At 35.8% G+C, this 72,089-nt stretch overlaps 2 protein-coding genes and 2 long non-coding RNA genes across 9 annotated transcripts; 2 read left to right on the top strand and 2 right to left on the bottom strand.

Annotated features, from left to right (window-relative positions):
- Window positions 1–15,092: 15,092 nt before the first annotated feature.
- Window positions 15,093–20,663, bottom strand: LOC126829933 (uncharacterized). The gene is made up of 5 exons (XR_007683597.2): window positions 20,440–20,663; window positions 20,171–20,212; window positions 18,891–19,067; window positions 18,662–18,743; window positions 15,093–17,239 (listed from the first exon to the last, which is right to left on the bottom strand). It is a non-coding gene; the product is annotated as an uncharacterized LOC126829933 (long non-coding RNA).
- Window positions 20,664–28,211: 7,548 nt separating this feature from the next.
- On the top strand, window positions 28,212–39,756 carry LOC126829931 (uncharacterized). Of its 3 annotated transcripts, XR_007683592.2 has the most exons (8): window positions 28,212–28,814; window positions 29,110–29,146; window positions 29,579–29,767; window positions 29,892–30,167; window positions 35,694–35,826; window positions 36,762–36,894; window positions 37,583–37,671; window positions 38,113–39,756. It is a non-coding gene; the product is annotated as an uncharacterized LOC126829931 (long non-coding RNA). The 3 variants fall into 3 exon arrangements; XR_007683593.2 differs by having other exon boundaries at window positions 28,212–29,425; XR_008789072.1 differs by having other exon boundaries at window positions 28,213–29,146.
- A 61-nt stretch (window positions 39,757–39,817) lies between these two features.
- Window positions 39,818–41,915, bottom strand: LOC126829923 (alpha-(1,3)-fucosyltransferase C). The gene has a single exon (XM_050560098.2). The coding sequence runs from the start codon at window positions 41,765–41,767 to the stop codon at window positions 40,754–40,756; it is 1,014 nt and encodes a 337-aa protein (XP_050416055.1). The 5' UTR covers window positions 41,768–41,915; the 3' UTR covers window positions 39,818–40,753.
- Window positions 41,916–61,623: 19,708 nt separating this feature from the next.
- On the top strand, window positions 61,624–69,863 carry LOC126829914 (uncharacterized). 4 transcript variants are annotated; one of them, XR_007683585.1, is made up of 3 exons: window positions 61,624–61,831; window positions 62,272–69,204; window positions 69,643–69,863. XR_007683585.1 is itself a non-coding variant. In XM_050560084.1 (2 exons), the coding sequence occupies exon 2, from the start codon at window positions 62,502–62,504 to the stop codon at window positions 64,773–64,775; it is 2,274 nt and encodes a 757-aa protein (XP_050416041.1). In that variant the 5' UTR covers window positions 61,624–61,831; window positions 62,272–62,501; the 3' UTR covers window positions 64,776–69,863. The 4 variants fall into 2 exon arrangements, 3 of the variants coding, with proteins under 3 accessions (XP_050416041.1, XP_050416043.1, XP_050416044.1); XM_050560084.1 differs by having other exon boundaries at window positions 62,272–69,863.
- Window positions 69,864–72,089: the final 2,226 nt, after the last annotated feature.

The raw sequence follows: 72,089 nt of genomic DNA, 5'->3' as shown, positions 1-72,089 counted from the left end.
GTCGTCATCTTACTATTTGAGAACCAATAGCAATGAGCAGAGTCCCTCAATAGGCAATTACAAGACGAACAATGGGTAAAATTTGAGGGACGTTAGATGAGTATTAGGAAAGCCATCTTCACATTGTCGATCTAGTTAGTAATAAAGATTGAATGTTATTGGTGATACAAAACAACTTTGTATTTTCTATCATTTGGACAATGTCAGTTTTATTCGTTTTCTCGCTTTAATTTTGCTCCATCAAGTTAAATCTATCGTTGTCTGTTTGTTGTGCTGCACTGTCTTGTGGACTGGTTGCTGTTCTTGATGTTGAACCAGATGATATTTGTGAGGTTGATGTTTGGGATGAAGTGCTGAGATCAGTTGTAGTGCTGGAATCTGTTTTGTTTACTGTAGTGTGATGACCAGTTGAGATGAACGGCTTTTTGAAACAGTTTGGGAAGTATTTTGGTTCTGTTATGCAAGATCTTTTTCGAAATTCCGAAGTAAATGTACGGTGCTAAGACCACCTAAAGATAAGTTCTAAATGTTTCTACTAATAATTAGAACAGGTTTCGCTTTAGTTTCTATATTTTACGCTGACATTTTATTGCTTTAAATCTTCCTAGTGCAAAACGGAAACTTTGACATTTCGACCTCCGGGGTCACTAAGAACAAAGGCGAATTTAGCAAATTTCCATTTTTATTGAAAGAGTGATTACTTTCGATCATTTTCGGCATGTTTTCATGACACAAGAATGGCTGCGCATTCACTTTCAGTGTAAATGACCTCATTTGACCTTTGACCCCAAATATCTCAAAAACGCCCCAATGGCGAACTGATTACCACTCGGCATCGTATTCTACACAAAATTTTACTCTGGCTTTGAGTCTGGGGTTTTTTTTGCCCATTTGATGGACCCCACCCCGCACTGAGCCTCCGGTATATAAATACTGATCGTAATAACCGGGGTCTGATCACTGCAAAATCTTCCCTTTGGCTATCCAGCGAGCGTTTAAGTCTGGTGTTTACCGAAAACGTTATGATTTTAGACCAAAATACCCAATTTGACAGGCATGTTCAAATAACGAAACATATAGTAGTAATGGTGATGATCAGTGATCATTTGAAAATAATCGTTGTTCATTGGTAAAAAATCGCTGCTTTGGTTAGATTGTGCTGATATAAAAGCGTGTCATCCCAGGGTATGCATTTATACATTTCCCTGTTACTAACTATAAATACAAATGCGAATAATCTTGGTCTGATTCTGAAAAATTTTCCTACGATGATGTTTAACCAAAATAACAGATTTCACATGAGAAACACTCTAATAACTAAATATAGTGCTAATGTTGATAATCGATGGTCATTTGAACATATGAAGATAGTCGTCGGACATCAGTAAAAGAAGAATAGCATGGAAAATACTGAATTTTGCACATCTTCAGAATATTGTAGCACACTAGTGAGTTTAGTGCCGGTCAGTTTGTTTCTTCTGACATATACCTGGACGGATGCTCTTCATAGCCACACCCAGCAGTTCTTGGTCAAACACGCCATGAAGCAGCTACATACGTTTTAGGATGAAATAATTTTCAACATACGTAAAATGACCACTTTCAGATAACTCGCATCAAATTCCATACCATCCATTTATTCCCCAACGACTTCAGGATTTTAAATCAACCACTTGGTCTATCATAGCTGACCAATATCAAAATTTTAGGGTCACAACACTTCGAGTAGGACCTTTTGAAATATGGTAAATTGACCCAAAACAACAATTTCCAGTTGCTTCTGTCACTTATTGCTGACCCCTCAGGGTTATCGTTTTTTGTTTTTTTTTGCATAGTCCTCTCGCGTTCTTAATGTCCTATTTTTGTGAACCAATAATACAATTACAAACCGGGACACTGTTCTAGTTGATTACATTCAACTGTCTCTGTGAAATTACCAGTACAATACATTCCACCAGTAGATAATGTAGGATTATCACAATACCTTGTTCTGGTTTTGCTACCTCCACCACATGCAACAGAGCAGATACCATACTCTACTACTTTAATATAGTCATAGTAACATCCCCAATATAACCCACTAATATTAGTGTAATAAGAGAATAATAGTAATTATATTTGACATGTAGGTATAAATTGTGACCTCTAGAAGTACTGCAATTACGGACCGATATGCGCGAATATTGACAGGGGCCGAGATCGTCACACTATAAAGATACCTTTACGTTTCATCAAAATCAGATAAAAACTGTGACCTCTTGACAACCCACAAGCTAAAAACGTGATTTTTCGTACATCTATCGTGATGATGTTTGTTTGTACACACACTATCCCAAGACCGTTGAAAACATTAATGGGTGCTTAAGTTGTTTATTGAGGATTACTTAAAGGGAGGACAGAGAATCGGTAAAGATGACGTACTATAGTATATTTGATGATTGTATGAAGTCCAAGGCCTGCAGAAATCTACATTGGATTACTCAAGGTTGATTGAGCAATATCTCCCTGGTTTTACACATGCTGCTAGTTATAACGATGGCAGGATAGTTTATAAGCTTTGTAGGATCTGCACAACGTTTAGTGATAGGATATATGTAGCATTTATCATCATGGGACTGACTGTAAATTAAGTCGCCCTTTCTCCTGTTGATTTGTTAGGATCGTATCGAATAGGTCAGCGGGGCGGGGGGGGGGGTGATATTGGACGATAAATTGAAAGAAAATGTATTGCCCAGAGAATTAGCAAATGTCAGGAAATATTGTTAGATGGTTAACTGATTATACACTACTTTTATTTTTAATCCACCAATCTTCATTTAGCCCAGATGGAACAGAACAGTGGGACGTTAAACCCCATTTCGTTTCATTTCCTATCTCATGGATGTGGTATGAGAATTGATCCTTGGAGCGCTACCTTGCCAGAAAGATCTCTTTGCTGGGGGTATTGTTCTACGGGCCTTCGCCCGGGCCATTTGGTATGTTGCAGTATTTTCATGGGAGAGTGATTCTCATATTGACGAACTGAAGAGAATAAGGCCAGGGGTCATCTGCGTCTTCTAACTCCTTTGTGTCAGAAGAGAAGAGACACGCAGATTAAACAAGAAGCTAATCAGCCGGATGCAACTTCATCCTCTAAAGTCTTTCGACCGGAGAGGAATAATTCTTATCTATAGGAAATGACCACTACCACAATGATCTTTATTGACCCTCCATGTAAAATCCTGAAACATGACTGGAGAACAAACGGCGAGATCGAGGAAAGAAAAAGAAGCTGTGGCGGTATGTAGGTGAATCGTCATTTATCAAATTATTAATTTTAATGAAGTCTACTATTAGTTTACCGCTGTTAATATCATCCAGACTATCCCAAAGATGACCATTTACACCCCTCGGCAATAAGATATCTGGGGTTATGATGCAACATTGGTAGAAGATTTTCGGAGCAGAGTGTGATGTTGATGGGTTGCAAACTGTCTGAGTGATGAGACATCTGAATTCTTTAAACAAGTTTACTGTAAACAAAAAGCTATATGGTTAGTTTTTTTAATTAAGATTAAAAATGTTGTTTAGACCACGACAATTACATTAAATAATGAAATTAGCCTTTTCTTGGAGATTTAACGGGACGTCTATGATGTTGTTGGGGTCATGTACTTCAACAACATCAATTAGATTTAATAATACATTTTGGTATTGCGATTAAAATTTGGTGTATGATCACGACAATTCCATTGAATAAACATTTTAGTTCCTCATTGCTCAACTACACCGTGATGAATTAAATGATATACAGAGTGTTATAGATGTAAAGTCACTTTTATTGACAGTAAAGGCGAAGTGGAGGTAACTTGACGAGTGTGGGCTATATTGATGTAAAATATTGGCAATAACCATCATTGTGTCAAAATATTGACGGATCAAAACCATTTTGATTTTTATTGATGGTTCATCAATATATTGACGGACGGTCAATTTATTGAATGACAATATTGATCGTGTGTGGAGAATCGGTCAATAATTGCGTCAATATTTTCATTCTTCGTCTACTGACATGAGTAGCGCAACAGTGACCGCTGCATCCATTTTGAAAAATGACCAAAAAATGATGAAATTATTGATGGAAATATTGAATCGTGTGTGGGCAATTCCCGTCAATATTATTGAGTCAATATATCGAGTCAATATATTGGGTCAATAATATTGATGGTTTTATTGAACGTGTATGGACCGCTTAACACTAAGTTGCGGGGTTTTGATGAGACTTTTAAACAGAAGTGATTGGAAAAAAATAGAGTTTCAATATTTTCAAAGACTTAATACTGAAATAAACATCCACGTACCAGTTGTCAAAGCAACTCAGATTCTACTATTTTTAGAGATAATCGATGCAATGCTCGAACAATTTTCAGTGAGTTTTCGGCAAGTTAAAAAGTATTGACCGAATGGAATTATATACAAGCTTTTGAAATGCAATCTGTCTTAGAATGAACATTAATTTATTGAAAATATTTTATTTTACCAATTTATAATTTTTCGTTTCGTTTTATTTTGGTGAAAAAAATTTGTAGATCAGTTGCCACAACAGTTGAGGCTGGATTCGCCACGATTGAAAAATAATATTTGATGTATGATGTTCAATACATTTTGAATAATCAGAAGTTTCAATGAATGACTTTTGTTTTTGATTATTTCTATTGTTTCAATGTGGACCTAGTAAGTTTTATTTAGTCTTAAATCGCATTTTATGACAGCTTTTTCAATCTGTTAGTGAAGAAAATCCGGCAACGTTGTATGGTTGTTGTACTTGATTTGAACGTACTTATGAATCGGCACTGACATTGTTTACGTTGGTCATTCTGTGAGTTGTTTTTCACCGCTGGTTTATTGTTATCAACTACAGTGACTCAGTTTGTGTGTTTACGTTGGTCATTCTGTGAGTTGTTTTTCACCGCTGGTTTATTGTTATCAACTACAGTGACTCAGTACAAACAAAAGCAAGTGGTTATTCGTATATTTACCGTACAAGACAAGCCGAAATTTCATATCAGCTATGGAAGTACCCAACACCATTCGAGAGGCTAAAATGCTTCGCGGAAACGCTAAAAGGAAACTTACCAATCTTATGAAAGATGGAAATTCGCTCCTTCTCGCCGGCGAAGGTATTCCTCACGAAGAATATAAATTATTAGCCGATCTTATTAGAGAAAATTTAGATGTTCTACAGTGGACAAATGATCAAGTGATTGGACTCAAGTGTGCTGAATTGAAGCCCGACGATTTCAGTAATGAACATGATATGGATAAGGCCGAACAGGAAATTGCAAATGCCGAAGAAAATCATTTTTCAGATGTAAGCAACAGCGCTATTCCGCTTGTTCACAAGTTGATTCGCGAAACTAAACGTTTAATATTAATCGAGGATGAGAAACATACCCAGCAAGAAGTAAGGCCTACATCAACCCCGCAACCTGTACATGCTAGGATGCCTAAATTGAAATTTCCAACGTTTTCTGGTGACATACGAGATTACAGAAGATTTAAGGAACAATTTCGACATTATTCGCAGAGTCTCAATGATATAGAATGTTTTTATCAACTGACAGAATCTATGGAACGTTCACGAGAGAGAAATAAGATTAAAGCTTGTAGTGGTATTAAACGAGCTTGGGAGATATTAGATGAAGCGTATGGTGATGAAGATCAAGTTATAGAAGCTCTTATGACAGATTTAGAGAATATCAACTCTTATGAGGTCAAAGGTAGAACCAATGTTAGTGGAATGGAAAAATTTGTAGAATTTCTTCAGAACTTTGAAACTCAAATGGACTCTTTAGGCAAAAGCGCAGATCTTAGTGGAAGAGTTTTGGTTACCCAAATACGACGCAAATTACCAGAAGAACATCGTATTTTATTCCTTCAGAAGGTTCGTGATGACAACATAGACGATTCTCTGAATAGCCTCATAAAGTGGTTACACTCGCAATTAATTCTTCTTAAGAAAGCTAAAGGTCCATTTATCGAATCACGTGATAGTAGATCACCTAATAATTATCAGAAATTTCAGAGGTCTAATAAATCTGTGAATTTCTCAACGATGTCCCCTGGTTATAACCGTAATACTAGTAGTCAACAGCCAAGTATAAGCCGAGATAAGAGTGGTAACAGGGATAGAGACACCGCGAAAACAGACAACTCTAAACCTCTGAAATGCCCACTTCACCCAGAATTCTCAAATCATTATCTGAAAGGGTGTCATAAATTTAAGACACTTTCACAGCTTGAGAAATTTGAAATCATGAATAAGAATGGTATATGTCATCGATGTGGACATGATAACTGTATATCTGGTAAACCACCTTATGAATATGAACAGTGCCAGTTTATTCAACCATGTCAGATTCCTGCTTGTAAACTTGACACTCACTTCTCGTCAATCTGTCCTCGTGTTTATGGGCTTGAAGGATATCAACATTACGACGGACAGGGGCAAACGACTTCTAATTTAAATGAACAAACTACAGAATTTACACCTACAAAGAAACGAGTTAATTCGATGTTAATTTCCAAAATAAACTCTAACTTTATTTCTTGTGTATTACCAACCGTCATGGGTAGATTACGTCATGGTTCTAGAAGCTTTATCGTTAGAATTTTACTCGATTCTGGAAGTCAGATTTCGCTCATACGTTTTGGAATCATCAAAAGACGCGATGGAGCACTTATGCAAGACTTTAACATTACTACAGTAGGAGGTGATTCTATAACCTGTCGTTTACGAGTTTTAGAATGTGTTATTGAAAGTTTAGATGGTAAATTTTCACGACAAGTTCGCCTTACAGAGATGGAAAATCCCTGCGGTGACACGCCCATCGTTACGAACGAACAACTTCAACAGTATCCACATTTATCAGGCGTTGAAATTGATGAAGCGACCACTGAGACAATAGACATTCTTCTTGGAGTTGAAAATAGTGATTTGTTGACAGCTCTAGAATACGTCAAAGGTCCCACAGAAGATGATCCAATTGCTGCAAGATGTCCCTTAGGATGGTATATTCAAGGCGGTCGTAACACTAAAACCGAATCTAATGCTTTAATAAACTTTACTCAAGTAACAGCAATTAGTGAAATAGAAGATTTTTTAGGAATTGAACGGATGGGAATTGAACCTAAACATTGTAAATGTTCTATTGAAGCTGAAGAGAAAATCGCGACAGACGAAATGCAACAAAGCGTAACACAATTGTGTGATGGAGTTTATCAAATTAACCTTCCTTGGAAGAAATCACCGAATGATTTACCGAATAACTACGACTACGCTGTTAAACGTCTTCAGAATTTAGAGAAACAATTTAAGAATCGCCCGAAAGAATGGGAAATTTACTGCAAACAAATGGATGATCAAGTTACTCGAGGAGTCGCAAGATTTGTATCAACGATGGAATTTGATGCAGACATATCCAACAACAAGAAGATGTGGTTTCTACCTCATTTTGGAGTAATCAAAGATTCGGAGACTACGCCTGTTAGAGTAGTTTACGACGGAAAGGCTCGATTTCAAGGACATTCTCTCAATGATTATCTTGCCAAAGGTCATAACATGAACACTGATTTATTTGATATCGCTTTACGTTTTCGAGAGTATGAAATCGGAGTAATCGCAGACATTAGTAAAATGTTTCAAGCTGTTAGAATGAATCCAAATGACTCTAGATTTCATCGTTATGTTTTTCGTAAGAAACCCGAAGATCCTATAGAAGTTTATGAATTGACAACAGTTACGTTTGGAGATAAGCCTTCTCCAGCAGCAGCTATTATTGCTCTACGGCATGTCGCGGCTGAACATGCTCCTAATGATATTGAAATTCAACGAATTGCCAACAACCAATTGAATGTTGATGATTTAACCGATTCACAAAGATCGTTAAATGATGCCAAACAACTAAAGTCTAAACTTATATCGACCTTAGAGAAAGGAAATTTTAAAATTCGAAAATGGTTATCGAATGAGAGAAAACTTTGTGATCCCGAGTATTATCCTAATGACAGTACGACAACGGTACTTGGAACGAAATGGAATCTTAACAAAGATACTCTGAGTGTGAAGGAAGTTTCGTTAAAGGATTTCATTCCTACAAAACGTAATATTTTGAGGATGACAGCTAGTTATTACGATGTTTACGGAATTTTATCTGGTATCTTGGTACGCCCGAAAATTCTATTACAACAGCTCTGGCAGTATGAAATGGGCTGGGATGATCCGATTAGTCCATATAGTGATTTACATAAAACTTTAGAGACAATTAAACATGATTTGCAGAATGTTAGTGCGATAGAAATTCACCGATGTCTTATACCTGAGAGGTTACGTGGAAAGCCCAATTTACCAAGTTCTTCACTACATGGTTTAAGCGACGCGTCAGAGGATGCCATGGGAATAGGAGTTTGGTTAAGATGGCCAGACAACGTAGATAAAGCTGATTTGACATATGTTTGTGCAAAAGCTCGACTTACGCCGTTGAAACAATCAAGTATACCACGGAAAGAACTACAAGCAGTACTTCTTCTTTCGAGATTGATGATCACAATTAGAAACGCTTTACGACTTGAGATAAGTTACATGAAGATCTGGACAGATAGTATTACAGCAATTAGTTGGTTGCGCGGACAGTCTAAATCTTTTCGTTCATATGTGTCGTATCGTGTTGGGGAGATTACGTCTGAATTTAATCCTGTGAAAGACATTGCGTATGTTCCAAGTGATCAGAATACGATTGACTTAGTGTCCCGAGGAGTCAAAGCTAATGAACTAGGTACAGTTATCAACGGGCCTGGATTTTTACGTAAATCTTCGAATGAGTGGCCAATAACTCCTAATGTTTCTATTGATAGAGAAGATACAGAACTTAAGAAATACCACGTCAGAAATGCCAAAATTCTAGCTGCTCGACTTGATCAAGACAATACATTATTGGATCCTCGTCGGTTCTCAAGTTGGACTCGTCTGGTAATGGTAACAGCAAGAATCTTATCGCTTAAGGATATCCCTAGGAATAAATGGTTAAAGGATTTAACGACGACTATATTTCGTTGGCCTTCTCGCAAAAGAATCAATGAAGCAAAATTATACTGGATTAGATATGCCCAAAAAGATTTGGATTTCGATAACCGTCATATAATGAAACTGGAACCAATCTACGACGATACAGATCAAGTATATAGAGTTGGAGGAAGAATTCACAATGCACCAATTTCGTATGATATTCGTCATCCGTATTTGCTTCCGAAGAAAAGTTATATTAGCTATCTTATAGCTTTAGAGAGACATAAGTATTCATTACATGGAGGGCATCTAAGAACAGCAGCTGAAATACGCAAGACTTACTGGATTATTGGAGATATTAATTTATCACGCCAAATAGTTCGCCAATGTGTAATTTGTATTCGTTATCGTGGGAAGACAGTAGAGCAACGAATGGCTGATTTGCCAGACTTTCGTATAAAGCCATGTACCCCGCCTTTTCAGACTACAATGGTGGATTATTTAGGGCCAGTAAATGTTAAACTTAATCGTAATACAGTAACAAAAGGTTATTGTGCAGTTTTCACGTGTGCAGTGACAAGAGCAGTACATTTAGAATGTGTTCAGGATTTATCTACTGCAGCTTTTTTACAAGCGCTAGAACGTTTTATAAGTATCCGTGGAGCACCAGGACTTTTAATCAGTGATAACGCTACATGCTTCAGAGGAGCAGACAATGAAATACGCGAACTACAGTTACGTTTGAATCAAGATGAAATACGCTCTAACTGTCAACGTTTTGATATAACATGGAAGTTCGGACATTTAGTTAAAGCAGACAAACTTTCTTTTGTTGAATGGGAAACAATTTTTGCTCAAATTAGTGGTTTATTGAATAGTCGCCCACTTACCCTAAGTTCATCGTCACCTTTGGATGATCCGCCGATAACACCGAATCATTTTCTTATAGGGAGAGGAGATTTAAAAAACCCAGTTGTTCCATGTGAAGAATACACCGGAAATCTTCGTAAGAGAAGAGAACTTTGTAATACAATGATAGACGGATTTTGGCGTAGATGGATGAATAATATTCAGAAACTTTCACCTCGCGACAAATGGCCAAACACCCGAGAAAACCTTAATAAAGGAGACATAGTTTTGGTCGTTGATGAAAATGTTAAACGTGGAAAATGGAAGTTAGCAGAGATTATAAACACTTATTCCGGAGATGATAATTTAGTACGAATTGTGGATGTAAAATATTCAGATGGGAATGTATTGAAACGTCCAGTAACTAAACTAGTTTTATTGATGAAAAAGGAAGAAAGACTTGATTTGTGAAATTTTAAGTTTAAACGTGACTGAAAGATTTTCTAAAATGATGATTTCAAAGTTAAATTTTCATTATTATTTCGAACTTTATCGATATTCCTATCGAGTGATGTCCCCTGGGATGTCTTAGAATGAACATTAATTTATTGAAAATATTTTATTTTACCAATTTATAATTTTTCGTTTCGTTTTATTTTGGTGAAAAAAATTTGTAGATCAGTTGCCACAACAGTTGAGGCTGGATTCGCCACGATTGAAAAATAATATTTGATGTATGATGTTCAATACATTTTGAATAATCAGAAGTTTCAATGAATGACTTTTGTTTTTGATTATTTCTATTGTTTCAATGTGGACCTAGTAAGTTTTATTTAGTCTTAAATCGCATTTTATGACACAATCAGTTGAGCTCAGTTTTGAAACAAAAGTTTGTGACTAGAAAATGAGGTGCTCAGTTTCATGATTGACCTTCCTGAAACTTTCAACTCTCTGCAAAAAGTAGCAGTGGTGATTATTTCGATTTTCATCTCGTTAGTCGTGCGAATCGTTGTTTTTAGTAATAAACATCATAAAATCAAACATGAGAAACAATATGAATTACGACTTGAGTACAGCATGTGTAGGGTTGAAGGATACAAAATATTCTCCAGATATAAAACTTGTATCATCTGTCATATATTTACATTTAATATGTTCTTATAGTAAAATTACACTGAATGTAGTTCTATTGACAGTGTAGTAATAAATATTCTTTTTGATCAAATTAGTCATGAAACATCCAATGTACACACAAGGTAAATATCAAACTCAATTAAAGTGCTAAAAATAAAAGAATGTTTTTGTTTTTCAAATTGAAAATATTGGTACATCATTTGAATAAGGTAAGTCACCCCTACACCGTCCACCAGACCATCCCCTACACTAACACCGTCCATCAGACCGTCCCCTACACTGTAACACTTTCCATCAGACCATCCCCTACACTGTAACACCGTCCATTAGACCATCCCCTAACACCGTTCATCAGACCATCCACTACACTAACACCGTCCATCAGACCATCCCCCACACTGTACCGCCGTCCATCAGATCATCCCCTTCACTGTAACACCGTTCATCAGACCATCCCCTACACTAACACCGTCCATCAGACCGTCCCCTACACTGTAACACTTTCCATCAGACCATCCCCTACACTGTAACACCGTTCATCAGACCATCCGATACACTATAACGCCGTCCATCAGAACATCTCCTTCACTGTAACACCTTCCATCGGACCATCCCCTACACTGTAACACCTTCCACCAGACCATCCCCAACACTGTAACACCTTCCACCAGACCATCCCCTACACTGTAACACCGTCCATCAGACCATCTCCTGCACTGTAACACCGTCCATTAGACCATCTCCTACACTGTAACACCCTCCATCAGACCATCCCCCACACTGTAATACCGTTCATCAGCCCATCTCCTACGCTGTTACACCGTCCATCAGACCATCCCGATATTCATTATAGATTGAGGCAGTAGTTAAAATAATGCTTTGAGTCGAGCGTTCACACATCTGGGGCTAGAGACCCCTTTATATTAATCTGATTGTATTATTGCTTCTCTTCCTCAAGCTAAGTTAGATTTGTTTGAACAGAAATGGAATTTGTAGAAACTCCACAGCATTCGAAAAAATTCCCGTGTAGTGCAGTAGGAAATACTGCAGTAAGTTCTATTTACTTTTCTCCTTTTGCCAAATAGGACCTGCTTACTCTTGCAATTAACACAAACGATATCCACCTAGCAGGAAGCGTGCGCGTGGTCCTTGAAGACCACAATGAGCTCACGCGACCTTTTCTTTCCAGAGGATTTTACGGTGCCCAAACTTCTAACATTTGTAGCAGCGAAGAGGATTTGAAATATACAAATCCATATGAGACTCCTTGAGATGAAAGGTATTCTACCATTTCATCCTCGCTGCTGCCTTCAAGATCGTAACATCGAGTAACACCTTTACTTGAATTTAATGATCAGTGTGGAGACATCTTAATAGTAATGTCTGCAAAGGACGTTGATTGGAGGAGCATGGTAGCATGATGCCCCTTGGCACATTCTATCAATTACTTATTGATGTAATCCAGAGCGAATTTGTGTGTAATATCTGATTATTTCAAATCATTTGACTGTTCGATAAAATTGGTTTAAACTTTAACTATGTATATATTCAATATAATATGGTATAAATGTCCCGTGGTCTCAAATTGGTGTTTCATGGTGAAATAAAAGCTTAATTATTCCAGGTAAAGTCGATACATTCTGGTAGACATTTAATATTATTCGCGGGGGTAATATGATTTTTTTTAATAAGGTAAATCGTAGAAAGGTTTCAGCATTATAAAATGACCCGTGTAGACGATATTTGATAATATTAGTAAAATTGAATTGAGAAGATATCGTGTTATACTCACAGCCCATAATAAATAATAAATTAAAATTCAAAATTATACTCGGTATATTCGCCCAACACTGATCAGCAGTTCATATTGGCTTTGTCGCTACAATTACCGAGCGGGATGATATCAGCGAGGATTATTTAGTTCGTCGCAATACTAACTTGTTTCCTTATGTAAATTAATTTCTTGAACATTGTTTGGAAGTATTAACAAAATAATAAAGGTGTTTAAAGTATATCTGATGAAAGGTTGTTTCCTAGTTAGTATAAATAGGTAAATATATACAATAGAACGCGAATGGGTAATATGTACTAGATATACACCGCTATATTGTTTGGGAGGATTAACAACGTATTTCCTATTTAGTATAATGTTAAAAAGGACGTGATGACGTCATAGCGTTGATTTATCATCATTTCTGACTTGCAGGGGTCATGTTTCTATCTGTAATACGTTAACAACGGGGAAACTCAATTTTAAAGGAGTTATGCCACCCCAAAGGTACATTTGTGTTCATTTTGTATTGATGAAAATTAGGCCCTTTCCCCGGCCCGAAATTTAGAGAACTTTGGATTGTAGAGTATTATCCCACAAACCCAACGTTACCAAGAAACCATCTTCTGTTGCATTAATTTCTTGTACTAAATAAGCGTATGAAATGGCTCTTTGGGGGTCTGTTAACACTTTGCGGGTAGTAAATTGGTGTGAAGTTTTGTAAGTGTGGGGGGACATTATTAGGTACCAAAATCACGTGCTGCAACATTGGTCTTGATGATGATCACCTTATAGATTAGTAAAACATGAATTTCTACCAATGTGAATCGTTAACATAGTATATAGGATACCAACTTTGATCTAGATATTACTTATCTAGTAACAACAAGATCCCATAATAAAATCTTACTTTATACGATGATCTTGCATGTTCATTTGATCTCAAAGCACGTTACGAAATTCGATAATGAAAATGAATCCCATGATAAGAAAGGATCCTTTCAAAGAAATAAAATTAAGCATACTTAAGACGTATATTGAAAAATAGAGCAGATTGATTTCAAACACCACGTTTATTGTTCCCCAGATTACATTTTGGCGCTATTGTGTGTCGCACATGCAGCTCAGTGGTTCTGTTGGGGCAATAAGTTCTTCATCTGTGAACATACTTTCAAAGCATGTCAAGTGTCCATGACTATTTATCATATCACAACCTGCATAAGTATTTGCATTTAAATATCTCCTATTTTTTTTTTCGAAGAGTATATAAGGCAACAATGAAATCACCTTTGTTTACGAACTTGAAAGAACCTGGCAGTAAGATTTCTATTTAACAAACTCTAATCAGTATCAAATGATAAATACTAGTGAGCACCTCCATTTCTGTCACTCTTATTGCTTCCGTTCGTATACCAACACAATCCCTCGACCCCGAAAACATACAATTAGACATCAAACTTGACTATAGTTGAAAAAAATATATATTTTCCAGACCCAAAAAAGGCGCCATCTTGCAGTTTTCGACCATATTGTTGACAAACTAGGGTCCGGTTGGATTTTGATTACGATATTTCGATTTAGTGACAATTAAACCATAGGAATAGCCAACTCAAAAGTCTATATTAAATGATCTTATATTATGCACGCCATCTTTGGCGGCCATTTTTGAATTTGGCCTTCTAACAGTTTAAAGAGAGTCACCCAAGCCCAATCGCTTCATGGGATTATTTTTCATATAGAAACCACCTTCAAAACAACTTCCACGCACATTGTTAATTGTATTAAAAAAGAGAAATATGTTGAAATTGCTTAATTCTGGAGTTATCGTCGATTACAGAACAATGTAGTCACGATTGCCATTACTACCGTTGGTACGATGATAAACAACGTCTTGATTATCGATTAAAATAAGTGAAATTTTTAATCAATTAGAATCAAAGTTGCCGAGCTATAAAGTCTAGACCAATCAAATTGCTTATCAATGTATTTAATGATGTACTGAAAATATACACCACGTTTCACCACTCTGATTTAATTTGAAGCAATGTTACCTTGTACAAAAGCATAGACCACTCAACTAAACAGAAAATTTTTATCATTGAACTCATTCAAAACATTCACCTAATAAAGGACAGACAGACTGACAGACCGACAGAATAATATTAATAGCCGTCTGTGTTCTTCGAAAGTGGCGTCAAAGTCAGATTGTTTCATCCTCATAGCTATTTAACGGGGTTTCTCCGCTTAAAAAGAAAAACAACACTTTGTGAGATTTATAAATAAGTTCTGATTTATTAAGAGAATCTCAACATATTACAACATAAAGTTTACACATTTAAATAATATTTGATACAGAATAATTGTACAAATGTATAAACATTTGAAATGATATTTAGTAATTTTAACAACATCAAAAGATTTAAGGGCAAGGTAAAGTGACAAACATTGTCACAACACCTGAAATGGGGGGTCCTCAGAAAATCATTCAGAACACCTTTAGTGCCTTTATTTTGGTGTCTAAATGTGCTTGAGATGATACTGAACAATAAACAATTGATGTAAATAAAAAATAATGACTTTGGAATTTGTAACTTTGGAAAATATGAAGCAAATATACCATTCAGCACTGCACAGCTACAGGGTAAACAACTCAACATGGGAAATCACAAAGTCTCACAGAGATACCTGAATATATACACTACAACCATCAAGACTTCAAATGTTGAAAACTATCTTTGTTTTAGCACACCACGTCCATATAATTCAACTTTTTTTTCAAATATCCTCCATTTTTTTTCAACGGACTATACTTTCAGACTTTTGGTATGGAGTACCATCATAAACATCATTTGGATTAAATGTTTCGGGTCTGTATGGAAAATTGTAAATACTGTATCACAATTAAACATTGAACATTTTTACTGAATTTTAATGTAAAATAATTTGTTATAAATTTTATTCAATATTTATTCACACTCAACACATTGTTTAATCTTAGACTGTATACTAATAGTCCACTATTGAATGTGGAAAGGTCCAGCTGAGTGATTGATTGGAAAATATGATGTGTTTCAAATGGTACTCCATAGAAAGGAATTTGCCCCACAGAAATTATATCTACGTAAAAAATTCTATGTCAAACCCTCAAAATGATTATTATTCTAACATAAATGAATAATAATCTATTCAGAATTTAAAAACAAGTCTTTTTGCTAACATTTACCAACACTTGACAACGGCAGCCATGATAGCTTAGATTTTGACAGTTCAGTTTTCATGAATCTACAGAACGGTCGATATGAATAATGTTGATATTAAAAGATGTGACATGTCTTGCAAATGAAGCGCAATAGTCTATACTATTACGATTTACCACCTGATGTAAGGATAATTGTGATAGTATAAGTTAAAAAGTATTTACTGCATTTTTATTTACCTTTCTGTGTCGAATTACCGCTCAAAGGAAGTGTTGCTCGCATCAATGAGTTCATGCATGACTTATTTTTTTTTAATATTATCAAATCCCGTAAATGACACCTCATTTGTATTTAGGTATGAATTAATCGTATTCCGCAGTTGTTTAAATTAAAAAATTAAAAATTTGTATTTAAAATTAACACTTTGCTCATTGATTTTAGCATAAGGTCAAGGACATACCAGATATTTGGACACGCAAGCTACCTACGAAACATTGTTTACATTTATACAAAGGCAAAATGTGTTATTACTAAAGGGAATACGATATAAATGAAACCTTTGCATATCGATTCAATGTTCCGCTAAGCGTTGTCAGTTGAACGATTATTCGCATCACTCGTCTAAAGATATGATGGGTCATTTTCAAGATTGAAAAAGAAAATGGCGGATCCCAGCCCGTGGTAGCAAGGACGTGGAAATCGCACACTACAAGGAAATAGGAAAGCAACTCGAAAATTTAAGACTCGACTACTGTACTACATAGATCAGAGTATAAATATCGTTTTGTCTGTAGGTTTAACCGCGATTGGGCAAGAAAGTGATCAAACTGAAATTTTCGTACACCCGGATGTCTAAATGTCTAATTAATAATTTATATAACATTAGGTCTAAAGAAAGATCTGCAATAGACAGATTTAGCTCTTGAATAATGCCTGTTTAACATAATGAATATACACTTAAAATATTTATTCTGTACAGAAAAGTAGGACTTGAAACCCCATTTCATTTGTTAAATTACTTGAATGTATTTTGCTGAATCGTCAGCTACTGTGTCGTTGTCACATTTCCGTACCGTGTTGTTGCCTTGCCCTTGGTCTTTTGTGTTTACATGCACGTTAGCGATAGTGTCATACCAGTCATCTGTTATGATGTCATTCACATTTTCTCTTATATTGTCATTATGGCTTGTTGTGTTTTCATTATGGACAGTTGGTTGAGATTTCTTGATATTTCGTCTCATAAACCTGATAATTAAAATATTATTATTATTATTATTTTTTTTCATTGGTAATATCCTATTCACAGCAGTGTCTCTTTTGGAAGGCGGGGGGGGGGGGTCACACAATTTCCCTTAAATATAGTAATAGTACATCAAATGACGTCAAAAGGTAGACCATTTATATTGTATTTATGTACTCTTCAAAAAAAAGTAGGAGATATTCAGAAACAAAACAAAACTGCGGAAATGCACTGCTGTTTTATTAGAGGTAACCAGTGTATGTTAATAACAGACCAATTGCCTACACATGAACATCAACAGTTCATATGGTCGGCTTATCTGACGGCCCTATTTCACTCGCAAAGAGATACACCATCAAAAGTGAAAATGGACGCTTTTGATTTTTGTCTTAATAATGATTGATTGCTCCACCAATCCTCAGACATTCAGCAATTCGTCGTGGCATGCTCCTTATCAACTGTCCAATCACGATTTGGGGCAATCTGGCTCACACCTCTTGCAGTGCCACGGCCAATTCTCGCAGTGTTGTCGGTTGACGTTGACGTCCACGAACACGTCTCCCGGTCATATTAAACGTAACACACTAAAGCCAAGATACGCTTAATAGTAAATCTTATGAAAGAACCGATAGGAAAGCAAACATGGATAGGATAAACCAGCAAGCGGCAGTTTTCATCAACCCTTCCTAGAAGTGTCAAATTTGACAATGAACCCCTGCCACGTGTATGGCGCTATTGCATGTCGCACATGCAACTCAGTGGTTCTGTTGTGGCGTTAAGTTCTTCATCTGTGAACATACTCTCAAAGCATGTCAAGTGTCCATGACTATTTATCATATCACAACCTGCATCAATCTGATTAAAACACAGATCCTATTTCGTTTCGTTTTTATAGTTCAAAATTTCGTTTTACTTGTCTTTACTACACTAGGGTCTGGAAGAGTTGTCATCATTGACGTGTTCTGAATAGTGTGAGGTATTGGCCAATGAAACGGTCTGTTACGACGAGCTTTAGGCGTGTTTTGCACTGAACTGTGGGTAATCCACTAGTAACACTAATGCTGATTGGTTAATCCAATGTCTGACGTCATCGTCTCACTTGCCGCTCATACGACCTCTGACGTGACCTATCGCAACAACCGGTCAGATCTTTATGTAGTAGAGGCCATCGAAAGTATAAAAAACGAAACGAAATATAGATCTGTATTTTAATCAGATTGAACCTGCATTTCAATATCTCCTACTTTTTTTGAAGAGTATATTATATTGATGCTCTATCATTGTAGGGCCATAAATGTACTCGCAGTGGAAACTTTTGTAACTTGTTGATTGTCAGTTTAGTTTGCGTTTAATGCGCTCCCACCCCACCCTTACACTGTTATTACAATATTAAAGTTAATTTATAAATATAATGATATACATCTTACCATGTTAAAAAACATACAAGAAGGGTGGCTACCAAAACTGCACTTATACTCGCTGTTAGCATAATCTCATACTCTAGGCCGGCTGTAAAATAAATATACATACTGTTTATACTGATGTAAAACATGTGATTATTTACAACTATAGATTGATACTGATATATATAAGGATAGAGTCATAATCTTATAATGAAATCTCCTATTGTTCTGAGCCAATGATAAAATTACAAACCTGGACATTGTTCTAGTTGTTTGCATTCAAATGTCTCTCTAGAGTTACCAGTACAATACATTCCACCATTAGCTACTGCAGGATTATCACATCTCCTTGTCCTCATTCTCTTACCTCTACCACATGAAACAGAGCAGATACTGTATTCCGCCCATTTACCCCAACCACCATTTGCCACTGTAACAATACATGTAAGCTGTATTATTTACTACCATTACTCTAATATAGTGATAGTAACATCAAATATACCACACTCAACTACTCTAATATAGTGACAGTAACATCAAATATACCACACTCAACTACTCTAATATAGTGACAGTAACATCAAATATACCACATTCAACTACTCTAATATAGTGTTAGTAACATCAAATATACCACACTCAACTACTCTAATATAGTGTTAGTAACATCAAATATACCACACTCAACTACACTAATATAGTGATAGTAACATCAAATATACCACACCCAACCACTCTAATATAATCTTTAAGTATTACTGTATTAGCTTGATAACGTTGAGAGAATACTCTTCGAAACGTCGCCCAAATAAACAAGTAGCTGTTTTTCCATAAGTATGTGTTTTTTGTGTATCACTCTAATATAGTGATAGTAACATCAAATATACCACACGCAACTACACTAATATAGTGATAGTAACATCAAATATACCACACTCAACTACTCTAATATAGTGATAATAACATCAAATATACTACATTCAACTACTCTAATATAGTGTTAGTAACATCAAATATACCACACTCAACTACACTAATATAGTGATAGTAACATCAAATATACCACACTCAACTACACTAATATAGTGATAGTAACATCAAATATACCACACTCAACTACTCTAATATAGTGTTAGTAACATCAAATATACCACACTCAACTACACTAATATAGTGTTAGTAACATCAAATATACTACACTCAACTACTCTAATATAGTGTTAGTAACATCAAATATACCACACTCAACTACACTAATATAGTGATAGTAACATCAAATATACTACATTCAACTACTTTAATATAGTGATAGTAACATCAAAATGTACCACACACACACACAACTACATTGTAATTTCTAATTGGTTGTTTTGTTTGTTTTAGTTTGATTGTTTTTAAAACTGACTTTATTCTTAGATCGTCTATTCTTGCAATGCCCAATATAACCCACTAATATTAGTGTAATACTAGAATAATAGTAATTATATTTGACGTGTAGGTAAACATTTCATTGTGATAAATACATATATTCACCGGGTTTAGAACAATCACAAGACACGTCCACCACCACACGACCTACAATAAAGTAAAAAGGGACTAATAAAACTACAAATACGTCATCTAATTGTATTTTGTCAGCTTGTAAGCATAAACAAGGTAATTAAAACCGAAATTTATTACAAAATAATTACATAACATAAACAATTCTTCTATACGTTAATCTAAATAGCTAGACAGCTACCTCTTATAATATAAGAAAATTGTTTTAAATCGGCATGTAATATTACATGCAAAAATCCTACCGTCAAAATCTAAATATATAACATCAAGGGAGTCCGCGGTCATATTATTGAATTCTATCGTAGCTTTGCTGTAGAACTGGCCACTGTCGTCGTAGTTAGGGAGAAATACCCCATCATCGTTACATGTGTATATAGGTTTATCGTTAACTGTTACAGTGACTCTGTTACACGATTTACTACCAAGGTAGACGTACATCTTTAATAAACTAAACTCTCTAGCACTTGTTATATTACAAGAACATGTTAATCCTTTAACTGGTGATACTTTACCACTATAGTACAGAGTGAAAAAGCGACGTGATAATCTATCAGTAGTCATGATATTATTTATCTGAGACTCTGTAAAATATATTAAACATACAAATAACAACTATTATATTATTAATCATTGTTGTTTTTATATAACACAACATATCAAATCAAACATAAATAACATACCTTCTTCATCGTATTCATACCCTTATTTGCTTCTTTGTTTTCACTTTTGTTTTTGAGATGGATGGAACATGTGCCCTATATGTATTCAATATACCTCGATTCCATTGAATTCTGAAACGTTTCTTGATTGATTTTAGAACATTTAGGTTTAGATTACTTTTTTATACATTTCACCGATGTGATAACTTGTATAGTTGAATTTTACTACATATGCTTGCATTCGTATTTCGTGTAGCATATAGCAGATCATGACTCATGCTGGCATTACACAATGGTTTCTTTGGGTTGTATTCCTGATTGTTTTCAAATGTGAGTGAAGTCTGTGTCGCTACAGACCCGGGACTGTACAGCGCCGTGGACGCTTATCGTTAACCCCCGGATCCATTCACTTTTTTTTAATTGTTTGTCTGTTTGGGTTTTTCTGAGTATGATGTCTTGTCCGTGTATTTGTTTTTGTGTAAATTTTGTGTGGTGCAGTCCCCCTGCACTTACTATTTGAGTTTTTACTGTTAAACTTTGACGAATTGTTTATCGGTTGTGTTATTTGAATAAAACAGATACATCTTTATTTAGTTATTCATTTCATACTACGTTTTAATAAAACCAATATGGGAGAAATGTGAAACGATGGTGTTAATGGGATGTAATTTTTAAATTCATGGCAATGATTTAAAATATATGTACAGCTGTTATCATTAAAATATTTACCAGGCAAACAAAATTGATCCTTGTTTATGTACGGATATTATCATTAGAATACTTACTAGGTACACAAATAGAATCAAATTGTCCGTAATCATAACTAGTACCAGCAATATAAGGAAATGTAAAGTGACAGGATTGTTGATATGAACAGGCTTGGTAAACAGGTAAAGTATCCTTTAGACTTAAAGCATCTTTAACATCATCAGTATTACCACTGCTACAGCAGTGACTATCACAATCATTCTTATCTTGTAGTTGTCGACAGCCTGCCGATCTTGGTTTGGTATAGGCATGTATAGGCCAAAATATATCAATAAGGCGACCTCTAGGACAAGTTAGAGTATAATTAGAACATGGTGATCCAGGGGGTCGATAACAAAAATGTCTTGATACGACAACCATCACTAGAATACAAGAATTAGATTGTGATTTGAATGTGGAATATATTACCAACCATGTGAACAACATGATACCATTACCATAATAAAACAATCAGATAATATCTAGAATGGTAATACCACCACCATTACTATAATAAAACAATCAGAGAGTATGTCTAGAATAACACCAACATTACTATAATATAGCAATCAGAGAGTATGTCTAGAATAACATCACCATTACTATAATAAAACAATCAGAGGCAACCCACAAGCCAAAATCGTGATTTGTCGTACAATCATCGTTCCGAAACATGTTAATATCGAACGGAACTGAGATCGTTGGGATATCAACCGATAGAGTGTCCACAAACACAAAATGAACGGACGGAAAGGGGCGACGACATTATAATGTTCACATGAAAATATGGGCGTATAAAATTATACCGTAATTGTGATAGTGTATTGGTCTTTATATTAATATGATAATATAATAAATAACCAAAATACCTGAATGAAGGAATACAAAGACACTTAGATATGATTTCATTGTCATACACGCCATAATCTGAAACAGACAAACCGGTCAATTCTAACATGCTATAGATAGGTTAATTCCGGCAAAAATAATGGTGTAATCAAATATCTATAAAATAAACTTGCACTCGATCAAAACAACTTCAATCCACCTGTTGGTTTTATAGGAGTTGGGTCAATCTTATAAGAGGAGCTTTATGTGTTGAAATGAAATGAAATGGAGTTATATGGTACGTCAGCTGCACCCGGGCTATATGGTGTCAAACACATAGTGACTTTGACGAGACAAATTAAATCAATATCACATAAATATATTTATATACATAAATAAAAACAAGTATCACAGACAATGTTGTTAAAAATAAATACAAATAAATATAAGTCCTTTATGTATATAAATAATTAAAAACAAAAATACGGATATATATATACAATTAAAATTTGTAATAAAAGTTTGTCTCTTTTAAAAAGTTTAACAATTTTCCATACAGCTCCGGTTGAGCAAATAATTGATGTAGTGACTGGCAACGGTAATAGTTTGATCTTACATTCTTGAGATGATTGCACTCAATCAAAATGTGCTTAACTGTCAAAGGAAAATGACAGTGAACACATTCTGGTTGAGGCCCTCGCTTCAAAATGAAAATGTGAGTTAAATAAGGATGACCAATACGAGAGCGACACAAAACATTTTGATCCCTCCTTTTGGTACTATAGGGGTTTGGCCAGTCTCCTGTGAGAGATTTAATGTGATGAAGTTTATGTGTGTCTGCAAGATCCCAAGACCGTTGCCAGTGGTCATATATAAAAGAATTTATAGAAAATTTAAAATCATTGAAAGGTATTAAAAATTGAGATATGGGAAGATCTAAAGCAGACTTGTCAGCCAAATCTGCTTGATCATTTATGTGTTGAAGTTTGTTTGTGCGCACTATCCCAAGACCGTTGCAAGCACTAATGGATGTTCAAGTATTGAGGATTGCTTAAAGCGAGGACAGAGAAGGGGTAAAGATGACGTACTGTAGTATATTTGATGATTGTATGAACTCCAAGGCCTGCACAAATCAACATTGGATTACTCACGGTACCAATAAACCGTCGATTAAGCAATATCTCCCTGGTTTTACACATGCAGCTGGTTAAAACGATCGGACGATAGTTTGTAGGATTCGTAAGATCTGTACAACGTTTAGTGATAGGATATATGTAGCATTCATCATTATGGGACTGGCTGTAAATTAACCAGCTTTTTATCCTGCTGGTTTCTAGTGATCTGATCGAAGTTATTGGGGGAGGAATTGGATGATAAATAAAAAACAAATTTTGCTAACCAGATAATTTGTATCTGATTATGCACTACTTTTATTTTTAATCCACACGTGAGCCTAATCGAAGGATAACAGTAGTACGTTAAACCCCATTTCGAATCCTATCTCAGACTGAAATGGACGTGGCATGGGAATTGATCATTAGACGTTACCTTGCCAAAGAGATCTCTTTGCTGAACGTATTGTTCTACGGGTCTACGGGCCTTCGCCCGCTGCAATATTGTCTATGGAAGAGTGATTGATCAAAGCCGTCGTTCTATAGAATGTACATTGGACACAAAGGTACATTTGCTCAGTGAATAGCATTGAACTCAAAATTGGGATCTTACCTTGCACACGAGCTAAACCGACCAAAGCCGAATGATCAGAGTGGGCAAGTCTGACCTCTCGTCTTGGTGAACCATGGGCCAAAGTAATGTGTTGCAGAGACAGGGTTCACAAGCTAAATTCCCACTCAATTACTAGGATTACACTCTAGACCGACACGGATCTTAACGCACGCTAAACACCCCCCCCCCCCCTGCAGGGATCCATTTAATCTGTTGTTACTACACACAGGAGACAGGGAGGGTGTATTTTTAACTCCCCGTATTCACCAGGGGTGGCGCGACCTTTAAATGATGACGCAAACATGATCCTTTAAAGGTTAGTTCAAATAGATGACAAATAATACAATTACTGGTTGACGTAATCCAGGTGGAATAATTTTACATAGGCTAAACCCATCTCCACAAAATAGTCTTTAAAAATAAATTTCATTAAATTCTGTTGGATAATAGAATTAACATTTGCCAGGGATAATTTTTGACGGTTTACCGACAGGTTCTATAAGGATATCCACAGCGGCATCGCTGGTGAACCTATGTCCAATGTGGCACGCGAGATAATTTTGCGTCACACACCATGCACTTGAGATATTTATAGCTTTGGGCTCACTGGCTACACTTTGGCTATATTACAAACGGCGATATTTTAGATAGGCCTATTGACTGACTCTCAATCTAGCGAAACATGACTTGCAGAGACCTGGGTCGCAATCCAAATCCCGAATTAGTTACTAGAAGTACACACTCCACCAACACGGGTCACGAAGGTTATGTTCTTATCAGCCCCTACACACCCTAATTAATCACACATGGTCTCAGAAAGGGGAGTTCAAATAGACAACAAATAATCCAATTACTCGTTGATGTAAGTTGAATTGATAATGTATGTTTACGTGTATGTATAATTACCAAATATCATATACTCACCTGTACCACTAGGATTAGCTTTCAGTTCATACTCATCTATTTGATGTGTAGTATCTGATTATTAAAAATCATTTGACTGTTAAAACTCAAACTATGTATAAATTCAATATAATATAGTATAAATGTCACGTGGTATTAAATTGGTGTTTCATGATTCTAGGCGATGCTGATAGATTCTACTGGATATTTAATTTGATTTTCTAATTTAATCAAACAACAAAATAAAACGACCCATCATTTATTAATATTTATTTGAGACGATATCGTGGTAAAATTACGATCCATAATTAATAATAAAATAAAAGTCAAACGTAAGGGCAATGTACTGCAATGTGGCGGTCATCCGGTCACGTGAAGAAAGTCATAATCTAAAATTTAAGGGCAAGGTAAGGTGACACCATCTTAACCCACTCCCCTTTAAATCATAGTCCCACATCCGGTTGTCTTTTGTAGGAATAAACTATCGTAGTCTTAAAAACTAATATGAATAATATTAAGGGCAAGGTAAAGTGACACCATCTTGTTGCATAGTAGTCTCAACACCAACAAGGCTGAAGATATTATTTCCCAACACAGAATAGTGGCCCTTGGATACAAACGTCCAAAATAAACTCTATTACTCACAATACACTATTTCACTGTCAATACCCCTATAATTCGTACATTCGTGTGTTATCACGTACACGTAAATTTCAGTTTCATCACTTTCTTGCCCAATCGGGGTTACACCTACAGACAAAACGATAAAACTTGGGGACAGCTATTATCTCTCTATTTATACTCTGATCTATGCAGTACAGTAGTCGAGTCTTAGATTATCGAGTTGCTTTCCTATTTTCTTGTAGTGTGAGATTTCCACGTCTTGCTACCAGAGGGTTGGGATCCGAAATTTTCTTTTTCAGTCGTGAAAATGACCCATCATATCTTTAGACGAGTGATAATCGTTCAACTGACAACGCTTAGCGGAACATGGTATAGATATGCAAAGGTTTCATTTACATCACCATACATACAATTATGTTGTATTCCCTTTAGTAATAACACATTTCAGAATATCTTGTATATCCTTGACCCTATGCTTAATATCAATGAGCAAAGTGTTAATTTTAAATACAAATTTTTTAATTTAAACAACTGCGGAATACGATTAATTGATATCAAAATACAAATGAGATGTAATTTACGGGATTTGATTATATTGAAAAAATAAGTCATGCATGAACTCATTGATGCGAACAACACTTCCTTTGAGCGGTAATTCGTTACAGAAAGGTAAATAAAAATGCAGTAAATACGTTTTGATTTATACTATCACAATTATCCTTACATCAGGTGGTAAATCGTAATATTATAGACTTTTGCGTTTCATTTGCAAGAACTGTCACATCTTTTAATATCAACATTATTTATAAGGACCGTTCTGTACATCTAAGCTATCATTACTACCGTTGGTAAATGTTATCAAAAAGGCTTGTTTCTAAATTTTGGATAGATTATTATTCATTTATGTTAGATTAATAAAGATTTTGAGGGACTGATATAGAATCTGTTACCTAGATATAATTTTTGTGGGGCAAATTCATTTCTATGGAGTACCATTTGAAACACATCATATTTTCTAATCAATCATTCAGCTGGACCTTTCCACATTCAATAGTGGACTATTAGTGTACAATCTAAGATTAAACAATGTGTTGAGTGTGACTAAATATTGAATAAAATTTGTAAGAAATTATTTTACTGATATTAAGCACTGAAATAGAACAAAACATAATATGAGAAACAATGGGTAAGTCCGTCATAAGCCTTTGGTATAAAGTGTCCCACATCACGGTTTAACTTGGGCTTGATGCGTTTTATATTGATGGCCTCATGAAGTTTCCTGGTTTTCGTCTGGTGAGTATCTACAAAGGCGAGAATGCTAGCAGTCGAGGTAAAATTGTCTTTTCGGGGCGAGATTCGCGCATACTCACCCTGTTTCCTCGCGTTCTCCTGCTCTCGCACTGCACTCGCACCCTTGTCTTCTCGAACCCTCGATGCGAGAAGTCGAGATTATAATATGGCCATAATAAGTTTCCATATGTAGTGGTCAGTTGCGTAGGATTTGAACTTTCGAGGCGAGAAGTCGAGGGAGTAAGATAAATTTAGAGAAAACCAAGGATAGCAGAACAGAACTTTATTTACAACTCAGATCAAATACACGAGATATGAGTGATAGGTTATTTACATATTTACAAGATGGAGGGTTTTAATTTCTTAGTCAATGGACATAAATTTGTTAAGTATTATCTTTAAAAACATACATAATTTTATAATTATTGATTGTTTGCTTGAATTAAAAAGTTTATTATATTTAAAAGTATTAGGTCTTGTATATATTAATATCTGGATATATATTTTTCGCATTCTTTAATAAAATAAGTACAATTGAATAGCTAGTGATATTCATCGCCGACTGTATTTACTTCACGTAAAGGACAAATTCTTTGTTCAAAATCTACATTCATCCATCTCCCGACCTCAACAGGGAGTTTATGGTTACATGTTCTATATCTTATATATTTATACACTGAAAAAACACTTGTGTTGGATCTCAACACAAGTACTTGTGTTAAAACTAATCTACACAAGTTATGTGTTGTTTTGCATTGCATTAACACAAACTTGTGTCGATTTATAAAATCTTGTGTTTTTTTCATATCATTAACACAAGTAATGTGTACCTTCCAAGATTTGTTTTCTTTTTAAAAAAAAAACTCCATACAAAGTCTGAATTCGGGAGTCAAGTTTTAAGAAAAGTAATAAAGGGCTTAATTCACATCTCGAAAATCACATGCTGTTCTTCACTGGAAGGGTGTGAGTACCAATTAATCAGACAATTGCCAGACAGACTTGAATGTTAATTGATGTTAAGTTGTCTGTAAAGTTAAAATGTCTGTCTTTTTTATTGACCCAATAAACTGATAGATCAAATGAATATATAGTGTACATGTGATTTTCAGCACCCTGGTGTTATCGAAAATTGATTCAATGTACAATGAACAAAAAAAATGAGTAAAACTCTTAATAATGTAATTCGTTGATGTAATCGAAATTGGACAGTATTGGTTAACTGAAAAGTAACCAATCAAATTCAATTGATCATCCACGTGTATCTCATAATCGACTTATTGATATAATGGTTCTCCAAGTTATCTATACTTTTTGTCTGCGATATCACTTCGGTGGAAGCGGACGTAAAATACAACTAACTAAGAAGAAGTATCTATACTTTAGTCATTGCGACAAATTCTTTCTTTGATATTATATCAGCGACATTCAGTTAGATAGATGTAGTGAAGTTAGCATCAACAGGGTGCTTTAGCCGTGATATTTTAAAAAAAATTATAATGGTCACATAGAATACCAGACCGCAGGTTTGTAAATTTTTACAAAAAATAAAACCGTGTATTTAATTTAGCATGTATATATTGCTTCTATGTATATAATAATTCGTTTCGTTTAAAACAGTCAGATTTAGAACTGCTGCCACTGACTGCACCGGAAGTCTATTTATATAATGGCGCCACAAAGAAAATTTTTTTGATGTGTTCTAAAAGTGTTCCGCTAATTCAGCAATCTAATGAATCTGTCTTAATTTTTCTGAAATCGTGCTTAATTATTATTAGCTAATCGGCGCTACACCGTTGTTCAAATACTTATAATTGCAAGAAACCCCCGACTAGGACCAGCAGGTAAGAATCTGTCTTGATTTTATAGTAATACCCGGTTGCAATTATTGGCCGCCATCTTTGATTTTTATAGACGTTCGGGCAAAAGGATAAATGTATATCCAGACATGGACTATAGCTAGATACTAACTTTTGTGTTAGTTGTTTAGTTGAAATGTAATCTTATTTCTGTAAAAGAAAAAAACAACAACAAACAAATCAGCCTTTTTTTTATATCAATGTCATCAATGTGTAGGCCTAATATTAGACTTTCAATGATTCAGAAGTTTCTCTACAGTTTCGTTATTTTTTTTCCCAGTCATTGATGTTAGCATGTACTACACAAAGAAAAACAGGTAACAGAATTTCATTTCCTTTTAATATATTTTTTTAATAATGGCCAATAATTGTTATTGTATGTAACACGAAAAGTATTTATCTCTGTAGAGAGAGGGCGAGTAAATGGGGTTTAAAGTTCACTAAATTCACTTGACACAAACTATGCCATTCATTTCCTTGTATTAAATTGGTCGAATCAAGTAGGTCCATGCTATATATATGTCCTAGAATCAAGTAGGACAGGTAGTCTTCTTCCGCCCTTTTTCTGAACACTGTCTCATTCTATTGCCATCTGTGTATGTTGTGTTATATTAATTCTGCATAATTAACTCTAGTTAACCTAGTTAACTCTATAATAATAAATGAATTTAATATATAAATAAATAAATAAAATATAAATAAACCAATAATATATTTGTAGTTTAATATGTTTTATCTTATCATTACAGGCAAAGCATGAAGCCAAAGGAAATGTTTTTACCAAGGCATGTTCCTCAATAGCGGAGAGAGTTTTATCCAGTGTCGGTTCTGCAGAAGAACCCATTCATAGCAGACCACCCATTGCAGCACTTGTAAGGTCGCTATAAAGAACCCGACAGACTCTGCGACCAAAAGATCCCACTGACGTGTCGTCAAGCGTAAGTAATCATGCAATTAAATACCCATGTATATAAGAATTTATTAACATGTAATTAAATGTACAATTTTATTTATTTATTAACATGTACTTAAATGTACTTTTTTATTTATTTTTTGTTTTAGCTTGACGAAGATTTCATCGATCATAGTGCACCAGGATTTTATCAAAAAAGAGTAAAAGTTGGGGAAAGGCGCCATCACATTTTTTGTACTGATAGACAGATGCAATTACTCGCACGCGCAAAAACTTGGTATATGGATGCAACTTTTCGGGTGGTGAACAAGCCATGGTCTCAGCTGTTTTCCATACACGCCTTCATTAAGACTGGAGAGACCACCCGACAGTTACCATTGGTGTTTTGTGTAATGTCGGGTAAAAGCCAAGACGACTATTATAAGGTAAATAGCACTTAATAGTAAAAAAGGACTATTATTTGGGACCTTGAAATTGTCACAAATGGGTCGCACTAACAGCGACATTTGTTTCAGGCATATTTGTTTCATCGGTGACACGTCTGGTGTCATGTGAATGCAACGACAACAGCCTGGTTGATTGATTTGTTGATTGGAGTTCAGATGTCTACATTAAAATCGACCACTTTCAGGTTGCCGTATTCACTGCCAGGCAAGACCGACTTGAAATTTCTAGAAATTTTCCTGGGGGAGACAGGCCCCAACAAATCCCCCGACGGTGCGTTTCACGACTTTGGCGCAAGACGGTGACCTTGAAGAGACGTCGAAAACCATTTAATAGACATAGTAAAAGTCATATCTTACGAGATTATCGCTGGTCTTGTCAGAAAATGCTATTTTATATATGACCAGTTTGTGTTTGAAAAATTTAATTATTTATTCTCCCACCATTAAAGCACACTAATTACGAAATATCGCTCTCAGAAACTTCATGGTTTCTTTTGCAATTTGTTTGGGGTAAGACGTTATATAAATAATATCAATCTGTCTACCACACAAATTTAACAGATACAAATGCATGTTATTCCACAGGTAGACAGACAGGGCCTCCTTTGAAGGGACTCAGTGAAGGGAACGCGGTTGGTTTAGAGTTTGTCTGACCCCTTTGAATATTTGCGTCTCATCTCCAATGAAAACAATCATGTTGCTCTCATGCTGTTCTCAACCAGAATCAAACATATATCGTACCTGAGATTTGTTAGCATGTTCCACACAACCCAACATTTATCGGCACCGGGATTAAGGGTGTATATCTTTGTTTCTAACGCTTATTGGGAATACGCCACTGAAACTACAATAAAAACTTATTTACAAAAACATTCTAAAGAGGCAAAACTGACATATTTCAAGCTTTACTGTATTTAAAGATATAATTTAAATCAGCCGGCTGAAACCCCGTCTCCGCTATTTGTTCAGTCATTCTTTAGGTATAGTGCCAGTTTCCACCGACAATGATATTGCGAACAAGTGTCCAATCTATAAAAGCACACATTCCTACAAAATGTTTCTTTAGTCAAGTGAGGGTGTGGTGAGTAAATTCGTGGTAACGTGAATAGGCTAATGTGACATAGAACAAGGTCACATTGATGTTGACAAAAACGTAAGACGATATGAACATCAACTAAAAAGATATGTAATGTGATTCAGCTGCAAGGTGATATATGCATATATGCAGCATAGATAATTAAAACTTCTATTCAAGTAAAACCAACTGTATCTATTTATTTAAGTCTTACGTCGAGCTGAATACATTTTATGATTTATTTTCATCTATTGGTGGTTAACAGTGTGTAACTAAAAACTAAAATTGGATCTTATTATTGCCAATGATATAATGTACATGTAATAGCAAGTGTATATATATTTTTTGTTCAGTCTGTACACAGTAACATATCTGAGAACCATATTATTATCATTTCTGCCCAAGGCTCCCTGTGCCTTATAGTTAGCAGTGATACAAGGCAATTACCAATTTTCCATGTTCTTGGCCTGAAGAAATAAAATAATAAAAGTCAAGTTTTTATTATTATGCAAGTGGAAAAATACAATTATTCATAGTATGATTTGAATAAATACAACTGATTTGAAGTTGGAATTATTATTTGTCTAAGATGACTGGGCATTTACAAATTGAAATAGCTACTCTTCAATAAGAAAATACATGAATATTTTTCCCAATTCACCTGGATTTTATTGTAGGTCTTTGTACGTGAAATAGTTTTATTTAACGTCCGCTACCACCGAAGTGATATTGCAGAAAATTAACAAATTCGGGTTCCCTTTTAAAGGAAATTGACTGCACTATTGCTGGATTGTATTATATAGGTCATGTCAGTTATTTTCAAAATGGCGCCCAGAACACAAAACAAACATTGCAATTCAGGGCTGACTGGTGTCGAGGCTGTATCCTAAGAATGATTTTTTGAATATTTAATTACACAGAAACACAAGTATGCACATGCAGTTATGATATAATATTAAATTAGCTTACCTCAAATACCTCGAAATATACTGTTTGGTCAGTTTGTCCGCCCGCCATATTTCTATTAGTCACACATCCTTCGGCCAATTAAAATGGACGTATATTTTGTTTTAACCGAAACGAAAAATTTGCGTTATAAATAGTAAACGAGCTTGATTGACAGACCACTGCTAATGTTTTTTCGTGAAACGGTATAACTGCAATCAACACACGGCCGCCATTCTCGATGATTGACAACTCACATTTTTCCTCATCCACCAAAGAACCGTTAGGTTTCTTTGAACATACTGTAATAACATTGGGATTATCAGTTAATCAGCTTTAATTATCCCGCTTTGATCGTTGCCATTTCTTATATTTTCCACAAAAAAACTTTGCCTTGTACGCACTAATTTATCAATTGGTATTGCCATCTACGACAAGCATGTCAACGTGCAGCTCACGGATTATCGTTAACAATTTCTAGGGGCTTGTAAAAAAAAGATTGCATGTCGTGTAAATATTTATTTTGTTTTTTGTGTAGGTCATTTTCAAATAAATTCATCAGCATATTATTCGTTTTAAATAAATATAAAACTTTTATGAGAAACGATGATTATCAAAGAACCGTAAGTGCAACTAGTGTTTTATCGTTTGGTTGAGCCTTTTACTAACCACGTGTTTCATGTTAATAAATATTTTCTTTCGTGTTTTGTTTGAATTGGCCTATTTCTAATAAATTATCCCGAGTCCCAAACGTCGTTAACCCGAGTCCCAAACGACATATACCGGAGTCCCAAATGTCGTGGTCATATTTTTTTGAGTCCCAAATGACGCGAGTCCCAAATGACGTGAGTCCCAAATGACATGTAATCAACCTAGAGTTGTTGTTAGTGTTTGTCGGATAGATCCTTTATACTTACTGGCGCTAGGTAATTTCGAGGCTAATATTGTTCAATTTTATTTGAATGATTTGCTTGCGCGTACCGTAGGAGTGTATTAGAAACAGTGTTTGCGCAGGTTCGAGAACGGCTGAAGAACATGAAAACACTTTTATGAGTCTCGAACATGAGAGAACGGTATCCATGGTAACAAGATGAATTAAATTCATACAATCTGTTACGATAACTTGTTTAGTATTTACTTCGCTATTAAGCATAATTTTGATAAATTATGACACCGTTTTACTCCTTTTCAATTCTTTGGATGACGATTACATCACCTTTTGATACGCCCTCGTCCGTAGGTTTGTCCGTCGTCTACAGAACTGATTATTTTAAAATTGATATGTTGTTTATTTTAATGAGATAAATCCTATTTAATTTCAATAATTTCTGTTAGTTTCTTCTGGAGTTATGGCCCTTGTTTCACTTTGTGAAATTCATTTAAATCTTTTAAATTAGTGAAACGAAGACGTCTATTAAATTTCTGCGATTTCTGTGAATTATGTCTAGAGTTGTGGCCCTTGTTTCACTTTTTCGAACCTTGTGAACGCACGAACAACAAAATTATCATCCGATTTGTATGAAAATTGTATGCATTATTTAAATTAGTAAAACACAAAACAAAAAAATCTGTCAAATTTCAACAATTAAGGCCCTTGTTTCAGTTTGTAGAACCTTTGTAAACCCACAAACGACAAAAATTATAATCTTGTATGAAATTTTATTATAAATGCCCACATTACCTACAAAAGAATGAATATGCGACAATCCCTGTTGACTGCGCAAACGATTAAACTGCTGTGGGCATATGTTTCGTTGCCTGGCAACCTAACTTACTTCATGTTATACTGGCCACATACTACATCCAATTTTCGAACGGTATTAAACTTCTAAATTAATAAATGCACCCATGATGCTGTTTTCTCAGCAGTTATCGATGCGTCGACCTTTGTAAACCCACAAACGACGAAAATTATTATCTTGTATGAAATTTTCTTGTAAATGCCCACATTACCTACAAAAGAATGAATATGCGACAATCCCTGTTGACTGCGCAAACGATTAAACTGCTGTGGGCATATGTTTCGTTGCCTGGCAACCTAACTTACTTGATGTTATACTGGCCACATACTACATCCAATTTTCGAACGGTATTAAACTTTTAAATTAATAAATGCACCCATGATGCTGTTTTCTCAGCAGTTATCGATACGTCGACCATGTTTGTTCTCCCTCACACCAGCTATGAGGTAGTGTGGGATTTGAGAACGGGAATGCGTTCGTGAACGCATTCCAGACTGCTCAAGTCCGACAAGAACCCATTCTCCGTCCGTTCTCTGCACCGGAACACTGTTTCGAATACAGCCTAGGGGTATTTAGGAAAGGGAGGAAACCGGAGGACCCGGAGAAAACCCACAAGGCTGGACAGGCGACCCTATTCCTAGTCACATTCAAGTGGGGAATCACATAATAATGGCCTATTTCAAATAAGATATTTGCATATAAAGAAAGTAGGCTTACAGCCTCTTTCAAATGTGATATTTGCATATAAAGAAAGTACAAACTTAAATCGTCAGTGCTGGATAAACTAGCCAAAGGATTTGGCTGAATCAATTGGCGCTAAACTTCACCTAGTTTATCCACTGACATACGCCCGAATCAAACATGTTTGATATATTTGGCCGAATTGTATTTGAGTGGTGTGTCCGCTTCGCCGAAGCATTCGTCTGATTTTAGAATTCATTAGCCAATCACCACTCATTCATATCGAGTGGGTATCGCAAACTAGCAGTCGAACTGTGACACGGGTGCTACAGCCAACAAATTCCAACTACCATACTATCGGCTTAAATGCACGCCAATGGGACCTCAGGTTTTGTGTTCCATTGAAACGACTAGAAATGAAATGAAATGGGGTTTAACGTCCTACTGTTTTGCTTCGAACTGGGCTAATGAAGACAGGCATACACCACACAGTGTGCTATGAGGGAAATTTTGCCCGGACAGCGGCACTGCGGTGTATCGAATTCCAACTGTCAAGGGATCTTTTACGTGCACGCCAACGTGTACACGGGACCTCGTTTTTTCATTTCATCCGAATGACTAGACAGCTGTCCTTGTCAGGCCCTCCGTCCTGCATCACTGACAAGGGGGAACCACGCCGGGAAATCTGGGTGAACTTTCTCGGCCAATGCAGGGATCGAACACCCGACCTCCAGGCTAGCGAGCCAGCGTCTTACCCACTTAGCCACCATGACGACTAGGCATGGAATCCATGCTGAAAAATTCAAATGAGCTTTCTCGGTCAACACTGGGAGCGAACCCGCAACCTCCCGGGTACCAAGCCAGTGTCTTACACACTAAGCCACATGACTCTCTTCTAATTACTGTGACAGTCCAGTCACATGACAAACAAGGGTTATTAAAACAGATTTTCAAGGCTTGGGTAAGATCTTCGGGATTCAAATGGTTTTAGATATCACACAGTTTATATATGGTAAGGTATCTTAAACAGTTTATTACATGTCACATATTCATATTTTTCAGTTTCCATATTAGATGCCATAGCAAATCAAAGATCATATAATAAAATAAGTCAAAAAACCCAAATATGGAAAAAGAAAGAGCTGAAGAAATGGTGATTTGAGCACCTATGCTTTCTCATAGGTGTTTTTGGAGGGTGCGTGTTCAATTCTAATAGAAAAGATTGTTGTTATGGTATTTTAGAATCTCACCATAATGTGTTTGGCACAATATATCCCGGTTGGAGCTGTTGTGACATAAACCTCCATTTCATTTTATTGTTTTGAAATTTAAAATTCAGTTTAGTATAGTAAATTTGTACACGTACATGTATGTGCACAAACAGAATCTTACTTATGTCCAGATACATGTAGATATGACTGTCTCATCTGTGGGGGACCACGGTGGCCAAGTGGGTTAGACACTGGCTCGCATATTTTAAGGTCGCGGGTTTGCAGTAAGACATTGCAGTACGGAGGACTGGGCTAATGAAGTTGGGCATATGCCATACAGTGTGCTACGAGAGAAATTTTGCCGGGCACCGTGACCTTAAGGCCTTCTCTTGTATCAAATTCTAACTGCCAGGGGATCTTTTACATGCACACCAATGTGTACACGGGACCACGTTTTTTTGTTCAATCTGAATGACTAGACAGCTGTCCTTGTCAGGCCCTCCGTCCTGCATCACTAACAAGAGGAAACCACGCCGGAAAATCTGGGTGAACTTTCTCGGCCAATGCAGGGATCGAACACCCGACCTCCAGGCTAGCGAGCCAGCGTCTTACCCACTTAGCCACCATGACGACTAGACAGGGAATCCCTGCTGAAAAATCCAAATGAGCTTTCTCGGTCAACACTGGGAGCGAACCCGCAACCTCCCGGGTAGCAAGCCAGTGCCTTACACACTAAGCCACACGGCTCTCTTTTAATTACTTTGACTCTCCAGTCACATGACAAACAAGGGTTATTAAAACAGATTTTCACGGTTTAGGTAAGATCTTCGGGATTAAAATGGTTTTAGATATCACACAGTTTGTATATGGTAAGGTATCTTAAACAGTTAATTACATGTCACATATTCATATTTTTCAGTTTCCATATTAGATGCCATAGCAAATCAAAGATCATATAATAAAATAAGTCAAAAAACCCAAATATGGGAAAAGAAAGAGCTGAAGAAATGGTGATTTGAGCACCTATGATTTCTCATAGGTGTTTTTGGAGGGTGAGTGTTCAATTCTAATAGAAAAGATTGTTGTTGTGGTATTTTAGAATCTCACCATAATGTGTTTGGCATAATATATCCCGGTTGGAGCTGATGTGACATAAACCCCGATTTCATTTTAATATTTTGAAATTTAAAATTCAGTTTAGTATAGTAAAACTGTACACTTACATGTATGTGCACAGACAGAATCTTACTTATGTCCAGATACATGTAGATATGACTATCTCATCTGTGGGGACCCATGGTGACCAAGTGGGTTAGACACTGGTTTGCATATTTTAAGGTCGCGGGTTTGCAGTAAGACGATGCAGTACGGGGGCCTTACAATGACAGCTGTCTAGTCGTTCAGATTGAACAAAAAAACGTGGTCCCGTGTACACATTGGCGTGCATGTAAAAGAGCCCCTGGCAGTTAGAATTTGATACAAGAGTGGGCCTTAGGGTCACGGTACCCGGCAAAATTTCTCTCGTGGCACACTGTATGGCATATGCCCAACCTCATTAGCCCAGTCGAAGCTGAACAGTAGGACGCCAAACCCCATTTCATTTCATTTTTTTCATTTTGTCTCATCTGTGACAAAGCAAACCAACACATTACAATACAATTTAATTAAATTAAAACTTTCGTCTATTTAAATATTGAATCGATTTAAGTCAACTAAAACATAGTATGTTTTTTTTCTCAGTTAACTACATCAGAAAGATCAAGACAGTTGGAAATGGCTATCCATATTATGGAAACTTTTTCTCACAGAGCTTGATAATCAGGTAAAATGTAAGTAACATACATATTTGTATTTTTAATCATCAACTAGTTCTATACACTTGATTGGTAATCTAGTTATTCTTCTTGGGGCAATGCCTAGGACTCTCCTATTCAAGTCTTGGCATTCTTGATTTTTGACAATCACATCCATTGATTTTCTTCAAGTTGTGATAGACCCTATGTGTATTTTTACAGTAAATAGCAGTATAAAAATGGACAATATTTTACTTTTCAAATAGATTTTAATAGGTAATATCCAATTTGTTGTCGATGGAAATAAAATATAATAATCTGCCTGGGGATGTTACTGGACAAGACACAATAAGTGTTACCCAAAGATGAAACAAAATAGAGACTCAGTCTCGATGTGGCAAAATAAATTGTTTATTTAAACATTGTGAACCATAAATAGTAAGAAAGTATTCTTATTGCCTACTTTTTATTTTTTAGGCTGGAAGATTATTTGATGTATGATAACAACAAGAGATCCCAAGCATCAATTTATTTTATAATTCTGGAAAAGAATGCATTTGACCCAATTTTTGAATATTTTTTTTTGTTTTTACTGTTAAATATTCATCCCAAACACAATTAGATTTTAATTCTCTACAGAAATTTATGTATAATATAGAATGTAAAGTGACATATAAATCACTTAGAATTTGGTCGGAAATCATAAAGTATTTAATAGGCATAGTCTAGAAACCAAATGTAGATCAAATACACCCAGAATTACAAAAAACCTTGACCTACATTAAGGTGACTTTCCCTTGCTTATGAAATGAAATAGGGTTTAATATCCTACTTTTCTGTGTTATTATGGTGATTCTGCCCTACAACCTACTCTTATATCAAATATTTCATCCGTCAAGGGTTGTTTAAAGGGAACCTAGGAGGGCCGAATGGTTAACACACGCACATTGGATCAGAAGGGTCTGTCATTGAGTCAGATAATTCAATTGTCAAGGGTTCTTTAAAGTAAACGCAGTGGGGGTAGTTTCAATTCTGGGCTTATACCCAATTATCCCTTGCCATGTCCTACACTACTGACGTGTGGGAACTATGTCGGAAAATCCAGTTGAAATTTCTCGGCCAATGCACTCACTGAACCACAGTGGCTGCTCCTTGCTTTTGACTTGTGATTATTTATATATATTTTGTACATATTATTTAATGTTTGCGATTTTCTCTGATATTTTTTTATTTTTCAATCCTGTAATCTTGATGCTTTGCTCCTTTTATGTACAAAATATTCATTTTGTTTGAGGAAAAGGTTCTACATCATTTTATTACTCCTGCAAAATAGTGCATTTTTCTTTTGTTAGTTTTCTGTGTATGCTAGTTATTTCTAGATGCCTCACAAATCACTTGTAATATGACTTTGTAGCACTTTTCAGTTTTTGAAAGTATTTCAATTTAGTGCATAATTAATCTAATTAGGGCTTGGTTTGGATGTTATTAAATTTAGATATATTTGAATTATATATTTTTGGGGTATGGGGTAGGGATCTTTCTTTTCTCAGTTCTTGTTTTCGGGTAAAGAAAAAATTAAATAGCTATTTTGAATTTTGTGATGTGGGGGGGAGGGGGGCAAAGTATAACAAAATTTTTATTAGTATTAGAATTATATCTCTGTTTTTCTGTTAACATTTCAAATGATGTCTATTTAGTTTTGATTTGGTGGTGTTAATTTACTTTTTCCTATCATTTTATGAATAAATGATAATTTAACAAATAAAATTATTGTTACCTCATTTATCAAACTTTACAGGTTAAACAGAGCAAAAGGGGTGGGGGGCTGCATGGGAAAGATTGCTAAATTGAGGGAAAATAAAACACAAGTTTTTGTTGGTGGTTATACACAAGTTTTTATGAAACCACACAAGTTTCAGAAATTTCAACACAAGTTTCAGAAATTTCAACACAAGTTTCAGAAATTTCAACACAAGTTTCGACACAAGTATTGTGTAGATTTTCACACAAGTTTCAACACAAGTTTGTGTTGTTTGGTAAATTTTAACACAAGTCTTGTGTTGTTTCAACATTTAACACAAGTTTGTGTTGTTTCAACACAAGTTTGTGTTGTTAAATAGAGACACCTAACTTGTGTTGAAAACAACACAAGTTTTTTTTCAGTGTAATTATTCCGCAGTGAGATAAGATACGGTTCTAATTTAAATTCGGTCTTATAGATTCTATAGTTAACAGATTTATTCCATTTCTGGATATTTGACGACCAGGTTTGAATATACTGATCTTTTAGTCGTCGTAATAATTCATATTTCAGTTTAACTGGATTTCGCGTCTGTTGTGAGTTCCATACATAACTATATCCACATTCATGAAGGGTATTTTTGATAGTCATTAGCCATTTATTAGTATGATTTACATCATTTTTTAATAGAGACTTATATAATACCCGTAACAAAGAATATTTGCCAGTTTTACCACTTATCATTTTAATCTAAAAGCTAACCATTCTATGCTTAATATAAATATTTAAAGAATATCTCCCAGTTTCACCATATAACATATACAGAGGGGTACGTTTTTTTTACTTTCGATATATTTCTTAAAAACTGGTTATGGATAGTTTCTATGGGGGATAATTGCCCAAATCCCCATATTTCACAACCGTACAGTACAATCGGCAATATAGTATGATCAAAAAGTTTAAGTTGACAATATAATTATGTAGGTACTTGGTGCTGTAGGTTGCACGTTCTATGGCATAGAAAGCCATCCTAAATACAGAAAGCCTCTATCGTGTTCAGAAGCCAATTGTTGGCGGACCGACGGATGGGGTGACGACATAGTGTAGGCGTACGTGAAGAGGAAGAGTAATGGGGTTTAACGTCCACTCGAAACAAACTAGGTCATTTCGGTACTAACATATTGTTCAATTTATTTTAATAGTTCGCTTGCACATAATGGTTTGTAGCAGTGGAAGGAAACCGGAGGACCTGGAGAAAAAACAAAAGGTTGGACAGGCGACCCTACTCCTTGTCACGTACAACCGAGGAATCGAAACCACGCCAGTTGACTCAATGGTTCACCGCGCACGTGCTAACCATTCGATTTTGTTTACAAGCTAATGAATATCTGTTGGCGCATGACATATATCCTTCTCATACCAACTCGCAATATTTTCATACACTTTTGTTTCTTTCACCCACGATCCTGCCTTTGAACACAAATCACAAATCGCCTGTTTTTGTGAAATTTTCTCCATATCGGTAAAAGCAAACTCCGCGTGATTCACGTTATACTTCCATTTTCTCTCTAGAATTTCGGTATAGGCTGTTTCATTTTTATCCAAATATTTGAGATAAGTCGCCAATTCTTTCACTGAGTTAAAATCTTTTGTATCTATGTAATTTTTTTCGGGCGATAGTTTTGAATAATCTGCTCCGCCACGAACCACTGTCACCAGATCTTGGGCTTCGGAACGGTAGAATTTTTCGGTAGCATAATCTTTACAGAACGTATTCTCAAAAGCAAAATAGAATTTGTATGTTTTTTCAACTGTGTCGAAACAAGATTTGTGGGTTTTGGTGCTTTTCTTGCAAGTTAAATTCCCACATCGTCCATAAAAATCAACTGTGATGTATTTTCGTAATAAATTGATGAATAGTTCGCGCTTACTAGGTGTGCCACAATGGCTGGAGAAAATGACGGCCAGTTTTGTTTTTTGCTTCATAATAGCAGTCATATTTTTCTTCAAGGGTTTCACTCTTTTATTATAGCTGCCGTACGGAACAAACACATCTGAATCCATACGATACGACATAGTCCTGTTAAACTGGTTTCTCCACGATTCTCCTCGCCAAGATTTAGAGGCTGTAATTGGTGGAGATTCCATTTCATGAAACACCCAAATTTGATTCGGGTTGCTTTTCTTAAATGGCGGATTACGTGGTAAGGTGTCGCCATCAAATATCACAATGTCGCTAGCCCCAGCTGTGGTATAAGTGCAAGGCGTTGAACATTGAGATAGCCCTGTTTTCAAATTATTTAAATCTATTTGCTGGGGTATATTAAACCAATGGACTTTGAATAGTTTCTGTGTTTTAATCGTCGACACGTTTTTGTTTATCGTGTCCATTTTAGTAACTTCTAAAAACGTGTTAAATCTGAGTTCCAATTCCTTAACACGTGTTAAGGTTTTATTATCGTTGTGGTCGCCATCTTTTGATAAAGTTGTAAATTTAAACTGGAACCAATCGAAATGTACCAACCCTGCCAAGTGTACCAAAATGGCCACACTTATTAGAACAATGGTATATCTTTTTAAATTGGATTTAGATATCGCCTGAAATGAAATACAGAAAGCACAGTTAAAGCCCCTTCTCTCCATTAAGAATCAGATAATACAGCAGACGATTGGTTTGCCAATGTGAACCGATCCTGCATTTATATAGATATAACTTCTGCTTTCAGAAATATAAAAAATAGCTAAAAATCTAAACTCTACCTTACGATACATTGATGACATAACACCTATCAATGATAACGGCACTTTCAACAAGTATATAAGTGAAATATATCCCCGACTCCTAATTTAGTATTAATAAAGAAACTTCTGGCACAATAGCTGCATCTGTTATTGGCTTGGGTATCAATATAAATAACAGTAAATTTAATGTCCGTATTAAATTTGACTTTGGGGTAGTAAAATACCCACAAATTTATAGTAACATACCAGATGTTACTTTATATTTCGTTTCGGTTTTTATAGTTTAAAATTTAGATTTACGTGTCTTCACTACATTAGGATCTCAAAGTGTTATTATATAACCCATATTTTGGACATCTGTTACGGCGAGTTTTTTGGCGTGCCATGCACGGAACTGTGGGTAAACCACTAGAAACGTCAACGCTGATTGATTAATCAATGTCTGACGTCATAGGCTCAAAAGCCGCTATACGACCCCTGACGCGACCTTTCAGTAAAACTGGTCAGATCTTCATGTAGTGTAGGCCATCGAAATGATAAAAAAACGAAACGAAATATCGATGTGTATTTTAACCAGATTGGTGTTTTCTATTCACAGGCAATACGATTGTAAAACAAACATTATAGGTGGGTAGATATAACAATATGATAGGGGGGACCTAGAACAAACTGCAAGAGCTAAATCTGCCTATTGCAGGTCTTTCTTTAGGTCTGAAATGTTATATAAACTATTAATTAGACAGTAATTAACTTTAATCCAGACCATAATCAACTCTCGAAGTCATCGTCAGATCTGCTGCTCTACGCTCATTCATGGTTAAATCAAGAAATGGATAATCGAGACTATTTATTTTATTGTACCGACTTCAGTAATGATGATCGAGGCTAGGCCCACAATTCAATCGCTAAATTCTCGGTTGAGGATGGATCAATTTGACTGAAATTTTCAGCAAATTCCCTTTACATTATCTAGTTTTTAACTATTATAGTGAGAACTACCAGCTCTTTACCTAATGTATCTTTAACTATATTTCTTATTCTACTGTATGGAGAAAGTGTAATATACGTGTAAAACACTAATGTATGAAACATTGTAGACCATTTTCATTTTTATTTGTTCTAAATTATACCCCTGTGATTGGAAATATGCCATGCGAATAACAATTTCTCACCCATTAGAAGCATATTATCATATATGTATTCTTGGCTTACTCCAATTGTTTGTGATCAAAGAGACACGGGGAATATGGCCACGGCGACTGTCTTGATTATGGCATTTATAAGACAAATTCTAAATAGGACTTAAAAAATTAAAGCACCCTTAATAAGGTACAGCTAGAAGCTGCCAGGATTGTGACTGGACTAACTAAAACTTGTTCTCGTGAAGCGCTTTATTTTGCAACCGGATGGAATAAATTGTCAGACAGACGTACACAAAAGCGACTAACTATATTTTTTCAAATTAAAAATCAGAGAAACCCAGCATACTTATATGACATTCTAGAATATTATCAACAAACACCACAAAAATGCAATTTAAGAAACATTAGCGAATATAGATATCCTTATTGTAGAACAACATTACACCAAACTTCGTACTTCCCCACAACAATTCGAGATTGGGAATTATTAGAGGACCCCATAAAGCAATCAACCACTCTTAAATCCTTCAAATATCTATACAAACAAAAATTACGTTCCTTAATACATAAAGCGCCAATCTACTACTGTAAAGGTAATAGACATGAAAATAGTATTCACACTAGAATACGGCATAGGTGCAGTTCGTTGCAAAATGATTTGTATGAAATAAACGTTGTGAATGATCCCATATGTTCTTGTGGCAAATTTATAGAAAATGCCGAACACTATTTCCTGCAATGTCACTTATATGATGTAATTCGTGCTGAACTATTAAATACATTGTCAAGTTATTCTGTGATAAATATAGATATCCTATTGTGCGGCAATTCAGAATTGTCAATTGAGATGAATACAAACCTTTTCCTTGAAGTTCACAAATATATCAAACTTTCAAAACGATTTAAATAAAAGTTATTGTTAGTAGTTACATCTTAGAATAAATTATTAGCTTTAGCTTTTTTGGTGGATAACATTTTTTTTTTTTCCGCACCCCCACCCCCCATTTTTTTATTATTATTTTTTTTTATCATTTTATACATGCATCAGTTCATTTATATCCCATTTATTAAACTTTATTTTTCAATGTTTTAAATATAATTTTATATTCTCTTTATCACCTCTTCACTTATTTTATATAGAGCTTTGCGATATAATTCAGCTGACTTTACTTATATTACTTATAAATTATTTATTATTGTATATACTATTTCGCAATCTTGTTTGTATTAAATAATGTCTATCATTTCTATGTATGGAAAGGGCTTTTCTAAGTTTTTGAAACTTGTGCTCAATCCTTTTGATATTTGTCAATAAAATATGTTTAAACTAATAAGCTGTGCAAATTTGTCTCGATCATTTCATATAAGATATTATTATGTGGTTAAAGTAACGGTGCGTCATTTGTATTTTCTCGCTAAAATATCAAATTTCCCACAGCTTAATCCACGTTAAGTTAATTATTTAACATTTAATTGTTTTATATTATTATGGTAGAGGGGGAGGGGGGATTTAAGGAGTCGTTGAGGCGTTAACCTGCCGTGTAGATGGTAATTAAGGAATTAAGGGGGTTTAGGGTCAGGTCTGTCACTTTTGTCTTGCGGTCGTAGTTTCCATCCCTGGTGTGAGTGTATGAGGGTTGGAGATAGGGTCGCCTTCTCAACACTTTTCCTCCCACAGACTTGTTTGCGATATCACCCTCGGTGGAAGCGAATGTTTAACACCATGCACAACGACATAATATACATTCGGCCACTGTGTCGTCACTGGGGTTTGGGGAGATTCAATCTGTTTTACAGAGTATTACGAAAGTATCTCTGTAAAAGATCACTGCCTTCAACACATGACGTCATATCACGCGGCCTCAATCATTGGCTCAAATGCACGTGCATTGTTTACATAAAACGTTACTGATTCGAGTAGAATGGCGCCGTTTACTCATTTTAATAGTAAAATTTTACGCTAAAATAGGAAATAATTTTTACCTATTAAAATACTTCAAACGTCTTTATTCAATTTTCTAATACATAAAAAATATATTTTAGAGTTTAATTTGTCGGAAGAAAAAAGTTAATATTTGTTGCTCATTAAGTCGCATCATATCATCCTTATCAGTGATTATCGCGGCCTAGCGAATATTCACTGCGGATCAGTGGGGGGGGGATTAAGAGTGTTTTCGATATTTGAGAAAATCGGGGTTTTTTTAGGGGAGGTTTCAGTTTATTGTGAATGAATTTGAATTAAAATGCTGCAAGTGTATATAATAAACACTGGCAATAATTACATATTTCATTATGGTCATTTTATGTGCTATTTAAAGTACACGTATTACTATTGGAGTATTAGTTTATTCTCTAAATAAATAATATCATAATCAAACATTTTTCTATAATAAACAGAATCGTTACATTACCTTTTGATTCAAGTTTAACGTCATAAATTGTTCAATGTTAAAATGCCTTCCTTGGTAACTGATAGATCTTACTAAGCGAGACCGCTATAGTGCGAGACCGCATGTCAGTCAATTTGATTGACAGTTCGATATACGGCCTTGAAATTATGTATAGTAGTTGTATATTACTTTTCATAAGATAAGTGATATTTGAGTGCGTGTTTTACATATATTAAGATATTCGTCGCCTAATATCACATATAGAATCCAATCGGCCTCGCTATGCAGTAATTCTTTTTCTGGTATTTGAAATATTTTAAAGTATTTCTTTGAACTAATTTTGACAATGGGACTTATCTGTAAATATTTCAAAAACTAAATCGTGATTTTTAGAAATGGTGGGAAAATTGACGAAAAAGAAAACTGGTCATTTTATAATGAAAATCTTGAAGTTTTGACTCATTTAACTACCTAGGAGTATTGATGAATTTTGATGGTAAATTTATAAAAACGCAAAAGGAGTATTGTTGAATTTTGATGGTAAATTTATAAAAACGCAAAAAAAACAAAACGTATCTGACCAGGACAGAAAAGCACTATTTTCCGTTTTAAAAGTATGTAATGAAAACTATTTTAACCCCGTAACAAAATTGTCAGTTTTCGACACCTACGTGAGTAGTATTTTATGCTATGGGTCGGAAGTTTGGGGCTTTCATAAAGCTGAGGATGTTGAAAAGGTACATCTGAATTTTTGCAAAAGACTTCTTCAAACACGAAATAGTACTAGTACTGTTATGATATACTATGAATTGGGTAGATATCCACTTTCTATATTAAGAAAAATTCGAATATTCAAATATTGGTTAAATTTAATTAACACCGACAATATAATTCTTAGACGATGTTACAATGATATGTGCATAAACAATGATAACTGGATAGATAATGTTAAAAAATAATTATTTAGGCTTGGATTAGGAAATACTTGGAAAAATAATGGTCTTGAAAATCCTAAACGCACATTGTCTGTAATAAAACTTCGTTTAATTGACATCTTTAAACAAGAATGCCATGAAAAAATCATTGAATCATCAAAATGTCAAATATACAAATATATTGTAGATAAGTTTACACTCCAGATCTATCCAACTAAATCGATAAATAAGAAATGTATACGTGAAATAACAAGAATAAGACTTTCTAGCCACAATTTAGATATCGAGAAAGGCAGGTATGTTAAGGCAGTTATGAAAGACAGATTATGTATTTTGTGCAATAAACTAAATGTCGAGGACGAGTATGATTTTATTCTTATTTGTCCCAGATACGAAGACCTGCGAAATAAATTTATAAAGCAATATTATAGTAAAAACCCAAGTATCTATGAACTAATACAACTATAACACTATAGGGTTATTTTAGGTCTAAGAAAAGTGTTCTATTTAATATATAAATCTTTACCTACATGATGTGTGACGAAAACTAAGGTAATGAAGTAGCTTGCATTACTCTGCTACTATCTTAGACTAACTCACAGACATTTACGTCAGTATCCATTTCTGGAAAGTAGGGTACTATCGTCCAGTCATCTCGTGCTCGGATTAGTCTAATTAAATAGAATAATGTTGACGTTAAACGGTGCCTATATGAAACACTTACCCAAAAATGGTAATTGTCCCGCCCTAATAGATGACACATTACATTTTTATACGCCTACATTTTCATGTGGACGTATATTGTCGTCGCCCCTGTCCGTCCGTATGTCCGTCCGTCCACAATTGTTTGTGGACTCTCTACAGGTCACAATTCTTATCCGATTTTGACGAAACTTGAAATATAGGTTTATCCCCAACAAATCTCGGCTGCTTTCGATATTGGAATGTATCGGATAGAAACTTCATGGATTATGGCCCCTGATTGTACGAAAAATCACGTTTTTAGCTTGTGGACCCTATAGAGGTCACAATTTTTATCCGATTTTGATGAAACTTGACATGCATGTTGACAACCCAAAGATCATGGCTCCTTTCGAGATTTGCGCCCATCGGTACGTAACTTCCTGAATTATGGTCCCCGATTGTCCGAAAAATCGCCTTTTTTAGCTTGTGGTCCCTCTTGAGGTCACAATTATTATCCGATTTAAAAAAACGTTTGATTATATATCACCGTTACACCGTAAGGAAGGTTGAGTTCGAATTTCGTGAAAATCGGACCAAAATAACCGGACAAAATGGCCGCCGCTTGTACGCGAATAGTGTAAAAATATGATATATCAAGGTTGCGTGGACCCTGTAGAGCTCACAATTTTAATTTGATTTTGATGAAACTTGAAATGCATGTTTATAACCCAAAGATCTTGGTTCCTTTCGATATTTGCGCATATCGAATTGTAACTTCATGAATTATGGCCCTTGATTGTAGGAAAAATCACTTTCTTTTTAGCTTGTTCTCTATCCATCTCTCGAAAATGTGGGCGTATCCTGCCTGGCAGCCGCTGGTATAGGAAAGAGCAGGTTTGATTTACCCTTGGCAGGAAGATCGTAATCACACCGTTTCGAAAAGTCTTAGAGAGATTGAAGACGTGTTTTTGTAAATGAATGTAATGTACTGTTCTGTTGAAGTAATGTATATTTTTTTAACCAGGTATGGTAGGGACCTGGTAAAATCGCGGTAAATGCGTTTAGTTTCAGGGCAAAGGCTTGGCCATGGTAAATTTAAAACTGAGTTGCGTGTGGGTCGGTATAAGGTTTTAAATAAATGGTTCAAAGTGAAACACAGTTTCCTGCAATAGCGAGTAGTTTAAGCAATGTGCCGGTTTCAAGATTTGCGTGTTGTTTCGTAAAAACAAAAAGTATAAAGTATAATAAGTTCAAAGTATGTGTTAAAAGTGGGAAAACATACCATGGTAAAATGGGTAATTTAAAGTTGGATTTGAATGTGCGGTTAGCTGTCGAATAAATTTTGAATTCCCTGACATGTCATGTTCAACTACCCTATAAGCCTATTCAGACTTGTTACCACGAATTTACTACCCCACCCTCGCATAGTTATGATTTTTTTTTTTTTTTTTTTTTTTTTTTTGCTTCACTTGACTAAAGAAACATTTTGTAGGAATGTATGCTTTTATAGATTGAACATGTGTTTGCGATATCATTTTCGGTGGAAACTGGCACTATACCTAAAGAATGATTGAACAAATAGCGGAGACGGGGTTTCAGCCAGCTGATTTAAATTATTTCTTTAAATACAGTAAAGCTTGAAATATGTCAGTTTTCACTCTTTAGAAAGTTTTTGTAAATACGTTTCTATTGTAGTTTCCGTGGCGTATTCCCAATAAGCGTTAAAATCAATGATACTCTTAATCCCGGTGCTGATCAATGTTGGGTTGTGTGAAACATGCTAACAAATCTCAGGTACGATATAGGTTTGATTCTGTTTGAGAACAGCATCAGAGCAACATGATTGTTTTCATTGGAGATGGGGCGCAAATATTCAAAGGGGTCAGAAAATAACAAGTAGATTCAAAGAGCCATAGAAACCTACTTTCCGGTGATGTAGGACACAATAACTGGAATTTCCTATTAAGACACGTATTTTGACATTAAACACTCGCCCCACCCCACCACTCTCTTTAATTCAACCAGTGAAGGCTACCAAACTTGTATCACTTTTAATTTAAAAAAGTATATATGCATTCCGCCGAAAATATAATAAATACATTTCAAGAGAGGATTAACTTTACTTATAGATATACGGAATTTAAGCCCTGCATTTTTATTTCAAATACCCCCCCCCCCCCCCACACACACACACACACCCTTTTCACTTTTCAAGGCAAGTAAATATAAATGTGCCAGTAAATTATTTATATATTTGAAAAGAACCATGGACTTGCTTTCTACTGATATGTAGCATGATATCTGGAATTTCGTATTAGAACCCGTAATTAGACATTGAATACTTATTTAATTACTTAATAGAGTTCAGTATTATCCAACTTTGATAGTTTTTCAAGGTAAGTAAATATAAATGTGCCAGAAAATTATTTACATATTTGAAAAGAAAAATGAAAGTGCTTTTCAGGGATATATAACATAATATCTAGAATTTCGTATTAAGGCCCGTATTTTTACTTTGAAAACCCCTCCCATCATTTAATAGATTTGTGTACCATTCGTCTTTGATCACCCCTCAAGGCAAGTAAATACAAATGTACCAGAAAATTATTTATATATTTGAAAAGAGCAGTAAACGCGCTTTTCAGTGATATGTAATATGATATCAGGAATTTCGTATTAAGACCCGTAACTTGGTAGTGAGACCAGCTTGATTCGCAGTTAGTGAACGGTAAGTATTCTTAGTGAAGGATGAGATAGTGAGGGCTGACTTGATCTCGTGGCCGCTTCAACATTGATAAATGAAGTCGACAACCCGACATCACGACATTTTTACGCGACAATACGACATTTTACGCGACATTACGACATTCTTAATGTCGTGGTGTCGGGTGAAAATGTCGTAATGTCGGGTTAAAAAATGTCGTGATATTCTAAATCTATTGTTTTTATTTTCAAAGACATTACAAATGATCAAATTAGACTATATAATGCACTTGGGTACATTGAACCAGGGGTTAAACGTACCCCAATGACAGTGGTTCAATTCAATCTGCTACATCACAGTTTTATGATCAAAATTTTTAAAAAATTCAAAATGGATCAAGCTCTTGTTTATCTGGATTGAAGATTAGACATATGAATTGGTTGCAAGTACAAGAATTTCCTAGGCTAAGCAGTTCACATGTATTTATGGAAAATGATAAGTGAAAGTAGTGAATTTTCACTTTTAAGCACTCTTTTGAAAAAATTATTGCCTAAAAAATAATTGACAGCATGTTGCAACTGGACCTTTAAATAAATCAAAATTATTTCTTTCTTTCAGGCAAGAAGGAAATAATCAAGTTTATAAAAGAAAACAAACAATTTTTCGGTGCGTTGAAGTGCCGTTCAGAAACACACGTGAAATTATTTGATGAAAGAAAGACATACAGACTGAAAGCGTTAAAAGCTCTTAAAAACTAGGTAGATAAAGAGCTGGCAGGCTCGCTATAATATACTATTCAAAAAAAGTAGGGGATATTTGATTTTGGGGGCATAATACTAAAATATGCAAATGACTACGAAAAAAGTCACTATAGAACCTAACAGAAGAAACATTTCCAGTTACATGTGACGCCCAAACGCACCAATAGCTACCGCATGGAATGCAGGTGATGCTTGGGATCATCATGGAGGTCCAACCCAAGATTTGCACGACTCTGACTTTGAATGTTACAGTCATTGTGGCATTGAATTCCAGGGTGGAAACATCAGTTTAATTGTTTTAGTGACCAGAAAACAAATTTTGATATGCGTCGGCTTACCCAAAATGAAAGGTTACGTGCCCTTGGCATGCTACAGATCGGCACAACACAGGCGCTCGTCTGGTGTGAGAGTGAGTGGCCAGACGATTCGGAATCGACTGCATAGGGGTCACCTTCGCGCCCGACGTCCTCGCGTGATCCCTTGTTTGAGAGATCATCACATTCAGGCAAGACGTCGTTGGTGTAGGGATCGTCAACACTGGGATAATCGACGCTGGAGCAATGTGATGTTTTCAGATGAGTCAAGGTTCACTGTTGATTTTTTGGACAGACGTAGGAGGGTGTGGCGTCGTCGAAACGAGCGCTTCCAAGACGTTAACGTCATCAGACATGATCGATTTGGGGGTGGTTCTGTTATGGTGTGGGGAGGCATCACTGTTGCTGGAAGAACGGCTTTACATGTTGTTGCAGGGCGTGTTACAGGCCAGTACTACCGGGACAACATCTTGGCAGTCCATGTTGTGCCGTTCGCACGACGTCATGGCCGCCGTTTCATCTTCCAGGATGACAACGCAAGATGTCACAGGGCCAGGATCGTTACAGGTTACCTCCAACAACAGAACATCACCACATTACCTTGGCCAGCACTGAGTCCCGACCTCTCCCCCATCGAGCATGTCTGGGACATGCTTGGACAGAGGTTACGTCAACGTCAACAACGTCCTGCCAATGTCCAAGAACTTGCTGCTGCGTTGCAACAGGAATGGGACAATCTGGACCAAAATGACCTTAGACGTCTCATTAGGAGTATGCCACGTCGGATCAATGCTGGTTTGGCAAACAGAGGAGGATTTACCCGTTACTGACTTGGTTGTGATGCTGTGGTAACTTTGCTGTTTGACCCCGGGTATCATTTTACCCTTATAATGTTCAGTCTGTGCCTTACTTAGTCTAACGATCATTTGGAATAAATCGATGAATGTGAACTTCATTTCATTTTGTCATTTGTTTCTTCGTCAGTTTCATTAGGTGACTTTAATAACACTTAAAAATCAAATATCCCCTACTTTTTTTGAATAGTATATATGTAACGATAGAGAACCATCTGTTTCTAGATCTAGTTTCAAAAAGAATCTTAAAACAGAGTTATTTATTAAAGCTTTTAATTGATTATAAGTTTACTATGCTCTTAACATATTTTAGCCTGATATATTTATACATGTTTTTAATATTTTTTACGGTTTCCTTATAAGTTTACCCACTCCACTAGGTACAAACTTTCAGAAAAATCACCGGTTTTCTTCTACTTTACGATCAAGTAACAGTATATTTTTTTTATTACTTCATACCAACAATTTTTTTTAAAAAACCTTACTCGATATACCTCCGAACCCCTCTAGGCCCCGGGCCCCTGGATATGTGCCCCAGTTGTCCCCCCTCTCACGGGCTCTGCTTATCGGAGTTATAGTCGTTAGTGTTGGAATAAGCTGCAACCCCAATAATACAGCACTACGGCATTTGGTGGAGAAAGCGGGTCAAGTATTCAGTTACTCATATTTTCCGGTGAACCCTCTTAAAGAGTGAAGTCACAACGACATGGATATGGAACGCTATTTTCCAGCAGCAGATTTTGCCGTCATCATGTACATTTATATGGACACATTACCAGTAACTTGGAACCTTAGACATGACAATGGTTCCACAGAAATAGGTTTTAAGTGGGGCAATTTTATTCATCGTAATCCGGAGAAGAAGCATCGTTAATTTCTTCTACACGAAGTGATACAAATGAGCCCAGGGTACCTAAAACTGTTGAAGTCTCCGTTGAGACCGACTCATTGCCTTTGGACAGTGTTAATCAAAGTTGTCAAACGCACATCGAAGGACCAACAAATAGTGTTTGTCTAACTATAAGTCGATGGACTAAGAGCACAAATGTGAATTTTGATGTAAGCTACCTTTGCAAACAGGACCCAGCAACCAAATCAAACCAGGAAGCTATCAGAAAAGGAATTAAAAAGGACAAACAGAAATATTTTATTCGTTGGAAGGGTCTCTCAACAACGACGTATTCGTGGGTGTCCGAGGATGATTTAGATGATTTTGCTAAAGTATACATAAAGGACCATGCGAAACAAAAAATACACGAAACCAAGTTACGTGACCCGTCTATCGTTCAATATGACCGGCATGTTACATATCTGCAACAACACCATGCATGAATGCGACATATTGTGTGGCAAAAGAGTTGAATGTATCCGTAATTTGATAGACAATTTGTGTAAATATATTGTTTCTACCAAGAAATTATTAAATGTTTTTTCTGGTATTTAAAGGAGCTAAATCTTTATTCTTTGCCAACTAAAAATAAACACAAATGGGTCGCAACGCATATAATAATGTAATATGAATGTGTATAAACTGATTTACATTCAATCGTTTCTGTTTTTATAGTAATTTCTATTCTTCAGTTACTGTATGTTCGGCGAAACATGCGAAGGTCCAAATTGAATGACAGTCTCTGGCGTCTGGTTATTCCAGTCTACACTAGTAGTATTCTCTTGTGAGACATGTTAAGCCCCGTTCATCGAGTCGCTTCATTACAAACGGTGCTCAAAAGCATTCTGCCACGCGATTCGTGTGCCAATTTTTAAAATTTTTAATTTGTCTTTAATATTTGATGTTGATTTAAATTGATAAATAAGTCGTGTTTTCAATAAAAAAACTGAGGATGATATTCAGGTAGCGACTTGCCTTTTTCGATGCAGTTTTTACTGTGTTCCTTAATTTTAACCATTTTCTAAATCCATACAAATTCATTTATTTGTTTTTCAGGTCAAAAGCTTGTCCGAGTGGAAGGGTGTTGCTATAGTGTATCTTTGTATATATTACATTAAATAGCAATTGATATCTCACTAATCTTTTAAGTCTTTTAATGTAACGATATATATATTACGTAATTATCATCTTGTCCATATGTCCATATCGTCTTCTATATTTAAACATCCGTTATCATCTTACATATAATCGTGTATTTATTTTAATCCTAAGCTTGTTTTAGGGATGCCTGTCCAATCTCGTGGGTTTTCTCCTGGTCCTCCGGTTTCCTCCCATTGCTAAAGACCCCTACGCGCAAGCGAATTATTGAAATAAAATTAAACCATATGTTAGTCCCGAAATGACCTAGTCTGCGTCGAGTGAACGTTAAACCCCATCTCTTTTTTTTTTTTTTAACCCTAAGCTTGTAAATATGCTCTATATTCTACTGTAGCTTAAGACTGGTGATACCTATATGGTTATTGTGGCCGTTAGCCAGTTTCGTACACTCGTTTATTACAAATAGAATTTTAAAGGGACTATCCCGATTTGAACAAAGTCTTAAAAATAAAAGTCCGAGTACGTATGAAATTTATGCGCCAAAAAATAGAGGAGTGGTGTATTTACCTTGTCTCAAAATTTCAGATCAAAATATTGAGTCGTTTGGACGTGAACGTCAAAACTGCTTATCCGGACATGTAACCCTTTTAAGATTTCGGGTCAATTTCTTCGTTGGATGACCTGATAATCGATTCCCGTTCCTTTAGAGGTCTATACAGTGAGTGACACATGTGCTGTACTTGATAACGAAAGGTAAATTTCACCTACACCTGGTTCTATCCAGACACCGTATAATACCGGTTGGGACACCGGTCTCCATTTCCAGACGGAGACTGGCGGATTTAAGTTGTTTGAAAACGTATCACATATATTGAGTTAGTTGCTCAGCCCTAAGGTAGATGATTTAAAGGGATTTTAACACCAATTTGTTCTCCAAAATATTATCGGGATTGGCCCTTTAACTATCTATCGGATTATAGTCGGAGTTATAGCCGTTAGTGTTGGAATAAGCTACAACACCAAAATACAGCATTACGACACAGTCGTAAACGACGATCGTTCAATTAGACCGTTCACGTATTTCACCGAACATAATTGATTAGAAATTACAATAACTTTTTAAAATTTTAGTATATGCATTCATATTACGGTACTTTTGAATAGCTTACTGTTACAAAGGACAGAGCCATATGCCCTTTAAATGCAAATCTTACTGAAATATCGAGTTCCTGCCAGCTTCTACTCTCAATTAAACATGCATTGTTGGAGTTGAGATAAAGAGCTGCCAGTTCTCGCTATAATAGTTAAAATGTAAATTTCATTCAAATTCATCCACTATGAACAGAGAATTAAGCGATTGAAATTTCGGCCTAGCCTCGATCATCATTACTAAAGTCAGTACGATAAAAAAAAAACATACTCTCGATTATCCATTTCATGATTAAATCATGAATGAAAGTTGAGCAGTAAATCGGATCATAAACCAAAAAATATCGCAGGCTAGCGTTGACATCGAGAGTTGATTATGGTCTGGATGTCTAACTAATAATTTAGATAACATTTCAGGCCTAACGAAAGACTTGCAACAGGCAGATTGAGCTATTGAATAATGTATGTTTAAATTACTATAATTATCAAGGAGTTTACTATATTACATGGTGACCCAAAAAATCTCTACTTGCCTGTTTGAAACTCATACTGATTCATGTACAGCTTTTTACTTAGTTAAATATTATATCCTTTCAGGTTTCCATATACACTTCAAATGGTCAAAACATTTAATTTCTAGAACAAAATACTGATCGAATATGACCCCTGTCATATACTCTTATAATAGCTACACTAGCGACCAATAACATTACACATTAAATACTAAATGCCTGAATGAATATGACCCCTGTCATATACTCTTATAATATCTACACTAGCGACCAATAACATTACACATTAAATACTAAATGCCTGAATGCTTTTGGTCAGGCATCGGGTATAAGCTCTATACAGTGCGCGTGTATTCAAATGAAGTTTTATGAGATTATTCAGGGCTACACTGTATGGAAGGATAACGTTGCCAATAATATTTCATTGTTCACGCTGCAAACTGCAAATGTCAGTAGTTCACAATACGTATTTTAGTTTTACAATTTACAATTTCCATTGCTCAACAATACCAATGTCACAGTGTTAAAATACAGAATACACTTTTCAATAATACAAAATACAGTATAATAGTTATTTTGCACATTACACTTCTGCATTCTGCATAATAGACACATGCACAATAGAACCTTGCATAGTAGAACATATACCTTATATGGGATGTACGACGTACGTCATTTGCATACGGAAAAAAATCCGGACTATGATGGAAATTAATGATTTACGCGATAAAGCCATAAGGCCGAGGTCATTAGAAATGGACAGTACTCGATTTTGTTAGTCTTCAACGTCCAGGCTCTATAATGTAATCAGTTCGACGATTAGAAGATTCTGAAAGATAATAGTCTGGTTTAACAAGACTATTCTTATTTGTTCTCATCGGTAAAAAAAACCCCAGATATTTCAAGTGAATCAATTTCTTGTTAAAAAAATTGCATTTCCGCCATCTTGAATTTGGGACACTCATATTATTTTTATGATCAATGTTTTTGATATCTATTAAATCACTTTAGTTGACCAAATAGATAATATGGCTGAACATCATTTGTTAGTAAACTTAGACATGAAAAAAATCGAAAATGTTGCTTTTTCAGATTAATCTTTTATTTTAATACTGATAATATTAATTAGACAACATATATCATATACCGGCAGATGCAGAATTATATTATGAACATTTTGAGCTATGTTACATATCCATAGGCGAAACTGTTGAGGAGTTATGAAGGCTTTACCGACTCGTACTATTTCAAATTTTTAAAAAATCGCGGCTATTTTTACAGATGGCCGCTAAACTGACATTTGGCAAAGTGACCCGTAAGTCCATCAACCAATTGTGAACAATTTAGAACTAAGGCTAAGTGAAACCAATAGTTAAACCAATTCATCAAATTGGTACTGAATATATGCCTGTCACATGGACTAATGTTTAAAGAACAGAGATCTGCCTTGCAGAAATACATGACTGGATGACTAGACATTTTCTAAAACTGAATCCTGAGAAAACCGAACTTTTGGTTCTTGGTACAAAACAACAATTATCCAAATTCGCTGAAATAAACAAAAAGAAACAATTATCCCTACATTAAAAGCCAAGAATACTGGAACTACTATTTAACCTAGCCTTTCATTCAAGTGTCATATACAGTCAATATGTTCATCAGCCTTTTACCACCTTCAACAGATCTTCCAAATATAGAAATATCTCATCTCACTCCAGAAATAACAGAAAATCTCATCCATGCCCTTATAACCACAAAACGAGCCTACCACATTGCTCTGCTTTATGGACTTCCTGAGTATAAGTCAGAAAACTACAAAACATTCAAAGTTCTGCAGCACGACTTTTAACTAAAACAAGGGAATTTTATCATATCTCCACAGTACTCCGTGTCCTACACTGGCTGCCCGTCACAAACACGAAATGTGTTTAAAATCTTGCTGCAAACTCATAAAGCCTTGAATGACAAATCACTGTTATTAAAACAGCTGTTCCAACACAAGAAACTTAAAGGAGCTGGGGATCACGTGGCTAAGTGGGTAAGACGCTAGCTCGCTAGCCTGGAGGTCGGGTGTTCGATCCCTGCACTGGCCGAGAAAGTTCATCCAGATTTTCCGGCGTGGTTCTCCCTTGTCAGTGATGCAGGACGGAGGGGCTGACAAGGACAGCTGTCTAGTCGTTCGGATGGGACGAAAAACCGAGGTCCCGTGTACACATTGGCGTGCACGTAAAAGATCCCTTGGCAGTTGGAATTCGATATAAGAGTAGGCCGTAGTGCCGCTGTCCGGGCAAAAATTTCCCTCATAGCACACTGTATGGCGTATGCCCGTCTTCATTAGCCCAGGTTAGGAGCAGAACAGTAGGACGTTAAACCCCATTTCATTTCCTTAAAGGAGCTAAGTCTCTAACTCAATATCATCCAAAATCTTCAACATTGAAAACACGAATTATTTGTCAAATTAAATCAACATTCATGTTGTGATCTTACCGGAAAAAGATGGGCTTTTGATATCCAATATTTAAGACAAAATAAACATTTTACCATTGGTACACGAATCGTGTATCATAATGCGCTTCAGCCCCAGTTGTATCAAGAGACTCGAGGGACGAATCTAGACACATTGCACCAAATCAAGAGGAGTATGTAGACTGGAATAACTGGACGCTAGAAATTTGCACTCGCTTGAGACTGCTGGCTTATTTCGCCGAACATACCTGATTAGAAATTGGGGTAAAAACGAAAACCATTGAATGTAAATCAGTTTATATACATTCATACTACAGTATTATACGTTGCGGCCCACGTTTGTCAATTTCTAGGTCCCAAATGTTAGCGATTTAGCTCCTTTAAGGTCATCATCAACAAACGAACTGCTAACTCCTTCTGTGAAATTAGTACTAGAAACACGAGCTTTCTCATTCTCAGCCCCCTTCCTGTGGAAGCTTTCATGAACTGGAGACGGCATGACGTCATTTTACCATTATGACGATTGGCTGTGTGAAGTAAATATAAAACCTCTTTTCTTTTAAAACAAAATAACGTAATACCTTATTATACCCATACTTTTTCTCGACTCTTTGATGAAAATGGGAGGGTATAAACCGATACACGGCCACTTTTCAACTGATTGTATCAGTTGAAAACTGGCCGTGTATCAGTTGAAACGGGACAAAAATAACAAAATCATGATTTACATATTTATTTGAACATCTACAACCCGTTTTGAACATGTTATGGTAAAAGAGTCATCATTTTCAACTGTCTCAGCACTTTTCGAATGTGCGTCACTCTCAGTCAGATTCTTACATTTTGTCTCACATTTCTTTACATTTTGATATCTAGTCGCACTTTCACATTTTGTCGCACTTCCACATTTTGTCGCACTTTCACATTTTGTCGCGGCTTATGCTCATCCGCAGCACATAATGCAAATATTTTACTATTATAAATTAATCTCTTGGCATTTTCAACACTAAACACTTTCACATTTTGTCGCGGTTTATACTCACCCGCGGCACGTAATCCAAATATATTACTAGTATAAATTAATCCATTGGCATTTTCGACACTACAAACTTGAGAACTCGACAATTCCAACTCTTCTTCATTTAATGGCTGTTCTTGTTTTTGTGTGTCAGTGGATGTCGCGAAGTTAATGAATTGATCTGTGCGGAAATTAACAAATGTACCTTGCTTATCAAAAAAGTTAAAATCCAATCTTTTGTACTGATCTCGAAGTGTCACCATATTCCTATGCAATTGGTATTTTTCCTCGTGTTTGGCGGAATTCGACTCATCTGCATGGCTTTAATTTCTTGTTCTGTGAAGGATCGGGCTTGTAAATCTTCGCGGTAATTGAAATCTCTTTCAGAACTGATATTCTCGGTCTTTGAAATATATATCTGTGACATTAAAAAGTAGGATTCTTCCACGAATTCCCGCATTCATTTCTGCTATCCACTACAATCGATGCAACCAGGATGTTGGCAAAACAACAAGAAATGGCTATTGTTCAAAATGATTGGATGATGTTTGCTTTTCTCAACCAATCAATATCCCTGTTATGAACATTTTCCCTGACCTGATTTAAACCGTGAAATGCACGTGCGGTGTACTGACATCATTTACCTGAGTAGAAATAAGCGTTTAACAAGGCTGACACTTGCACGATTCCGTGGCACGCATTTGCACGACTCGAGTCGTGCCAGTGCGCAAACTAGTCGTAAACTGGTGTGAAGTGTGCGTAAACCCGACGTGACTGCGTGCCATGTTGGGGCGAGAATTTTTAAATGTTCAAAATTTTGGTCAGGACAAAATTTAGCGACCGGGTCGTGAACTATGCGCAAACTGTTCGTGAACTCGTCGGGACGATGCGGGAGGATGCGTGCCAGTGCGTGGTAGTGCGCGCCATGCCACGACTGTCACGAACTGCCACGAATAGTTCACGACTAGTTCACGACAGTGGCGTTCGCGTCGGTGCAGATAGAATTTTTTTTTTTTTTTTTTGAATGTTTATTTCAGAATTCATTGAATAATGCATTGTGCTGCTACAGAGAACTGGGAGGGCATTTATAAAAATAAAAAAACACAACTCTTGAATGGATTATCAGATTCAACTCAAATTCAAATAATGTTTTAATATTCCTTGGCATTCTCATCTGAACTTACAATAATACATGGGTAATGCTGTCTTTAACAAGATTTGATGATTTCGGATTTCGAAAGTGGTGGATCTCTGGAACAAGAGACTAGGAATTCATGTGGATGTCTTATTAGATCTGCCCCCCCCCCTTATTTTTCACATGTACAGTTTGAGGCGTCTTCCATCTTAATAGATCCGACAGGTCAGTCTGAATTTCAGTCTCGCTGATCCTTTGCATTCTTCTGGGTATGATGGCCGGTTAGAGGCAGCACCCCTGCAGGTGTCGGTCAGTCCTCCATCCACCAGGGATCAGATCATGTGTGTCCGGATCTTCGCGGTTCACTTCTGAAATTGCGTGTGGGTATCTGATGAGGATGAGGTTGTGCAGGACACAGGCGCACATGCTGATCAGGTTGATAGTGTCGGGGTGCTGATGCATCGTCGTCAAGTAGCAACGGAACCTTTTGAGACAAAATTCCAAAGGAATTCTCCACGACACGTCGGGCACGAGACAACCTGGACCTGTGACCGATGGGAGAATGGTTTCATCATCCAGGTTCGGAGAGCAAAGGCGTCATCCCCTACGAAGTGATAGGGCACTGGCTGGTCAATAGGGCAATGATTGTGTCTCTGACATTCAGCATGTTGTCTCTTCCACAGCCAGGGGGGTGTCATTAAACATCAAAACCTTCAAAATAAAAATTATTCCACGATTTCTACCCGAAAAGACGACGGATGGGAATTATGTAACAAACCAAATCGCGCTATATGTGGATATAGAGGGGATCCGTCCCTGCTTTCCTACTGGCAATTTCTTTTCCCTTTGTGTTAGATTTAGATAAAGAGCTAGCCATTCTTGCTACAATAGTTAAAAAAAATATATATATAATGTAAAATGAACAATGTGAAAATGTCATTCAAATTACTCTATTGCGAGCGAAGATATTAGCCTTTAAAGGTTTAACAAGACGTGTGCAATAATTTCAACCACCGCACTGGTTGTTCGAAGCTAAGTCTCGCTCCTCCATTTTTAGCTTAAATCAAAATATGGCTGAACTGTTCTAATCTATTTAATATCGGAGAAATATGTTAATTAATGTCTAATTAATAATTTAGATAACATTTCAGGCCTAAAGAAAGATCCGCAATAGGCAGATTTAGCTCTTGCATAATGTATGTTTTAATAGCCGAAATTTTGTATAAACTTGCAATATCGCTATTGTTTAGTTAGCTTTCCGCTTTATGGGTTTCATAATACTACACGTTCCCATGATCATAAATCAGACTCGAGGCGTATCCCGACCAGTTGAAAAAAAAAAAAAAAATGTTACTATTCTTTTTTAAGAATGTCTTTCATGGTGTATACTTGTCTTCATGGTGTATACTCGTCTTCATGGTGTATACCCGTCTTCATGGTGTATACTCTGTAGACTTCACACAAAAATGACAATAACGGAGTTGACCATTAACGCCTCTCCAGTAGGTCTCGCATATAGAGCTCAAGAGAATAGTCCGAGTACGCAGATACTAATGACGTATTACGTAATTATTCGCACGAGGTCTTTGGTAAGCCTTTGATGTTGCAAACACGCTAGTCTAGTTCCAATTGAAATTTACAGTTTTGGTAGGACACAATTTGGTATGTAAACTAAATTTATGTTGAAAAGATAGATAAAACGCCTCTCTTTAGTTTGCCAGCTAAGTCATATATTTAAGTACATTTGTAGATTTATTAGAATGATATTTGTATGCTGCCCAAATGTAGCAAATTGGCAGCCATATTACTTCATACCCGCCATATTGATAGTAGTAGCAATTCATTTACGAAATGATGAGTTTGCCTGTCTGTTATTTCGTATGAAAACGAATTTGTATTGATAATTGATCGATGTAACTATGATTTACGTCTAAGCTGTGTCTGTGAAGTGTATAGTAATTAATGTAAACTTTGTTGGAAGTCTATTATTTGACAGTACGCAAAAAGGCCTAAATTTTAGGGACAGTCTAGTCCACGACAGATTTAGTTAAGATTTTTAGATGTTGATGTGTGTTCTTATTGTTGCTTTTGTCTCGTTGCAGCTAATATGTCTATGTTTGTACACTTGTAAGTGTATTCCATGCACCAGACAATATTGAAGTTATAATGTCATAATTTAGAACTTGAAGAATGTCTTTGCTGATGTGATGTTAAAATGATGTTATTCCGAGTCTGCAGATCAGATCTATATCTTATTGACCTGTCATATTATGAGATGGATGTTCTGAAATATTATCGTCATTAAACCTTGTCATAGAGTAAAGTTGTTCTGATGTTTGGAAACTTATTCAGCAAACCTACCGCAATTTTAGTAGTCGCAGTATGTCTAGTTAGCCGCAGCTACATCTTAATTAGCAAATTATTACCAGATTTCAGTTGGAACCAGTCTACCGTTTGTTTGAAAATGGATCCGAATTATAGAAGAAGTGTGTCTGCTGAAAACTTGTTAAGTCCACGCATGTTAAGTCACGGTTTCGTCCAGAAGTCGTTGCGTGAGTTTTCTTCAGATGTAAATAGTCCACGCTTGTTAAGTCCAGATATCCGTAAGACGGTATCTGAGCGTGTGTTTCGTAAGAACTCTCCTCATGGTAGCTTGTTAAGTCCACTCTTGTTAAGTCCAGGTGTTGTCGAAACGTCTGAGAGTGTGTTACCAAGGAACAGTACTGGTGGAAGCTTGTTAAGTCCGTGCTTGTTAAGTCCAGGTATTGACGTAATACCTGAGCGCGTGTTTCCGCCAGACTCTAGTCAAAATGTCAGGTCCGAATGCTATGTGTCCTGTCATTCAACTAACAGTTATGTTAATGATACTAATGTTGAAGTTCTGATTAACAAACTGAATATTAGAAACAAAGATATAACTCTTCTGATAATAACAGGAATTGATGTAGAAACTGTTAGATCACAGTATAAAGAATGGTTGAGTCTTTATGAACAGTATCAAGTCTGTGTAAATAAAACTAAATTTACGAAATTGGGCAGTCCTGATTTGCGAATATTCGATAGTGAGGTCAAAAGGTTTCGAAATTATGTTGAAGAGTGGTTTCAGCTCCAAAGAACCGACTCTCAGATAAGACCTGAAGACAGTGCCAGTAATCATGGAAGCAGAAAGTCTACAAGATCTAGTTCTCGGTATACTGACATATCATTGATCAAAATTCGACAAGAGCAAGAACGGGCAGTATTGTTAGAAAAACAGAAATTGTTAATAAAGAGACAGCAACTAGAGAAAGAGAAATTAGAGATAAAACTACGCGAAGAACAACTAAATCTAGAGACAGAAGTGGCTGTCGCAGAAGCAAAGGCTAATGTTATTGATCGTGAACTTTTACAAAATGGTTCTTCACGCTCCTGCCAAACTTATGTTAAACAATTACATGTCAATTTAAGTAATTCAAGTGGTGTTTCAAATTTTGTTAGTAACAAAGATTGTAAACCTTTAAAAAAGGGCTCTTCACACATTTGTCAAACTTCTGATAAGCCATTAATTGTCAATCTTAGTAACTTAAATGGTACTCCAAATTTTGTAAACAATGAAATTCAGTCAGCGTCTATTGCAAAAGTTAATTCAAATTATGATTTTAACCGTGATCTTATACAGTCTCTTAAGAGACCTCAAATTGATGTCAAAAAATTTGGAGGCGATCCAATTGAGTATAATAGATTTATGAGACAATTGAGTTCCAATGTTTTGATATTCTGTGACAATTTTGAAGACAGGCTTAATATTTTAGAAAATTATACATATGGTCAGCCCCACCGCATTGTCTCTGGACTCAGTTATCTTAATGCCGAGATAGCTTTCAATACTGCACTTAGAGAATTTGATGAACGATATGGTGATACGGACATTATTGCTTCAGCCTTTGTTAATAAGGCATTAAAGTGGCCTCCTATCAAATCTGATAACGCAAAATCATTGGACGAATTTGGTATTTTCTTGACAGAATGTTTAAATGCTGTTATAAACATTAATTCTGTAAAAATCTTAGATTATCCTGAGAATTTAAAGCAATTAGTCAGTAAGTTGCCTTACTATCTTCAAGATCGGTGGAGAAATGTGGCTTTAAGGGTTAAGGGTGCTAATTGTATTCCATCTTTTGAGGATTTAGTTAAGTTTATCCGTGAAGAATCTAGAAAATTATCAGATCCTATTTATGGTAAAGATGCCATGCAGGCAATTTGTTCCCCAGTACAACCCCCTCAGCTTAACAGGCCACCACACTTTAGTCAAGGGTCACAAAGGCAGAGATCTAAGAATTTTCATATAGATGTAAATAAGAAACTCATATGTCACTTTTGTGGTGAAAAACATTTCATTAATGATTGTGGAAAACTTAAGAAACTTTCTTATGATGAAATCTATAAATATATTCGTGATGAAGACCTTTGCTTTGGTTGCCTTAAACCTGGGCATAGACGTTATCGATGTTGGTATAAATTAGATTGTTTGAAATGTAATGTAAAACATCCAACCATATTGCATAATGACAAAAATGGAGAAAGGGATGGTTCTCATATGGAGGCCGGTCCTGCACAGCAGAGTTGACTATGCACATGTACAATGCCCATAGTACCGGTTAAAGTTGTAAATGGGTGTAAAATTGTTGAAACTTATGCTTTCAATGATTCTGGGAGCAGTGTGTGTTTCTGTACACATACTTTAATGTATGCCTTAGGTCTAAGTGGTAAACAAACTAGTGTTAATTTACAAACTATGAATAAATCTAATAGTATGCCTACTATTATATTAAGTAATATCAAAGTTTACAGGTACGATATGTCAGATTCTATCATTATTAAGAGTTGTTATACTATTGATCAAATTCCTGTGACAAAGAGTGATGTCCCTTTAGTTAGTGATATCTCAAAATATCCACATCTTGAGGATATTGACATCCCAGAATTAAACTGTGATGTTGGTTTGTTAATAGGTAATAATGTTGCTGAAGCCTATACTCCTCAAGAGTATAGGATAGGGCCACAAGGCTCTCCCCACGCGTCTAAGACTGCAATAGGATGGATATTGTGGAATGTCCTGCGCGAAGAGAATGAATCATCAAAATTAATGGCAAATCGTGTCTTGAGTAACAGTATAAATTTATGTGCTGAAATTGAACAATCTCAAAATTTAGATAGACTTGTTCGGACTATTATTAATTTAGATTTTCCGGAACGAAACATTGACGATAAGAAGGAAAATTCGGTGTTAGATGAACGCTTTATTAATAATGTCAGTGATTCAATTATTCTTGATTCTAGTGGGCATTATCAAATTGATATTCCCTTTAAGGATAATAATGTTGTGTTACCTAAAAATTTTAATATGGCACTTGATAGACTTGAATCTTTACGGAGAAAGTTTAGAAAAAATCAGAAATTTCATGAAGACTACACAAACTTTATGAATTCCATGTTTGAAAAATCTTATGCTGAGGAAGTCCCCAAAGAGGAGATTAATTGTGACAATGACAGACTATGGTTTATACCCCATCATGCGGTAGTTCACAAACAGAAGGGGAAATTACGTGTAGTTTACGATTGTTCGGCTAAATACAGAGGTGTATCTTTAAATGACACCTTATTATCTGGTCCAGATTTAACTAACACTTTATTAGGTGTCTTATTGCGTTTTCGATTAGGTAAAATAGCAGTTATGGCAGACATTGAAGGAATGTTCTTTCAGGTAAAGGTCCCACCAAAACAGAGACATAGTTTACGATTTTTGTGGTGGCCTAATGGCAATTTATCTGTTGAACCTAAACAATATCAAATGACAGCTCATCTTTTCGGGGCAGTGTCTTCTCCAAGCTGTGCGAACTTTGCCTTAAAAAGTACTGCAAACAACAATTCTCATAGATTTAATGACTATGTTTGTCAAAGTGTTTTAAATGACTTTTATGTCGACGACTTATTAAAATCGACAGACCTTCCAGAGGATGAGGTTGTAGGCCTTGTACAGGATCTCACAAAACTTTGTAAATTAGGAGGCTTTCACCTTCATAAGTGGATAAGTAATAGTGCATTCGTTCAGGACTCAATTCCGCTAGCTGAACGTGGTAAATTGTCGCAAATATCGTTATTAGAAGACGACCCTGTTATAGAAAGGGCCTTAGGATTATAATGGGATGTTTCGTCCGACTCGTTAACATTTCAAATAAACTTAAACAGCAAACCCTATACAAGAAGAGGGATCTTATCTATTTTTAGTGCTGTATACGATCCTTTGGGTTTGGCCGCACCTGCGCTGCTCCCTGCTAAAATATTACTTCAGGAATTGTGTCAAAGTGCTTACGGATGGGACGATAAAATTAGTGAAAGATATTCATTGAAATGATCAGAGTGGTTGTTGGATTTACCACTATTACAAACTCTTAGAATCCCTCGATGTGTTAAGACTATTTCATTTTGTGATGTTGTATCAACTCAGGTTCATCATTTTTCCGATGCAAGTGAAGCCGGGTATGGTGTATCGAGTTACCTGAGGCTAGTCGATAGTAATGGCGTAATAAACTGCTTATTAATCTTAGGAAAATCGAGAGTAGCACCCCTGAAGAAGATTTCGATTCCACGTATGGAATTAACTGCAGCAACAATTGCGACCAGGTTAAACAAGAAGCTTATTGATGAACTCAAGTGTCGGATTGACAAAGTGTATTTTTGGACAGACAGCACAACTGTGCTGAGGTACATTTCAAACGATGCAACAAGGTTTAAAACCTTTGTGGCTAATCGCGTGTCAGTTATTCGCGAAGCTACATCTGTTGATCAATGGAACTATATTTCATCGAAAGAAAATCCGTCGGATGTTGCATCACGTGGTTGTAGCGTTAAGACTCTTATGAATGACAATAATTGGTTTAAAGGTCCAAGTTTTCTACAGGATGATCAATCAACGTGGCCTAGTGGTAAAATTCCAAACAATTTGGATCAAGATGAAATCAGCGATTCAGAAATTAAACGTGTTGTGACTGTAACTGTTGAACGTGAAAGTCCAATTGACAAACTTGTTAAACATTATTCTAACTGGAAATGTCTTGTGCGTGCTGTAGCGCTATTAAGGCAGTGCGTCAGATGGTGTCGAAATAAATTAACTAGCTTTACATTGACTGTCGAAAATTTGGAGGAAGCCAAATCATGTATTGTCAAGCATGAACAATTAAAGTTCTTAGGCGAAATTGTCGAAGTTTGTGAACAAAACAATCAAGAACATAAAGCCAAACTTTTAAGGTCTATAAATGTGTCAAAATTAGATCCGTATGTTGCCAACGGTGTTTTACGGATCGGTGGACGATTGCGCAGAGCAGATATGTGTTTAGATGCAAAGCATCAAATAATATTGCCTAAAAACTCTATAATTTCAACACTGATTGTGAGAGAAGCCCATGCTCGCGTTGGACATTTGGGTAAAAACGCTACACTTTCAGAAGTTCGTAAAGTTTTCTGGATAATTGGTGCAAGTAACTTAATTAAATCGATTATCTCAAAGTGTGTTGTATGTCGTAAATATTCTGCGACCAAACTGCAACAGAAAATGGCTGATTTGCCTGCTGAGCGTTTAATATCGGGTGAAGCGCCATTCCATAGGACAGGAATAGACTACTTCGGACCTTTTGAGATCAAACGCGCAAGATCGGTTGTAAAGCGTTATGGCGTTATTTTTACGTGTATGAATAGTAGAGCAGTACATTTGGAGATTGCATCATCATTGGACACTGACTCGTGTATCAATGCAATAAGACGTTTTATCGCACGTCGTTCTATGCCAAAATTTATCCGTTCTGACAATGGGTCAAATTTAGTCGGGGCCAACAGAGAACTTAAACTATGTATTGATAAATGGAACAAAGATAAACTAACAAAGGAATTCACTCAGAAAGGAATTCGTTGGGAATTTAATCCACCTGCCGCTTCCCATTTTGGTGGTGTTTGGGAGCGTTTAATTCGGATTGTTCGCAAAGTGTTGTGTTCGCTACAAAAGGATCAGATTAGTCGTCTCGACGATGAGTCGCTTCAAACATTAATGTGTGAAGTTGAGCACATATTAAACAATCGACCGATTACTAAAGTTGCTGAAACTCCAAACGATTTGGATGCATTATCTCCTAATCAACTGTTATGCGCAGGATACAAGAACTTGTCTTATTCACCATCAGCAACTGAGAAAGCAGATAGTTACATAAAGCGTCGCTGGCGTCAAGTTCAATATTTAACTGACATATTCTGGAAACGTTGGATCCATGAGTATTTGCCATGCTTACAGGAGCGCCAAAAGTGGTTATATCCAAAACGAAATGTGGAAATAGGTGATATTGTGCTTGTAATTGATAGTAATATCAGAAATTCGTGGGCCTTGGCTCGTGTTATAAGTGTTATTACTGATAAAGGTGGTTTATCGAGAATAGCAACAGTTAAAACCAAAAGTGGTATATTGCAACGCCCAATTTCAAAGTTGTGCTTAGTGTTAGAATGTGACGAAAAGTTATAAGAACACAATTTGTGTTAAAATCACAATACTCCGTCCATAAATATGGATATGTGAAATAAATTTCAGTATTATAATATTGAAAATCATAATCAGTGAAATGCATGTATGTAAGACTGTAAATATTTAAAATACTTTGGAATGCTGTATTGTTTGATTAGTTATTGCAATTAGTTATTAGTTAAGGCTTTGTAATTGCTACTCTAGTTTTGTCAATTAGTTATTAGTTAAGGTTTTTTGTAATTGCTACACTATGTTTCGTCAATTAGGAGGCCGGAATGTAGACTTCACACAAAAATGACAATAACGGAGTTGACCATTAACGCCTCTCCAGTAGGTCTCGCATATAGAGCTCAAGAGAATAGTCCGAGTACGCAGATACTAATGACGTATTACGTAATTATTCGCACGAGGTCTTTGGTAAGCCTTTGATGTTGCAAACACGCTAGTCTAGTTCCAATTGAAATTTACAGTTTTGGTAGGACACAATTTGGTATGTAAACTAAATTTATGTTGAAAAGATAGATAAAACGCCTCTCTTTAGTTTGCCAGAAGTCATATATTTAAGTACATTTGTAGATTTATTAGAATGATATTTGTATGCTGCCCAAATGTAGCAAATTGGCAGCCATATTACTTCATACCCGCCATATTGATAGTAGTAGCAATTCATTTACGAAATGATGAGTTTGCCTGTCTGTTATTTCGTATGAAAACGAATTTGTATTGATAATTGATCGATGTAACTATGATTTACGTCTAAGCTGTGTCTGTGAAGTGTATAGTAATTAATGTAAACTTTGTTGGAAGTCTATTATTTGACAGTACGCAAAAAGGCCTAAATTTTAGGGACAGTCTAGTCCACGACAGATTAAGTTAAGATTTTTAGATGTTGATGTGTGTTCTTATTGTTGCTTTTGTCTCGTTGCAGCTAATATGTCTATGTTTGTACACTTGTAAGTGTATTCCATGCACCAGACAATATTGAAGTTATAATGTCATAATTTAGAACTTGAAGAATGTCTTTGCTGATGTGATGTTAAAATGATGTTATTCTGAGTCTGCAGATCAGATCTATATCTTATTGACCTGTCATATTATGAGATGGATGTTCTGAAATATTATCGTCATTAAACCTTGTCATAGAGTAAAGTTGTTCTGATGTTTGGAAACTTATTCAGCAAACCTACCGCAATTTTAGTAGTCGCAGTATGTCTAGTTAGCCGCAGCTACATACTCGTCTACTGTCAGTTTTCAAAAGAAATTTCGCGCCTGTGAGAAGAGAATCACGTGGGACCCCATGAAGTGGTAACGCTTCGCGAAGCCAGGTTCAGGGACCTTGGGCCCTCGGTCCGTCCGTGGTATCATCTAGACCGATAGTAACCACGGGTTATGCATTTCACAAGTTCTTGTGATTGCCATAAAAATACTGTTTTTCATAAGCAATTAGAAATAAAAGCAGGCAGAAATGAACCTGTGGTTAATGTCGGGCCTAATGACACCCCCGAGCGGAGTGATCCTTGCTCCGTGAGGGTGGGGGTCCGGTGAGGTTCTCTTCGAACAGGCGAAAATTGTGCTTTGTAGAGTATATCTAGGCGTTTTTAGCTTTTGCACATGTATCAAAAACAACGTAAATTCATGATAAAAAGGGGACTCCAAACCATGCAAGAACATTAACTAGTTTTGGGAATCCTAAAACTACAATACTCCTGTTCAGCCCAGCCCTAAAAAGGGAGGGGAAAGATAGATGTTAAAACGTGTTCCAAATTTCGGCATTACTGGATTACTTAGTTAAAGTTGCAATTGCAAATTTTCAAGTTATATTTTTAAAATGTATTAAAATAAAGCCTTAAAATAGATGGTATCCATAAACAGTCCTACCTTGTTAAAGAATAATCCTATTAATCCTATAATTCGCTATTGCCAGCTGAGAAATTGGCAAAAATATCATTTTTAACTTCAAATTCCAACGTTGAAAAATGGCTGCCCCATGTTGTCAATAGCAAAACAGGGGAGGTAATTGTGTTGTTATTTCCTGTGTCATAGATTTTTAAGGGTGGGAAATAATGCCCATGATCGTATAATAGTGATTTGATAACCTATTGAGCAAAAGACATAGAAATAATTATGTTTTGACTTTCTTAGAAAAATTGAAATTCTCGCTTTAATAATCATTAGAAATACGCCATATAAAATGATAAATCGTATATTATTTTACAGGTACAAAATAGAAAATAAGATATGTTTCCGTTTTATCCAATAAACAAGTTATTGTCATTTCATGCAAAAAGATGTGGTGTTAAAACGTGTTGCAAATTTTAGTATTACATAGTAGGCCTTAAATTATCATATAAATTAACACTTGGTATATTGATCGAGTATTTTACAGCAACAAACACCTTTTCCGTTTAATAGAAAATTCCAATAAACAATATATTGCTAGTTCGAGTGGAAAGTGCTACAGGTGGTAGATAATATCTAAATGTTGTTTAAATGCATATTTTCAATAACTTATTATCCAGATAGATGTTTATATGACGGCCCACTTGGATATAAAATAATATTTTGCGTGAAATAGGCGTCCTGAATACAATGCAACATAGGCGGCTTATAAAATTCTGCAGTCTAGTAGTTTATTCAGTCCGAAGATACTCCATCTTGAGAAAACAATATATTGTGACGTCACATCTTGTCGTTTTATTTTAAAGTAGCTGGAGTCTTTAACTCAGTATCATCTAAAGTTTTCGACATTGAAAACATGGATTATTTGTCAATAAAAATCAACATTAATTTGGACCTCTGATTTCCAATATTTAAGACAAAATAAACATTTTACCATTGGTACACGAATCGTGTGTCATTTGAAATAATTATGGGACTCGATGAACGACGCTAGAGATATTCCAGAAATCATGTCAAACGGTGACCTCATATTCCAATCTGGAGAGCATGCGCAATAAATACTACGGTATAGACTGGAATAACCAGATGCTAGAGATTGCCATTCGATTGAGACTTCTGACATATTTCGCCGAACATAACTGATTTGAATTTAGAGTTAAAACGGAAACGATTAAATGTAAATCAGTTTATATACATTCATATTACATTATTATATGCGTTGCGACCCATTTGTGTCAATTTCTAGGTCCCAAATATTAGCGATTTAGCTCCATTACACTATAACCTCAGATTGCCTCGTTCGGCATTTTTTTCCAAACGTGGCAAAAACGTGCTAATAAAATTTTTGCCACAATTTTGCCACGTTGTAACGTGGTAAAAACAAAATGCCACGTTTGTCTGGAGTTCCAAAACGTATTTTTATACGCCCACATTTTCATGTGGACGTATTATGCCGTCGCCCCTGTCCGTCCGTCC

The sequence above is a fragment of the Patella vulgata genome, chromosome 8 (assembly GCF_932274485.2).
Source record: "Patella vulgata chromosome 8, xgPatVulg1.2, whole genome shotgun sequence".
NCBI classification, from domain to species: Eukaryota; Metazoa; Mollusca; class Gastropoda; family Patellidae; genus Patella; species Patella vulgata.
Note: the sequence above shows the minus strand (reverse complement) of the source record. Positions and strands in the feature narration are given on the sequence as shown.

Excerpts from the sequence above, each read along its gene's own strand:
- LOC126829923 (XM_050560098.2), bottom strand. The coding sequence starts at position 41,767 with ATGGACACGATAAACAAAAACGTGTCGACGATTAAAACACAGAAACTA.
- LOC126829914 (XM_050560084.1), top strand. The coding sequence starts at position 62,502 with ATGTTTGGAAACTTATTCAGCAAACCTACCGCAATTTTAGTAGTCGCA.